Here is a 72,089-nt window from a genome sequence, read left to right as displayed (position 1 = left end):
TAGAATACATAGCCTGTTTCAGGATGCAGGGACATTTCTCATGAGGAAGTGATGTAGGAGTCATTTTATGACACACTCATGGTATAAAATATTTGTGGTAGTCTGCTATATGCAAAAGCAGTCTGTGTGCCATTGCAGTTATTATAGAAGTTACTCTTATGGGTGGCCACACAGCTGTCCATTTTAGCTACCTGATCTGTATCTGGGATTCAGCTCCTTTGCCAGATCAGGGCTCTGCATGGTGAAATAAGATGTAATCACCCCCCAAACTCCCCCAACATACACACACCCAGTCTTTGCCCACTTCCCCAAGCTCTCTGCCCTCCCCATCCCTGCCTCTATGTGTGCTTGATTCTCCAAACACGTTAAGCTCTCTAGAGAAAATAGTTCTAGATATTCCACATCTAGATAGAATATAGAGACATCTAGACATATCCCAGACTGCCATGTGAAGACACTAGGAGGCAGTCTCAACTGCAGGCTGCACCCTGAGGAGACAGGTATTCCTTTAGGATATAGATGCTGCCTTCATAGTTGAGACTTGCTGGTTCTCTCTCTCTCTCTCTCTCTCTCTCTCTCTCTCTCTCTCTCTCTCTCACCTCCCCCCATTGTAGTGGAAAGTACTCTAGCCTCCAAAAGGAAGGCAAGAAAATTTGGGAGGAAAATTTGACTAACTGCCTTCCTTGAATCTACCCTCTTCTTCTTGAACTTCTTGGATATTTGTCACCATATCCGGTTTTGTTAAGAGCCCACCACCCCTACCCTACCAGATGGTCAGTCATATTGGAGTTCCAATTTGCAGCTGTCTATTAGATAGTAGCCTCCTAGCCAGAGGTGAATCCAGCTATTGCTGCAGCAACCTTGGAGTCTCCCTACAATTAGCAATGCAGATGGAAAAATGTATGCAATTTTCCCTCCCAGCAGGCAGCAAGGACACTTTCAGAAGGGAGTGAGGATGCAGGAGCAAGGGGGCCAGGGCAACCAGGGCCGCTGCAGCTGATTCCTTCTTGAGATTCTCTCCAGCAGGAGCACAGGTCAGATGGTTACCTCCACAGGTAGGTGCAATACCAAACGCATTCTGTAAAGGACAGTCCAGGGACAGTCATTGGCTCCTTGAAGGGTCAGCGCAGTCGCAATTGGATTGAGAAGACAAGACAATAGAGCTTAGGGGGCAGGTAAAACTACCACCTGTAGTTCCAGCATCCCATATGAGTGCCGGTTCCAGTCCCAGCTGCTCCACTTTCAATCCAGCTCCCTGCTGATGGCCTGAGAAAGCAGCAGCAGATGGCCCAAGTGTTTGAGCCCCTGCATCCATGTGACTTCGGCCTCACCCAGCCCTAGCCCTTGAGGTCATCTGGGAAATGAGCCAGCGAATGGAAGACCTCTGTCTCACCCTCTCTGTAACTCTGCCTTTCAAAAAAAATACATAAATCCTAAAAAAAAAATACTGCTTGGAGTCAGTGGGTCCATTCCATGCAGAGGGGCCCTCAGTTTCCTCCTTCCCCATATGAGGCCACCAGGATTGTACAAAAGCCACCTTCACCTGTCTTTCTTGCCTTCAGGAGGGCTCCCTAGCAACTCCTCTTCCCCTCTTCTATGGAGAAAGGAGCTTGTCAATTTATCCCACCTCGTGGGAGATTTCTGCTGATCAAGAACCTAGTCCTCTTTCTTCCTCTTGCTAGAAGAAGTCCTTTGACAGGTTGTCGCCATTGTGTCAACTTTATTGCAAGCCTCCAGTGCCTTGGGTGGTCTGTGTCCCTCTCATGATTTTCTCTGCCTCCCACAAGGTTCCTGTGCCTCCCTGGGTGTGTCCTCAGTCTGCCATCCTGACACCTGGAAGGCCTCTGGGGGAGCTGTAGGAGGGCAGGTTAGAGAAGACAGGTATGAGAGGGAGCTGCTGTGCAACTAGCCATGGGTGTGGCTGAGGGTTCAGGGTATCAGGTGTGTCAGGGCTGGGTGTAGGTGGCAAGCTGCAAGGGTGTCCTAGCCTACAGCAGGGTGCTCTTTGCCTTCAGACCAACCAGGTACATCGTGGCATACTACTGGGTGGATGCTGAGTCCTGGTATGTAAAGTAAGAGTGACAACACCAGAAGAGAGGGGCTGAAAACCCAAAGAGAACAGAGATGCCTGGAACTAACATGGTGGAGGAAATGGATGAAGGAGAGGTGGCCAGGGGCCTGAGATTTGGAACCATATGGGATCTGAGGAAAGAAGAGAAGCCAGGGGAACAAAAGGCAAGACAGACTTCCCAGGGAATATTTGTGTTGCTTCCTCTCATTTATGTTTAACCACCTAACAGAGTCAGTACCTAGAAGGTTGAACATATGTGGACATTGGGCATAAGTCAGAGGAAGATCCCCCTACACACTCCTGAGGCTTTTCACGTGTTCCTGGAAGATTACCATTGGGCTATTATTCTTTTTATTTGAAAGGCAGAGTTACAGAGTGAGAGCGAGAGCAAGAGCGAGAGCGAGAGAGAGAGTGATTCCATCTGCTGGTTCACTTCCAAAATGGCTGCAATGGCCAGGGCTGATCAGGCTGAAGCCAGGAGCCTGTACCTCCATCCAGGTCTCCCACATGGGTGCAGGGGCACAAGTAATTGGGCCATCTTCCACTGATTTACCAGGTGAATTAGCAGGATCAGAAGTAGACTCGATGTCAGCATTGCAGTCTGCAACTTAATCCACTATACCACAATGTCAGCCCCTGGTCTACTAATTAATATTAACATCATCAACTGTTTGATATGATATATGTATATATTTATATATGTGTGTATGTAGGTGTATATATATGTATATATAGGTGTATATATATATTTAGGTATATAGGTGTATCTATATATAGGTATATAGTGTATATATATGTATGCATACATACATCTTTGTATTGTGTATAATCTTTTTCTTGTGCACAATACTTTATTAAAGTCAAAATGAGCTCACATCACATATAAATCATACCATTTGTTCTGAGTTAATTGTCTCATTTAAGCATCTTCATGACAATACTCTGGACCCATTCGCTTACTTTTGTGTCATATCCCATCCTATGAGTATGTCATACTTTTCTGAGAGACTGAGAGACACAGAGAGCTCCAGTTCATTTACTCAATCTCCAAATGACAACGGCCAGGGCTTGGCAGATGCCCGAGCTTGGAGCCAGAAACTCAACCCAGGTCTCCCATGTGGGAGTGAGGAACCCAAACACATGGGCCATTACCATTGCTTCCCGACAGTCTGTATTACCAGGAAGAGATAGAGCTGAGGTTTGAATCAAAGCATTCCGATATGGATGTGCTTTAATGTTTTTAACCATAATGTTTTTAACTTAGAATGTTTTTCACCAATTTTCTGTATGTGGAAATTTAAATGGTTTCCAGGTTTTTTGCCAATTTTTAAAAAACTTTCAATGAAGGATAACTATGTACACTTTTTGTTTTACAAAGGCAATATCCTTTTTGTGAAAATGTTGGATGTTAAATAAAAGCACATTTTCAAAAAGCTAAAGTCATAATTCTACACAAAAAACACACTTTGGAATATACATTTTCAGTTGAATGCATTGTCATGAACATTTTTATGCCATTAAATAGTCTCCCAGGAAAGGGTTGGCACAGAGAAGGTACCGTCACCTGGTTGCAGCTTTGTCCCCAACCCAGTGCACCTGACATGAACAAGCTGCTCAACAATTCTTATCATCAAAGAGGATTATCTGGATAATTTTTAGGGTCTCCCAGCTGTAAATGTCAACAAGGCCTCCAGGATGTCCTCAGTCAGGTGCATACAGAAGCTATGGGGAAAGAAGGGCCAGCTCGTGATGGGAGAGAGGCCAGAGTTCAGAAAAACAGAACTGACTAGGTTCATCCCGCCCAGCAAGACTGTCTTACTTCTGGTGCATCAACACATGTAAAAGGTATTAATTATACCCCTCCTCCTCTGGGCCAGGGGGTACAGCTCGGGGTAAAGCATTTGACTGCAGATCAAGAGGTCCCCAGTTCAAATCCAGGTGCCCCCCGTGTTGTTGGGCTTTTGAAGGAACAAGGACATAATCCCCTGCATTCTTAGGCTGGCTTGGGCTCATGCCTTGTATTCTTCTCCACCCAACCCTCTGAATTCTTTTCCAAGTAACCAGCCGGCTGCAGCTCAGAGCCTTAGATGTTGGATGACAGCAGAATTCTGGAAGGTTTCATGGGACTAAGGGAAGAGGCACTTGGATTGGAACCTTTTGAACTGCCCTTAAAAGCTCTTGTCACTGTTGTCTAATGAAGACTTCCTCCCTGCATTTGGCCATACACAGCCAAAGACATCATCAGGAAAGTCATGGATGTTACCATAGAAGGCCTTTGGATTAACCTAAAGCCTGAATCCCCAAATGGGCTGCCTATCATAGCATTTGATGCATGAGAGGCTGATAATAGAGAGTGGGCTTGCATGAAAATTAAGGCTCCACCTCAGACCTCTTGAGTTAGAACACCTGGAGTGGGGCCACAGGACTGTTTTTAACAAGCTTCTCAGAAGATTCTAATAAAAATCAAAACTGGGAACCACCAATTTAGCTTAGTGCTTCATGCCTTAGGCTTGAAAAAAGGTCATAATTAAGCAACATGTCCAAGCACACACAGTTGATTAATAATAGGTTTGGGATCACATTTCACATGGCTGGTCTCTGGCTCCATCTCAACCCTGGGAAAGGCACACAGCTATACCTGTTCCCTGCACCTGCTTTCCCCACTCTTCAACAGGTCCAATGAGATAGGCCTTCCCAGGAAATGGCCTGAGTCACTTCAGACCAAAGTGTAGCATGACAAGACACAGGTGCCCTGGATGTGCACCTTGGTGCACATCTTGACCTGTAGGCAGGTGCTCTTCCACTGAGGCAGATGTGTGCTTCAGATGAGCTCTCTAATTGAAACCATTTAACGAAGGGCCTCCCCCAGGAGAGCTCCCCCAGTAACCACAGTAATTTCTGTCCATTCCTAGTTTGTCCCCACGTCTGGCTGACCCATCTCATGTGAACCAGCCTTCTCTGGCCACCAGCCCCTGCCCTTTCCCATTGACCCTTCTTTTCAGTTCTCAGAAGCCTCCCCAACCCTGCCCATTGCATGAACATCCTTCTGACTCCAGCTGGGTCCTGCAGCTTTAAAATCATTTCTTGTTGGAACAATCCTCCCCCCTACTCCACCTCCTCCCCAGGCCCATTGATTCTCAGATCTCCCCCAGGCTCTCTCCAGCCTGCCCTCACCCTTTAGATACCTGGCTGGAATTTGCTTTCTCTTCCATCTCTGACCTTTTCCTCTTCTTTAACCCAAGACCAAATTCTTGCCTGAACCCTCCTGAGCTGAGCTAGGGTGGGCTGGTGTTGTTCTGGTGAGCAGGCTAGTGTTGCTGAAGACATTACCTCAGAGGTTCAGCACCCTCTAAGGATAGGGATTGGGCTCAAGCCTCCCTGCCTTGGGGTTCAAAGCCCAGGCCCAAAAGGGCTTCAGAACAAGGATGAGGAATCCCTCTGTTGGCCAAGCTGTGCTTGGGGCACATCAGACTGTGAGGAGTGAGATGGATTAATAGACAGGTTGGTCCTGGTGGAAACCAAGGATGCAAAATGTTTGCTTCTCCCAAAAGTTATCTTTAGCAAAGTCAAAAGTGCCTGCCCTACTCTTTGGGAGCTTCCAATTTTATCATGAGACTAGCCAAAGGAGCGGCAATTCCAGCCTTCTGAGTTTCCTGTGAAAACAAGTTACCTATTCCACACCTTAGCAAATAAGTTTACAGATCAGGTCTTTTGATGGGTTTCGTCCTTGCCTTGTAACTGAATGTTGAGTTTTTTCTTCTTAAAAACCCCACTACCAGCCGGCGCCGCGGCTCACTAGGCTAATCCTCCGCCTTGCGGCGCCGGCACACCGGGTTCTAGTCCCGGTTGGGGCGCCGGTTCTGTCCCGGCTGCCCCTCTTCCAGGCCAGCTCTCTGCTGTGGCCAGGGAATGCAGTGGAGGATGGCCCAGGTGCTTGGGCCCTGCACCCCATGGGAGACCAGGATAAGCACCTGGCTCCTGCCATTGGATCAGCGCGGTGCGCCGGCCGCAGCGGCCACTGGAGGGTGAACCAACGGCAAAAGGAAGACCTTTCTATCTGTGTCTCTCTCTCACTGTCCACTCTGCCTGTCAAAAAATTAAAAAAACAAAAACACTACCACCAACCTCTTCAGGTTTTGCCTCTTGGAGGTCCCCTCCAGGCCACTCTGGCTGGGAATCTCTGACTTAAATAAATCTTGCTTTTCTCTCTGTGTTATCTGCTTGGAAATTTTTCTTCCATGTGAGACAAAGAACCAAGGTAATCCTTTCTCCCCTTCCATTTCACCCATAACAAGACCTCCCCGTGAATTGTGCACCACCACTCCCACACCAATGAAAGACAACAGGAGCACCCTTGCTGTTATCCAGGACCATGTTGATTCCAACTTGTAGCACAGGGGTTCTGATGAGCCATAAAACCTCACACATCACAATGGCAGTGTGGCTTCTGGCATGGGGTGTGACTGGGGTGGGAGTGTCCAGTATGCTGAACATCCTGTAAGTTCTCCCAGGGGGACAAGGAAGGCTGCATGGGGTTTGGGGGACTTTGGAATTTGGATGTTTGTATTGATTTCTGCACATGCTCCCAGAGCCCCTGTGGCTTTGAAGTACCATTCTTTCCATACATGCTCCAGCCTTCATCCAGGAGACCAGGAATGTGAGGAATTGAACTGAAAAAAGCACCTGCAGGATCAAACTTTGTCACTGGTTTTCCACTATGTCATGTGATGAATAAGATTCTCTGGTCTGGCACCGCAGCTCAATAGGCTAATCCCCCACCTGCGGCGCTGGCACACTGGGGTCCCAGTTGGGGTGCCGGATTCTGTCCTGGTTGCCCCTTTTCCAGGCCAGCTCTCTGCTATGGCCTGGGAGTGCAGTGGAGGATGCCCAAGTGCTTGGGCCCTGCACCCCATGGGAGACCAGGAGAAGCACCTGGCTCCTGGCTTCGGATCAGCGCGATACGCCAGCCGCAGCATGCCAGCTGCAGCAGCCATTAGAGGGTGAACCAATGGCAAACAGGAAGACCTTTCTCTCTGTCTCTCTCTCTCACTGTCCACTCTGCCTGTAAAAAAAAAAAAAAAGGTTCTCTGAACACATCCATAGAAGTTCCTGTGAACACATCCATAGAAGTTCCTGTGAGCCCTTCTGTGAGTGCAGGAGGAAGTGAGCCCTTTGCTCTGGTGATTTGGTGATTCTCCATGGGGTCCGGTACTGTGGCACAGTAGGTTTGCTAAGTTTCCACCTGTGGTGCCAGCATCCCATATGGGCACTTCTTGGAGTCTTGGTTGCTTCACTTCTGATCCAGCTCCTTGTTAATGGCCTAAGAAAGCAGCCATCGCTCAAGTTCTTGGGCCCCTGCACCCATGTGGGAGACCTGGAAGAAGCTTCTGGCTCTTGGCTTTGTATCTGCCCAGTTCTGGCCATTGTGGCCATTTGGGGAGTGAACCAGCAGATGGAAGATCTTTCATTCTCTGACCCCTCTATATATATATATATATAACTCTGCCTTTTGAATAAAATAAATAAATCTTTTAAAAATAAAACTAAAAAAGAATCAACCACGCACGTATAGCTTCTCATTGTCTCCTATGGTAATGGTAACTGGTCTCTGGCCCTCAGCAACCTCTCTACACAGTTCAGCTGACCACAGACTCCAGGTTATGTAACTTTCATGACACTGTGAGCCCTAGTCTGCTAGACCCATCCAGGAAGGACCTGCTAGAATTGCCCTAACTTCAGTAAAACCAAGTCTGCCCACCAGTCCCAATTCTCTGAGGATCCCCTGCTTATAAAAAACCGCTGTCTGTACAGTCATGGACACAAGTGCAAAACCAGAACCTGACCTTGACTAAGGAAACCAATGAGACAGCCACAGATGGGAAGAGTCGGGTTCAATGAGACCTCAAAGGCAGAACCACAGCCAGGGTCACACCTGAGAATGTGCTCACTGCACACTGGGTGCAGCCACAAGCTGTGCTGCACACCTGGAGCTGAGCCAGCCCAAGTGAAACACGATCAGCCTTCTGCTCCATGTGTTGCTCACTCCTCACTCTAGCTGGAAAAGATGAGCATGGCCCACTACCAGGAGTCAGGGTAGAAATATTTGGCACACCATGGAAAAGAAAAAAAAAAGAAGAAGAAGAAGACCTAAATGAAAGATCTCTGTGAGTGAGATCCCAGTGGAAAGAATGGGGCCATCAAAGAAGGAGGTACCTTTCTCTGAAGGGAGGAGAGAACTTCCACTTTGACTATGACCCTGTTGGAATAAGATCAAAGTTGGCAATCTCAAAAGGCTTCCATAGCCCTGGCAACTCATGACTAGAGCCTAGGGAGATTACTGACGCCATGAACAGGAGTGTCAAATTGTTAAGTCAGCAACAGAAGTCACTGTGTACTTACATCCCATGTGGGATCTGTCCTTAATGTGTTGTCCAATGTGAAGTGATGCTATAACTAGTACTGAAACAGTATTTTTACACTTTGTGTTTCTGCGTGGGTACAAACTGATGAGATCTTTACTAATTATATACTGAATCGATCTTCTGTATATAAAGATAATTGGAAATGGAAAAAAAAAAAAACCCTGGTGTTAAATTGGAAATGGCATAGAAAATTAATTAATTAAAAAAATATTATGTAGGATCTCTGTCTTTAATGTGCTGTACACTCTTATTTAATGCTATAACTAGTGCTCCAACAGTATTTTTTTTCACTTTGTGTTGCTATATGGGGGCAAATTGTTGAAATCGTTACCTAATATATACTAAACTGATCTTCTGTATATAAAGAGAGTTGAAAATGAATCATGATGTGATTGGAAGGGGAGAGGGAGCAGGAAAGGGGAGGGTTGTGGGTGGGAGGGAAGTTTTGGGAGGGGGAAGCCATTGTAACCCATAAGCTGTACTTTGGAAATTTATATTCATCAAATAAAAGTTTAATAAAAAAAAAGAAATATTTGGCACATATATTTGATGTGGCAGGTTGCACAGCTATGTTTTCCACCAAGATCCACAACTGTTACAGCAATGAGCTTTTCAAAAATGTATCTTGGGGCCAGTGCCGCGGATCACTTGGTTAATCCTTTGCCTGTGGTGCCGGCATCCCATATTGAAGGACTTGTGGAAAATTGTGAAAATTTACCAGACTAACCTGCTAAAAAAACTAGAAAGTTTCAAGAAAGGTCAGTCAGAAAGTTTCAAGAAAGGTCAGTTTCTGGGAAACTGCAACTTAGCAGATAACAGGGAATACCAGTTTGGGAACCCCCCTTGTGTAATGGTTAAGATAAGTAGAACTGATGTATACTAAGATAAGTAAAATTACTGTAAACAAAAACCCCCTTCCCCTTTGTATTCACTTGCTTAAGATAATTTTGTGGTTTTTACCTTTAAATACTGCCTGTAACCCTCATCCAGTACCTCACTCTCTCAGGAGGGAGGGGTCTGTTTTGCGCAAAACGTAAATAAACCGCCTCTTGCTGTTTGCATCGCTGGTGTCCGGAGTCTGAATTTCTGGGTCCCCAGGCTGCTACCAAGGACCCCGCCAGCTTTGGGTCCTTCAATATGAGCATCGGTTCTAGTCCCGGCTACTCTTCTTCCAGTCCAGCTCTCTGCTGTGGCCAGGGAAGGCAGTGGAGGATGGCCCAAGTGCTTGGGCCACTGCACCTGTGTGGGAGACTGGGAGGAGGCACCTGGCTCCTGGCTTCGGATCGGAGCAGCTCCAGCTGTGGCAGCCATTTGGGGAGTGAACCAATGGAAGGAAGACCTTTCTCTCTCTCTCTCTCTCTCACTGTCTATAACTCTGTCAAAAAACAAATTTAACAAAATGTATCTTAATATATTAGTAAATGTCTGAAAATAATCTTGATCTTGAATCATAAAATCTGTTTTTGCAAAAAAAAAAAAAAACTGCAATGCTGCAATGTCTCCTTTTAACAGTTTGTTGAATTGGTTACTCTGTGCCAAGTTTTTAGTTAGGTCTTGTAAGCACTTTTGTGACTGTTAAATTGTTCCAAATCATATTTATATTTAAGGTTTTTATCACTGATTTATTCAACAACCAAAAAGACAGATTTTGTGTTCTGTTGAAGTAATCTATTGTGTTCTCTACTATCTCTGTTAAGTTCTGATTGTTGGAAAGCATCAAGTCTTAAAGATTAAAATAATTTGCAGGTACTTATCTAGTCACTTTATCATTATGATTAAATCTGGTCTATAATTGGTAAAATAACCCTGAGTAAATGGGTGGGTACTATTTCACAATGTTAAGAAATTCCATTTTGACCAGATACTTTACGTTCTCTTGGCACCTTTAACAGACTACCTGAAAACTAAGGTTCTGAATTCTCTGGACTTTGATATTTCCAGCAAGACACCTGGAAATGTCCAAGGCCATATCTCTCATCTTGTAGAGATAATAACAAGTTAGGCTATTCGGATTACATTAAAAATGTTGCCAAGATGTGAAATGATGCTAAACCTCAGTTGTGAAAAAGTTTTTTTTCTTTTCCAGCTGCTCCAGTCTCCAGCTTATAGACCAGAATCTTTAAAGGGAAACTGACAAAGTCTCAGTCATGCTAACCCTGAATAATCAGGCATTGCCAGTTCAAAATGTGGATCAAATGGAGGTTCCAAGCAAAAGGGAGGAAGAGTTCCAAAAGAGACTTAGAGATCATTGGAGACAGTTATGCAGCAGATACTGGATAGCTGGGTTCCAGGAGCCCAAGAAAGCTCTAGTATCCACAGGCTACACAATGAAAACCCGGAAGCCCAGAAAACTTACTAGATGAATCCAAAAGCTCAATTTTGAGTTACATAGAAGCTCTAGTATAAATTTATGAGTTACATGGTAATACCAGTTAAACCCAGCAACCCAGGCCTACCCACTGGCCACATGGTGAAATCTGGAAGCCTAAGGATGGCAGTCAGGCTACCACAGTCAGCTCCGGTTAAATCTGAAAGCCCAGAAAGTCAGGCTAAGCAATCAGGGAGGCCCAGCTTATTGCCTCATTTCTTGTCTTTTCTTTTTCAGGAGGGAAGTTGATTCTGTTCTGCAGGACTCTCCACTGCAATGTATGGTTTGATCCCAGACCCTATAAAATGGATGATTGACCTTTTCTGTAATAATGCTGAGAAGGCACCTGCACAACCACCTTTTACTATGCCTTTATTATCCATTGTACTAGTGCTATCATTATTTCAATGTAACCTAAAGTGTAACCACGTTAGCTTGTTAGGCAACCATTAGTAAAAAGAAGCAATGCTAGACTTTATAATATGTATTATGTTAGGTGATGAGTTAAGTAATCCAGTAACTATATTAAGTTGATTATTGTACGATCTGAACCGCTGCCCATTCCTGGCACTCGTTATTGTACACTCCCCTTCCCTCCATCTGGCCAGATGTGACCCTACCCTGACCCAGGCCCAGGAATGTAAAGCAATTATCTGTACCTATAGGGTTCAAAGCTTTAGATAACAACTAGCCACTACCCCTGGAGTCAGCAGCTGCAATGCCGGGACTTATCAGAAGTGTCAACTTGATCTACAGCATCCCCTTAACACTTGCTTGTAAGGGGTAATAAAAACTCTGTAACAATTAGGCTCAGGGCTTCTCGGAGGGCTTCCTCTCCTGGAGGCACTGAGAGGCCCGAGTTCGAACTCGAAATAAAAACGACCCTGCTTATTAGCTTCAACTTCGGTCTCTGGTGGTGTGACTTTCGGGGGACCATGGACTTGGGGGGCATAACAATGCCTATCCACAATATAGAGAACCAAATAGCATAGCCAGTAAATGAAAGATTAAACTATAAAATGATTTTACAGCTAGATTTATTTTTCTATGTGTGTGGTAAATGGGCTGAACTCCCCTTTTAAAACAAATTGAAGGGGAGAAAAGCTTTACTGGTGATCTCAAAATAGTCAGTCAGGTCACTACATTTGATTTTACATGAAAGGTCATAGTTCTTATGGGCACTGTTTTGACTCATGAGGAAATACAAAATGTTTGAATTTGCCCATGACCATAGCTTTCTAGTTCACCCCGATGATATTAAAAGAAATCTTCAAAAATCAGGGTTGGGTTGAATGCCCCCTTGACTGACATAGTAAAGTCTGCCTCTGTGGGCTATTTTAATGGAGGCTAGGAGAAAGAGGAGCAAGCTAGGCAGAAGGAGCAATGTGAGGATAGGAGGCAGGCCAATTAAAGGATGCTTTACATGGTGATCTTCCATCAAGGAGACCCAACAAGGTCAGTCTACCTCCAAATGGCACCTGTTTTCGATGTGAGGACTCAGGGCATTGGGCAAACAGCTCTCATGACAGAAACTGGCTTCTGGAGCCAGGCCACTGGAAACGGAACTGCCTTGGGGGTTGAAGGACTTCTAGGTCAGAACTGCAGACTCTGTTGGTCCCAAGCTAAAAAGCCCTTCACTCTGTCCAGCTTCCAAAGCAACCATCACTATTGATGGGGTGGCCTAGGGTCAGTGACACTACAGGTAAAACCATAAATTTCCATTTAGAGATACTGCCTATTCTGTACTAACCTCCTATTCATACCAGTTCTCTTCCTGGTCCAGCCACATAATAGGAGTCAACGGCATGCATTCCTTAAGGAGGTTCACACTTCTTTTGTAATGGCTCTTCCAGTTTCCCAACCCCATCCAAGTATTAAGTCTAAAAATCTCCTCCTGTCAGTTCCTATTTACCTTTAAATGGGTTTACAAAAAAAAAAACAAAAAAAAACAAAAAAAAACAAACAAAAAAAAAACAGGGCTTAGAGTAATAGCTAACTTGACAGTCCTGCACCTATTTGGACAAGCCCTCACAGAGGATTTAAAAGACCTATTTCTTGAGGGAAGTGCAAAATAATCCAGAATGTAGATGATTTATTAGCCTGTTTCCCTCCCCAACCTGAGATTCTGGTCTTATACACTTGCTAATGCCCTTAACTACCCAGCAGAATGTAGCTACCAGGCATTCAGGAAAAAGCATAGCTAGTCCACCAGGAAGTTAATTATTTAGCCCTCTCATCACCCTTAGGGAGAAAAGAGTAGACCCAAAGAGAATATAGTCTATGCAGCAAATTCTTACTTTTGCAACCTTAAAACAGTCTCAGCATTTTCCCAACAGGTTACAAATTCCTAGTTACAGGGAAATAGCAAAGTTCCTAAATCAGACTCCCAACAGCGAGCCAAAAGAGAGTCCTCTCCTTTGGAAAAAGCAAAACAAAACAAACAACAAACAAACAAAACCATGGCCTGCATCCATTAAAAGGTTGTCATGACCGGGGCCCCCACAATTGGGTTGCTAAACCCAGTCCTTCAAAACCAGCAGGCCCTACACCTGCTAATTGCTGCCCAAGAAAGTGTCTGCTACAAAAATGTTTTTTGGGTCAAAGTAGATGGGTACAAAATCATGTTTGTACTTTCTTGGATGAGGCCAGACAGCACCAGGTTATGGAAATCCTGGTCATTGTCCCTCCTTGGAGACATAGTGTCCACATTCTTTCGCTTCTCTTTGGACTACTGTGTTTTAATGCCCTTGTTTGTTTCATCCCTAACAGAATACAAGCCATCCAGTTTCAGATGCTCCCAAGACAGGGTTGCCAGCCTACCCCACCAGACAAGATGAACAGTCCTCTGGACTGAGCAGGTCCAAACTACCCTCTAACACTGTAGGACAGATAGCAAGAGAAGAATACCCATAACCAGCTCTCTGCCCTTTTGTCAACTCTGAAGAAACTACAGAAGATGGACTATCTTCCATTCTACCCCCATGAGATTATGGGTACCTTCCCTTGATGGGAGAAAGGTAGAAAGTTAGAAAGTAGCCTATGTGTATAAGAGGGGCCTGAGGAAAACAAGGCATCTGCAGAAGCTCATCTGGGAGCAGCCCAGTACTTTACACTTCAACATCCTGCCCATATCCCAATAACTTTACAGCGGTCTCAGCCATATTCCTGGCGGGAAAGCTCCCCAGAAGAATCCTCTCTCCTCAGCACCAAATGGGTTATCTGACTGGTAACACTGAGCCATAAAACCTTCACCTCTTTCCTCCAAGGCAAGCACCCTAGGGGAGGCTCTTCTGCCTGGCACCTGGTCCCCAGTACAATAGCACTGAGTAGTGAAACCTTGGGAGGAATTTTTCCTAAATGCACTCAGTAAAGCGTGCTGGAGGAGGAAGAAGAGGAGAAGAAGAAGGAAAGGAAGGAGAAATGGTAAGAGCTGAACCTCTTTCCCTAATAAGTCCCAGCTTGAATACAGACTGCACGCTCAGCACTCAGCCCTCTGCTGAACTGCCCACCTGGCCTGCCAGGTGTATTCTCTCCATTTAACCATGTAACCTTGCTTCCCCAAGTGTGAGTGACAGGGGACTCTCTCAGATTCTGTCTGGAGAAGTGCCCATCAGTTCTGACAGATGCTCTTCCCCCATTAAACCTTGCTAGCTGGCTTACCACTGCTCCCTGTCTCACATCTGAATTCTTTCTTGCTTGTAGACAAGAACCTACCACACTCATCTCTGCTAACAAAACTATTTTGGGTTCCTAAGGTAGAGGGAGAAAGCTAAGGCTCTGGGCAGTTCAACAACACAAACATCTACCTCCAGCCTCAAGGCAGGAAAGGAAGCAGCACAATGGAGGCAGATGGTGGAGCTCATCTGGGGTGGCAGGACACTGAGCTGTTGCACCTGACCTGAAGGTTCCCACCCACTTCGTCTCACTCTTCATAGGAGTTTTGTGTTACAGAGGGAACAACAGAGGATAAAAAGATCAAGAGTTAGGGGGCACCTGGATTTGAACCAGGGACCTCTTGATCTGCAGTCAAATGCTCTACCCCTGAGCTATATCCCCTCTCTGATGTGGTGTGGGTTTCATATGATTAATCTACATGGCCCTATAACATGCTTCAGTGAGCTGTAACTTCCACCTGCTCCTAGTCTGCCCTGGGCACGTGGCAGATTGACCTCATTGCAAACTACCCTTTCTGGCTACAAGCTCACCTTTACCTTTGCTTTGTATGAACCCCTGAAGTTTCCTTTTCTCTGACCTGAGGTTTCCTCCTCAACACCCATTTGGGGTCCCCATAGCTTCCCCTGCAGAACTAGTAGTTGAGTTTCTCTACAGTCTCCTCCTTCTTGCACCTCTTCCTTCACCTTGTGGCCGAGTCTGTAGCCTTATCAGAATCTCCAGAGACCTGGTTGACCTCAGCACAGTTATTTGGCCAAAAAAGCTACAGGCCCCATTCCAGGTTAGGATGTAGCATCAGCTCACCCAGGAGGTGCCAAACCAGCAAGTTGGCATGGCTGGAAAGCCACCAAGTCTGGGGGACTTATAGCCCAGGCCCTGTGGGCCCTGAACTTGCACTCTCCCTCTCCTGGGACAGCCCCTACTCTGCAGTAGGGACAGAGCTTGCTGAAGAATTTGTGCCTGGTCCCTGGCAGACACATCTGTGGGGACTGATGTCACTCGTGGAGCCATCTGAACACCTAAAACACCTGATGGATGCCAGAGTCACAGCAATTCAGAGACCCAAGGAACACAATGGCAAACACCACTCAGGAGTGGAATTCAGTTATTCTTATTACAGAGACAAGTGTAGTGTGTTGAAAGAAAAAAGGAAGGAAGGAGAGAGGGAGGAAGGGAGGGAGGGAGGAACAGAAGGAGGGAGGAATAGGTTGGTCTCTGTGCTATTCCAAGAGATTCCAAGATGTCAGAATAGGGAGGAAGTTACTGCTTTAGGCTAGGGGAAGATAGTTTTAAAAAAGTGGAGAGAGTACATTCTCAGGGGCAAGTTAGGGAGAAAACTGAAGTGGGACTTCTGTGGAAGGAAGAGGGACCCATGGATCTACATGGAGGGTAGGGATACATAGCCCAAGCATGGATACAATGCAGGACCCCAGCAGCTGAGTGCCTAAGAGAGTGCCAGCTTTGGAGAGTGAGGTGAGATTAGACTGCAGCAGCCTGTGTCACTGGTGCTGTAGATGGGGGGAAGAACCTGGCATGAGTTCAGCCTGGAGCCCTTTGGGCAATAGGGACCTGCTATTGTAGTGGGGAACAAAATGGGGGTACATTTCTCTTTCCCCTTCCCCCCAGCAAAGGGCTGAGAGAGGGAAAGCATCATTTTGTAAGTATGTAAGAGATGTTGTGGGTCCTGTGTTGTGTCCATGTTCATGCTGCCACGTAGATCCACGTGTCTGTCTTCCTTCCATAGACAGGGTGAAATTGATATTGGCTAGCTTTATTAATAATTATAATTTTTTTTTATTTTTGACAGGCAGAGTGGACAGTGAGAGAGAGACAGAGAAAGGTCTTCCTTTTGCCGTTGGTTCACCCTCCAATGGCTACCGTGGCTGGCGCGCTGCGGCCAGCGCACCGCGCTGATCCGATGGCAGGAGCCAGGTGCTTATCCTGGTCTCCCATGGGGTGCAGGGCCCAAGGGCTTGGGCCATCCTCCACTGCACTCCCTGGCCACAGCAGAGAGCTGGCCTGGAAGAGGGGCAACCGGGACAGGATCGGTGCCCCGACCGGGACTAGAACTAGGCGGAGGATTAGCCTAGTGAGCCGCGGCACCGGCCTAATAATTATAATATTTTAATGTTGAGGGTCCTTGCTGTCTATTCAGATAAGAATTCTGAATATCAGCTAGAATAAACCAGGTGACATGGGTCTATACCAGGCAGAGAGCAGGCTGGGAGCCATGTGGGGCAAAGCATGCAGTTAAGAGCATCCACAGGTAGCATAGTGCGGGCAGGAAAGCAGAGCATGAGGCCAAGGTGCTCCATGTGTTTTATCTGCTTCCAAAGGGGAGTGGTTATATAGTCTGATTGGCAGGTGGGCATACAGGTGAGGTCAGGTAGGGGTGCAGTCTCCAGCTCACAAATATAATCAATTTAATCTTATCTGCTTGCCTATATCAAAATGGTGGCAGAAAAAGGTTACCTAGATTCTTTGTCTCACATGGAAGAATTTCCAAGTGGACAAGGCAGAGAGAAAAGCAAGGTTTATTTAAGTCAGAGACACCCCCTGCCCAAGTGGCCAGGAAGGGGGCTCCAATAGAGGGAAAATCTGAAGGAGCTGGTGGTAGTGGGGTTTTTAAGTACAATTTTTGGGACGAAAAGAATTTTGGGAAATAAAATGACAATTAGCTAATAACCAGGTGGGGACAAAACCCATCAAAAGACCTGATTTGTAATCTTGCTTGCCCTGTCTGTCTCGATCCTGATAAAACAGAAGAGTCATTGGGAAGGGTGAGATAGGTAACTTGTTTTCGCAGTGAACTGGGAGCTCAGAAGACTGGAATCACTACTCCCTTGATAGTCTTGTGATAACATTGGAAGCTCAAGGAGTGAGACAGGTACTTTTGTTTTGCTAAAGGCAGCTTTTAGGAAGAATCATGCAGTGGGATTCAGCACTTTGATCTCACTAAAGATAACTTTTGGGGGAAGCAAGCATTTTACACCCTTTTAGAGGGACTCTCTTTTCCTCATTTTCCACAGAGACCAACCTGTCTACTGACCCATCTGACTCCTCACAACATGAGACTTAAGGAGGAATTCCCTTCCCTTCCTCCCTTCTTTCCTCCACTCCTTCTCTCCTTTTTTCCTCCCTCCCTCCTTTCCCCTCCCTCCCTCTGTTCCTCCCTCCTTCTGTTCCTCCCTCCCTCCCTTCCTCCCTCTCTCCTTCCTTCCTTTTTTCTTTCAACACACTACACTTGTCTCTGTAATAAGAATAACTGAATTCCACCATGAGGGGAAAGCTTCACAAGGAAACTGTGTCTCTGAGTCTTCCTTGTGAAGCATTCCCCTGATGGTTGTGAATTGTGAAATCCATTCCAGAGTTCTGAAAACTAGATTCTTGTGTGACTTTCTAGGCTTTCAAGTTGCTATTGTTGAGCAGTGGGGCCCTAGAATTCCCGGTTCTTCAATTTCCTATGATAGTACCTTGAAGGTACTTGTTGGTCATGAACACATTTAATTGTATAACCAAAGGCATTCAGATGAGAAGATTTTGAACCACGATTATTTTTACCTGTAGACTCTTCTTCTTCTTTAAATATCTCATAAAATTTCTTAAAAATTGTCTTTGTACAATCAGAAGGCCTAGACATGTAATCCAGAGGCTTTGTGGCTATGGACAAAATGTTTATATTTGTCAGCACAGCTGTCCACATCTGTAAAAGGAGCTCCTTTGGCCATTTCAGCCTGTCAAACTCATCCACAATTCTATCGTTCCATTTCCAAAGTCATTTTAGGGCATTTGGGGGTTTTTTCAGAAATGAGTTGGTCTCTCCAATCTTATGAATTCATACTGAAACCTCAAACTCCTCCTTTTCAAACATGACTACATTTGCTTAATAGGATTTAAAAAGTAATTGAATTGAAATAAGGCCATCAGGGTGGGCCCTAATCCAATTGGACTGGTTTATAAAGAAGGGGAAGTTTAGGACTTCCAAAGAGAATCATCAGGGATGTTTGTGTAGTGATGAAAATCCAGCTGACACAGTAAGAAGGCATCTGTATGGCCAGCACAGAGACCCAGAAGAAACCAAATGGGCAGGTACTTCTCTCTTTGACAGCCGCTCCTAGAACTCTGAAGAAATAACTTTGGTTTAAGCCGCCTCATCTCAGAATTTTATGATGGCTTCCCTACAAAAATTCATAAGAAATTACCTGCATCAAAATGAGTTTCCCTTTTGGTCAAGGAAACTTTTAGAATTATGGCTCTCAGCTCACTAACATGCTTTTTTATCTTGGAAGATGAGCCCTTGAGAATGTCTGGGCAGAAATAGCTCCTTCCACATTTATACTCTCACCAAATGTAAAGTTCTTATCGTGTGCTAGGTACTTCATAGATATTAACTCCTTCATGTTCACAACATCAGACAGGTAGGCAAAGGTAAAATTTCTAGTAAGGTAACTGATGCAAGCAAGAGGGAAGAATCTTGCCCACATTTCAGGGCTACTCGTTAACAGAGACCTCACCACAGAAGTGAGGTAGAAACAGCATGTACCCAATACATTTTCAGTGAGTAGCAAAAGAGTCAGTATGTGTGGACTGTCTCATACTGTGCCAGGTATGTACAGTACAGGGGATCAGCAAATGGCCAGTGCTGGCTATGTGACCATTAGTATCAGTACTTAAAGTACCTAAAAGGAAAATAGACTTTCATGTACCAGTATTAAGAATAGTAGAGAAAACGATGCATTTATAAATGAATTAATGAAAAGCAACAGATACCACATTACATGCAGTTGTGTTTGCACAAACATAAATCAATTCTTACAATATACTCATGTATTTATTTCTTTATAATCCTGGAAGTGATGTAAAGGGAAATGAAGCACACATCTAAATGCTTAAGTAAACATTTCTGGAATAGAGAGTTTCATGGGAAAAAAAATCCTATGCTTTAAAAGTTACCAACGCACAAGCTTAACCAAAATGTGATCTGGCCATCTAAAACTTGTCAAATTCAGCAAGGAGTTGTGAATTCACAGCTGTTTCTGACATGGTAATTTTAGGCTTTAACTTGGGACCATCCTTTGGGAACAAAGCTGTGGACTTGAGCCACAGTCTCCCCAGAGCCACAGCCTATGCAATTTCTTCCTACTGAAATGAGGGCCAGAGCCATATCATCAACAGGAGCAATTCTGAACTCTTCCTTCTCTGTCTCTCTCACCCAATTACCTAAATCTGAGAGACTCACTTTGGGATCCTTGCTGCCCTCAGAGTAGGAAGCAAAATAAATGGTATTTTTGGCATCTGTAGTAAGAGAAGTAAATATGCCTTTCAATATAATTCATATACTTATGAGTTCCTAAAACACATCAAGAGGATTCAGATACTGGACAAAGAAAGAAAAGCAAATGTCTACATGGAGATAGGATGGCAAGGTCATTGATGCTGCAGGGCAAAAATAGTTCTTCCTGACCTTGCACAGGTCTGAACTGCCTGTGCCCCATCCTCCTGGTATGCAGGTACATTGTCAAGGAACTCACCATGTGAAAGGGAGCTGCCCAGATTTGAACCTGGGAGGACTTGATCTACTTTCCTCAATAAGAAAAATAAAGCTGTAACATAATGAGTGTTTTTCACTGTCGGACCCTCGACACAGTCACGACACGGTCACTGTTCATCGGTTCTCAAGGAATTTTCACCCTTTCTCGGTTCTCAAGGAACTTTTACTTGTGGGGGCAGAAGGAAAGTGGGGAGAGGAGAAAAGAGGAGGGGGCCACGGTGGCGGCCGCCGGCAGTGGTGGCCGTGCCGGCCCGCCCAGATCCCAATGTTCGTTTATGCTGATATTGTCCAATCAGATGAAAGGGCACGTATAGCCTCAGGTCGAAAGTTCATCTGTTTCACCTGGTTCTTCCTAGTTGTTTATGCAGAGTCCATTTCAACTGTTTCACCTGGTTGCTTTCGTAGGCCTTGTGGTCGACCAATTGCTGCAAACCATGTAGATGAGGAGGTTCTCACAGGTGGCCACCCTGCGGTTCCCCACATTTCACCTCCAGAACTTCAACACTGTGACTTCTGCTGTTTGGTAGCACCTGCTGTTTGATGCATTGGAGAGTGGTTCCCTCCTGCCACCCTGCTCTGTTTGCCCACATCTCCCCACCTCTGCACAGCTGGCAGCCATCTGAGTCTACAGCATTGCCAAGTACAGTGCTGGCAAACTAGTTTTTGGAGGCAAAGAAAGAAATACCAAACACTTGTGTCTGGTGGATACTGCCTGCAAATCCTATGATGTAAAAGACAGATAATTGGATGTGAGCAACTGGAGAGGGGCCTCAAGATCCTCCTCCAGGGATGAATCCAAGCACCCTGCTCTCCAATGGGACCCATCTGCAGTTTAATCTGTGGTTACAGTGTTCGGATAAAATGGGAGCTCAGCCAAATAACAAAAGGTTTATAGCCACATGCCCAAAGGTATGCAACTCCCAGATGTCAATCACATATGTCAATCGTGAGCATTAGAGCCCCATAACCAGTCAATGCCCTTTATTCATCAGGGATAAAAGCCGCAAACCAGGTTCAACTGGCCTGTTCCTTTCTTGGAACATACATAAACTTTTCTTTTACTATCCCTGATTTTGTCTTTCTGAACTGTAAGTCATTACTCTGTATGGGAAAAGAATCAAGGCAGGCAGGCCATTGCTGGTGACATTCCCACTATGGCTGATCTCAAGCTACCAATGCTTTAACATTGCATGGTTCCCAGCTAAGGGCATCACCTTTGGAAATCAGTGCTATCTATTCTGTAAGTGCCTTTAGACCCATTTTGAAGAGTGGTTTGCAAAAATTTTGGCTTTCTCTCAGAATCTTGGCATGTTGCAGGGTATCACAAGGGTGTGCCTGCCTGTTGGGCATATTAGTAATGAATCAGAATCCCTAGAGAACCTCCACAGGTCTTCCTGATGAGTCTCACTGCCACCTGACCCTCTGCTAGCCCTTAGCTTGCCTTTCCTTCCCTACACACTCCTAACAATGGGCTCCCCAGAGCCTCTTCTACCCCACTAACTTGTAGCCTCAATCCCTGGCAGAGGGCACCAACTCACAAAGTCATGGCCTACAGTTGGTGCTGGCATCCCTTCTTCTGCTTCTTCCGGTGCTGCAGCTACCCTCACTCCTTTCAGGGCTCTGAGTCAGCCTCACAGGCTTAGCAGGCACTGTGGGATGGACCCATCTTAGGCTCTCTCACTTTTGTTGTCTGTACTTCTCGCTTCCTCTCTTAGCCTTGGCCTTGGCTTGGGCTTTCACAGGATTCTCCAGGGGGTGAGGTTGGCAGCAAGGAGGCATCTGACCAGCTTGTAGCTCTCTCCCACTCAGGGTTCAACAGCTGATCCTGGTTGGCCAACACAAGTACAATAGGCTCCTAATTCCAGGCCACTGACATCAATTTAAATGTTTTTCTACTTGATGACATAGGCCAGAGCATTTAATTTTCTACCAATAATGAAATGGTATTGCCTTCAAACCCAACCAGATTGCCTAAACAAATCCTTATTCCCACTTTTGAGAGCCTAGTTTCTAAAAATCATGTCAGGAAACAAATGCTGTACATTCAGACTCAATTTCAGAAACCACTGTAGGAATGTTAAGAGAAAAGTATTTAATGCAAGAACTTGGAGGACTGGGGCCAGCATTGTGGTACAGCAGGTGAAGCTGCAGCTGGTATCCCATACCTGAGTGCTGGTTTGAATCCCAGCTGCTCTTCTTCTCCTGCTAATGAACCTGGGAAAGCAATGAGGATGCTCCAGGTGTTTGGGCCCCTGCCACCCACTTGGGAAAGAAACCCAGATGGAGTTCCTAATTCTCTCTCTCTCTCTCTCTCTCTCTCTCTCTCTCTCCTTCTCTCTCCCCGTGTGTGTGTGTGTGTGTGTGACTCCCTCTGTCATTCTCCTTTTCAAATAAGTAAAACTTTTAAAAAAGAATAAAAATTAGAAGATTGACATGATCACTGGAAAGGCTAGAAGAAGGAAAGGAGTCAGAGGAAATGTGAGGTTTCACAGTCACCTGGCTACCACTGTGATTTGGAGACCAAGAAACTGCTATGGCCTTACAATATTCAGATCTTTCAATGCATGCCTATGCAGTGTCCCAGTGTGGTCGGCTGCAGCAAATATACCAGCCAAAAATCTAGCTGCCAGCACTGCAGGAAGAATGTGTCCCATCTCCCTCCCAAGATCCAAATCTTACATGAGCACTTCTTATCACCAGAACCTAAACTGTGTCCAGATCCCAAAAGGCTAGGCAGTTTAGCAAGTATAGTGTTTATATTATCAGCATCTGCAAAACTTGAGTGTAGAATGAGGTGGAGATGGACACCAAGTGCCAATAGACAGTATCGAGCACAGTGTGCCTTGCAAATCTGCTCAGGCCAGACCCATACCTGCCATCCTGCTTAATGACAGAGGGCTGCTGGGCATGCTCAGCTGTATGTGAGGTGGACTGGAAAAGACCCAACTCAGGCCAGACAGTGTAGCTGTCAGGCAAAGTAGCATTCCCAAGGCTGCTTGTCACTCACAGGATACTAGTCATTTGCCAAAGAGGAATTCTGCTACATTCTATACCCAAACTCGCCAGACATCATACAGCACCTCTGTCTATCAGAGACCCTTGAGCTCCACATGCCAGCTGTGTCAGGAGGCAAGGTTGCTAGTACTGCCTGCATGACTGCCTGCAAAGTATTCTCTGGCTCTGGACTCTATGCAAAGCTTTTGGGTAGGAGAAGCACACAAAGGTAATATATGTGGTTTCTCACACTCCTTTTATGGTGGTGATAGAGAGGGGCAAGATGCAGGATATGCTGATGTTTTCCCAAATATTGGTCCTCAAGAAGTTTCACAGAGGTGGAAGGCCACCAAGAATTAAGAATCCCCTGTCACAAAGGGGTGCAGGGCTTTGAGCTGATTCAGATCTGGGAACCAGGTGAGGACAGGAACCTCTACATGGTGCTAGCTATGGTAGCTACTACAAGTCAGATAGGATAACAGTAGGCCTCAAGTACTCAGTCCTGAGGACCTCCAGACCAACCAGCCATAGCCAAGATCCATTGGGCACAGACCACACAGGATAACACCAACCTAGCCCTTGGGGCTAAAATCTCACACCTCTTGGTCTCTGACACCCTAGGACATCCCCATCTCCACAGAAATCAGGGAATCTCTTGCCACTATAATATCTCCATTCAGCAATTCTGTGAACACAGAATCACTCACAAAATTCTTGAAGATGTGGCAGCTCCACATACTTGTGCATTTTTTCAAAGCCCTGGTGAAGGGAGCCATTGTTATTGACTGAGTGGACAAGTCACTATGGAGAGTCCACTCCAGCTGTACTATCCCTTGAATCCTATAGATTATCTCTACATTATATCAAGAAATCCCTAGTATCTCAAATTCATTTACAATTGATCTCCCATGAATCAGGCTTATCGGGTACATTTATAATAAGTAATCATGTTTATATCCAATTCTGTTCTTCCTACTTCATAAAACACTCCAAGAATCCATATCTACACATGTTATCTAGAGTTTGTTGATGTGTTAGCCAATTGGAAATGATATGGGGGTACTGTCTTTACTTCCCAGGATTTGGTACCAGAATTGGCTGAGATTTTCCTCTATCTGTAGGCCAACAGACAATGAGGAGTTGGAAAAATGATCCTCTCAGTGCCAGTTCTAGTCCCAGCTACTCCTCTTTTGATCCAGCTCTCTGCGATGGCCTGGGAAAGCAGTAGAAGATGGTCCAAGTCCTTGGGACCCTGCACCCATGTGGATGACTCAGAAGAATCTCCTGGCTCCTGATTTTGGATCAGCTCAACTCCAGCCATTGCAGCCATTTTGGGAGTGAACCAGCGGACAGGAGACCTCTCTCTTTGTCTATACCTCTCTCTCTAACTCTGTCTTTCAAATAAATAAAAATAAATCTCTTTTTTAAAAAATTAAAATTAAAAAAGAATGGTGCCCTCTTGCAATGAACCTTCCCACCTCTTCCTGGCTGATCAGCTCTCAGATAGGAAGATAAGGCACATTTGGTAGAGTTGGTGATTTTGGTATAATTTGAACTGTCCAAATATTCTCAAAGATCCACATTACAATTCCTGAGGTCCCATCCTTTCCTTTTAGAGATTTATTTTATTATTTGAAAGGTAGAATGACAGATAGAGGAGATAGAAAGAGATCTTTTCTTCCCAAAATGGCCAGGAGGAGCCTGGAATGCCATCCAGGTCTCCTATGTGGGTAATATTGGCCTCAGTACTCGGGTCATCTTCCATTGCCTTCCCAGGCACATTAGCGGGGAGCTGGAGAGGAAGCAACCAGTATTCTGAAATGAGATTCTGGCATCACAAGACTCAGCTTAACCAGCTGAGGCACAATGCTAATCCCTCACTCTTTCTTGAATCATTGAACCTATATTTGGCTAATTTTTGGAGCCTGAGAGAAACTGCAAGTTCCACTGACATTACAGTTGACATCCCTCAGTATCAGCCTCTGCTCTCATTTTTAGATAGTTCAGTTATTCCGTGGCAAGAGGAGATGTGCTACTCTTGGTACAGACAGAAGGAGTGCTGTGTTTTTGTTTGCATGTGTAACAGACAAAAACTGTGACATAAGGGCTTAGGATCAGCCACCCCACCCCAAAGCCACTTCTGGAGCTCTCCAAGAAGCACACATTTGGCCTCCAGGGGACAACAGGCACACATTTGCTCAGCTTTTTCTGCTGTGTGATGTGGGGTTCCAGAGTTCCATCCCTCTGCACTACCTGGATTTTTAATATCTTCAAGTACAATGAGGCCAGATTACCAATCCACAGTCCCCTCATTTCTCTGAGGGTCTTTATATGTTACCACATTTTTTGCACCTGCTGGGGTACTTTGATGAAAGAAAAGGCTATCTCAGGCTAAAGGAACACAGAAGGTAGGTATTGGCAGATGGCCAAAGGGGCTCAGGGCATAGCAGGGAAACCCAAAGACCCAGGCTCATAAAATGAGCAGGACTCAAGGAACCCAAGTGGTCAGGATCTCAGCCAGACCCAGAGAGGGATCCCCTGCTGCTGTCACATTGGACACTGGCTGCAGTCACTGGCCTCACTGCCATTGCCAGGGCTCTGCCATCTCCAAACTGAATTCCACTGACCCCTATATATGACTTACTCTATATTCATAATCTTATCTTGAGACATATAGTTGGCCAAGCTTCAGGCATTACCAATTTGCTGATTAATTTTATGTGTCAATCCAGATGTTGCTGGGACAGTATGTTTAATGTGATTAATGTCTACATCAGTAGACTTTGAGCAAAGCCACACTCTGTAATGTGAATAGGCCTCATGCAAACAACTGAGGGCCTTAAGAGAATGGGTATCTCTGAGGAAGAGGGAATTCTGCCTTAAGATGGTCTGTAAAATCAAACTGTGACATCAGCTCTCCCCTTGGTCTCCAGTACACTGGCCTGCCCTGCAGAAACTGGACTTGCCAGTCCCACAGTTGTGAAAAACAAATCCTTAAAAATCTTTCTCAGGGCCAGTATTGTGGTGCAACAGGTTGAACCAATGCCTGCAAGGCTGGCATCCCCTATGAGCGTCAATTGAGTCCCAGCTTCTCCACTTCTGATCCAGCTCCCTGCAAATGCACTGGGGAAAGCAGTGAAAGATGGCCCAAGTACTTGGGCTCTTGCCACCCATATAGGAGACCTGGATGGAGTTCCAGGCTCCTGGCTTTTGTGCTGGCCCAGTTCAGGCTGTTGTAGCCATTTGGGAAGTGAACCTTCAGATTGGAAGGTTTCTCTCCCTCTCTCCCTCTCCCTACCCTGCACTCTGTAACTCTCTGCCTTTCAGATAAATAAGTAAATCTTAAAAATTTTACTCAAACAGTACTCTGTACTTTGTGTGTCTGTGTGGGTGCAATCTGTTGAAATCTTTACTTAGTATATACTAAGTTGATCTTCTGTATATAAAGATAATTGAAAATGAATCTTGATGAAGAATGGGATGGGAGAGGGAGTGGGAGATGGGATGGTTGTAGGTGGGAGGGAGGTTATGGGGGTAAAGCTGCTATAATCCCAAAGTTGTACTTTAGGAATTTACATTTATTAAATAAAAGTTGAAAATAAGAATATTTTAAAAAATAAAGTATCTCTAAATTCCTCAAAGCCTCTTTATATGTATGCATACATGTGCATGCACACATACACAAACACACACTGTCAGTTCTGTTTTCTGTAGAGACCCTGCCTAGCATACCAATATGTGGGGGAAAACATATTTGGCATCCCTGTTTTCCTTAACCAGAGCTAGGACCCTGTCTCCCACCACAGTGGAGACTATTGTGAATTCCGCAAGTGAAATTAGGAAGGCTGAGATGAAAACATGCTCAACCCAGGACCTCTGAACAGGGGCTCAGCACTGAACGTACTGGATTCCTCAAGAGCTGCAGGAGTCAGGCAAGGCTTTCTGGAAAAGCCCAGATCTCCTCTTCTCTCCCATTTGCAGGCTGAATCCATGCAGTGAGGAGAGCTAGGAGTACATTGTGTCCAGTGAGAGAAAAGGAACACAAGAAGGGGGCACCCGGATTTGAACCGGGGACCTCTTGATCTGCAGTCAAATGCTCTACCCCTGAGCTATACCCCCTCCTGCCTGTATGGGTCTAATAAGCACTTTAAATCTGTATGACTACACTCTTGTCACTGTCTTGGGATGTGTATTTGGTGTTCTGCCATTATAAATTCCTTTCTTCTTATGCCCTCAGGTCCCCATCTCTACACACCTATCACCTTTACTTATAACCAGCATCCTTACTTACTTATTTCTGGCTTGGAAAATGTCATTAAAGTCATTGAAGATTGCAACTAGAATATCTTTCAGATTCGCCAAGAAGAGCAAGACGCAAGGAGCTGGCTGCTAAATGATCCTTTGGAACTTAGGGTAGAGAGGGAATGGCCAGGATACAGCAAAAGTTCTCAGACACCCACCTAAACAAGACTCTGGGAAGGGGATGTAAGGATGAAGTGTGCTTTTAACAGGCTTCCTGGACAATTCTGACTCAAAGTGTGGATCTATTCATTTCATCTGTCCACCTCCACAGCATAGAACTGGGGGTGGGGGTGGAAAGAGGGTAGTTAAAACCATGCCCAAACAATACTTGCTTTATGACTAAGTCACAACTCCAACCTGCAATTATGGTAGAGGCCTCTGCACTAAACACTGGGGCAGGGAAGGAGCTGCTACTTTCTCTCCTGCTCCTCTTCGTCTCCATTTGCTCCAGTGAGGCAATCCCTCAACATGAGATTGCCAGACAGATGTAGATGGCTGAGAAAAGTGATGAAGCAGGAAACAGAGAGATCTATGGTCACCAGACATGAAGCAGGACAGAGTGTCTGTGAGCAGTGTTGAAGACAGGGCTGACAGGTGACACACAGTCTTGAATCAGAAGACGCTTGGCAGAGAGTCGGGAGCTCTGTCTCTGAATGGTGCCCTCTTGACAGATTGTAGGACCCCAAAAATTGGTGTCCTATAGAGAGAGACCCCCAGAAGCACGAATTCCAGTCCAACCGATGCAATAAAAGCAAGAGGAAGTTTATTACATCTGCGCAGATGGGCCAACTCCAAGCACAACAACACTCTCTGGTGCAGTGTGAGAAGAGAGGCGGCAATCATCAACCGCACAGCGTATTTAAGATTAAAAACCACAACATTAGCATATCTCCACATCATTGCCAAAAATCACAAGATAAACCACAGCATGACAAATTCTCATAAGATGCATAACAAACTTCCAGGGTGAGGGGACAGAAGACCTTAAGTAGGCATAAACACGGGGTCATCATAACCAAAAACTTAACATAGCTCCTAAAATAATTATCACATGCTCCATTATCTCATAAAAGCATTAGCACATTCATCACATGTTACAAGGTCAGCTAAAGTCTAGTTATCTTAAACAAAATGCATTTTGCAAGCCAAAGCATTTTGCACAGAAGCAAAATATGCAGTTAGCTCAAGCGACTTCATTTTAACCCTTTCTATCTTAATTTTACATTCCAATTTAACCCCATCCTATCTTAATTTCACATTTCCCCCCTTTTCTTTTGGTCAAATTTTAATCTTAAAATTTAAAGAATTTCTATATATATTCCCTCTATTGTTTCGGTCTCAACACGTTGGTCCTGCCTGTGGTCCTGCCTTCGGTTCTGTCTTGCTAGGATCATGGCATAGGCGGCAGCAAAAAGCCCATGTATTACAAAAACTAAGGATAAAAGTAGTACTATTGAAAAAGTATCCGACCGTACAGTAGGGGACAAATCAGTCGAATTAAAACTTTTAGATGTATTTGCTATCTGGGAGAGTGTCAAGGTCGTGGGTTGGCCCTGGGATTTTATTGTTGTGGCCCCAGGTACAGGCCTTTGGTGGGAAGTCGAGGTTACGACTTCAGTCACAGGCCCTTGTCTAGACAATGTAGGCCATGACCTTTGACCCTCCCACCTCCCCAACATACTGGGACCTTCAATTTGGGGAAGGGCTTCTTCTTTAAGTTGAATTTTAAATAGAAGCCCGGGATTGTAATCAGAAACATAAAACCTTAAGCCCCATATTCTTCCCCTTTTCCAGTCAGTAAGGTTGGCTTTTTTTCCTTTTTCTGTGAAAGAAATATTAAGGGGCATAGAGCAGTTGGGATCTCTCCCAGGAGTAAAGTTACGGTGTACAGTAATCCAATCCCAACTAGAGGAGGGTTTCCAATATATGTGACCAGTGGTCTCACATCCCCAGGCCTTACAGTAGAAAGATTCTGCTCCCCCGCATCGTCCCTTTTCTTTCGTAGACCTGCCATCCTTAGGGCACACATAAAACTCTTGTTGTTGTAACTGGCATCTTTTTATCTCAGACTCGCACCCAAGCCGCACGGAGCCACTAACCAATGCACCAGGGGCGAACGCGACACCATAGGCTGCCAAGTTATCCATTCCCTTTACTAGCTCACATACATCAGGGTGCAAGGCAGGCCACCATGTCCCGGAGGGGGCCACGCGGGTAACGGACCATACGACCTCCGTGGTACCAGATTGCACCTCCCACGTGAGCCTCACCGGGGCATGCGAGCCGCCCATAATAGGGGTAAAAAGAATTGTAAGCAATACTAAACAGTTTTTGAAATTCTTATCTTGAGTGGGTTTTGAGTACGTTGTAGTTTCCATTTTGGTGTCGGCTCGTCGGCAGGGTCGTCGGTCTCTTGTCTCTGTTCAGCTGTCGCCCTCTTGACGTGTGACACGTGTATCCAAGCGGCAATTCCGTCTACCTTTATCGCGGTCGGTGTAGTCAATAATACCGTGTAGGGTCCCTTCCAACGTGGCTCAAGCGTCTTAATCTGGTGTCTGCGGACGTAGACAATGTCCCCAATCTGGAACGAATGCGGGAGCGTAGGGCACTTGGACTGGTATACGGCAGTCAGCTGCTCCCCTATTTGCCTGTGGATGAGCTGTAAAGCTCGGAAGCGGGTCTGTAAAGTAGAGGATGTTGCAAATGAGTCAATACTGGGTCCCAACAAATCTGCTGCGGGTGGAGGGCCTCCGTACAATATTTCATAGGGTGTTAGTCCACATACAGAAGGTGTATTACGAGCCCTAAACAAAGCCATCGGCAGCAGTTCGACCCAGTCTCTAGTGCCAGTCTCCATTGTTAATTTAGTTAAGGCCTCCTTAATTGTTCTATTCATTCGTTCTACCTGACCTGAACTCTGGGGCCTGTACGCACAATGCAATTTCCAATCAATCCCCAGCACTTTGGTCACCAACTGACTTACCCTGGAGACGAAGGCGGGTCCATTATCCGACCCCAATACCTTAGGCAAGCCAAACCGCGGGAAGATTTCTTCTAATAGCTTCTTAACCACGACTTGTGCTGTCTCCTTCTTCACTGGAAATGCTTCAGGCCAGCCGGAAAAGGTATCTACGAACACTAGAAGGTACTTAATTCCATATCTGCCTGGGCGGACCTCTGTGAAATCTATTTCCCAGTTAATTCCAGGTCTAGCCCCCCGTATCCGGACTCCTTCAGGTATTTTAGAACATCTGGGATTTACCTTGGCGCATGGGATGCAGGCCTCTACGGTTTGTTTTACTGCTGCAGGTAGTCCCAATAAAAAATAAGAAATCTCCTCTCTATCCAGTAAGGTCTTTAATTTCTTATACCCTAAATGTGTCCATCTATGTAGATCTTGCACTAATCTTCTAGTTTCTTTTGTGGGTAGCACGACTTTGCCCTGTATTTTCCAGCTTTTAGTGGTCTCGTCGTAAATTCCCCCTAACCTTTGTATGGATGCCTCATCTTGTTCGGTATAATTCCATTCCGGCCCCTGGCTGGGAGAATCTTGCACATTGATGTTTAATGCACAGCTACCCAAGGCGCTTGTTCTGGCCACCTCATCCGCCATCCGGTTACCCTGTGCCACTGGATCCTCTCCTTTTTGGTGGCCAGGGCAATGTATGATGCTCACCTTCTTTGGCAAGAAGAGGGCCTGTAGGAGATCTAGGATTTCCTGCTTATTTTTAATTTCTCTGCCTGCTGAAGTAAGCAGTCCCCTTCTTTTGTATATTTCACCATGCACATGCGCCGTAGCGAAGGCGTATCGACTATCTGTATAAATGTTTACCCTCTTTCCTTTTGCCTGTTTTAAGGCCTCAGTCAGAGCTACCAACTCAGCTTTTTGTGCTGAAGTGCCTGGTGGTAAGGCAGAGGCCCAAACAACAGTCTTTCCGTCGACCACCGCCGCCCCTGCCCTCCTCTCACCTTGATGGAGGAAGCTGCTGCCATCTGTATACCAGGTGTACTCCGCGTCTGGCAGGGGCTGGTCTGTCAAGTCCTCACGGGCCCCGTAGACTTCAGCCAGTACCTGTTGGCAATTGTGACTGACCTGCGTATGGTCTCCTGGTTCCGGCAGTAGTGTGGCGGGGTTGAGAGAGGCTGTCGTTCCAAACCGGATGCGTTCGGGGTTGAGTAACATTGCTTGGTAATGGGTAATTCTGGCATTTGATAGCCATCGATCAGGTGGCTGACGTATGACCGTCTCAATAGCATGAGACGTCACTACGGTCAGTGGCTGTCCCAGAGTCAGTTTGTCGGAATCTTTCACAATCGTGGCCACCGCCGCTATCATGCGAAGACACGGGGGCCACCCAGAGGCGACACTGTCCAATTTCTTTGAAAAATAGGCCACCGGTCTCTTCCAAGGCCCTAATTTTTGGGTCAAGACTCCCTTTGCAATCCCCCTTCTTTCGTCTATATATAGGATAAAAGGCTTGTTGGGGTCAGGCAGGCTTAATGCGGGGGCTTCCAAGAGGGCCTTTTTTAGTTGATCGAAGGCCAGCTGCTGTTCTTCTCCCCAGATGTAAGGGGAATTGTTTTTTGTGAGGGGATATAGGGAAGCCGCAATCTCCGCAAACCCAGGAATCCACAGGCGGCAGAAACCGGCGCTTCCCAGAAATTCCCTCAATTGGCGTGGGTTTTTAGGTGGGGGTATAAGCGCCACCGCCTGTTTACGTCCCTCTGTTAGCCACCTCCTGCCCCCTCTCAATTTATAACCCAGGTAAACTACCTGTCGGGCACATATTTGGGCCTTTTTGGCAGAGGCGCGATATCCCAGTTCGCCTAGCTTCTGGAGCAGGGATTCCGTTCCCTGTTTACAGTCCTCTTCGGTTTCTGCTGCCAGGAGTAAATCATCCACATACTGTAAAAGAGTCCATTGAGGGTTACTCACCCTAAAACTTGCCAAGTCATGATGTAAGGCCTCATCGAATAGTGTGGGCGAATTTTTAAATCCTTGTGGGAGTCTGGTCCAAGTCAATTGCCCTGAGAATCCGGTCTCCGGGTCCTTCCATTCGAATGCAAACAAAGGTTGGCTCTGGGGGCTCAATCTCAGACAAAAGAAAGCATCTTTTAAATCTAGCACTGTATACCAAGTGCGCGATGGAGGCAAAGTGCTTAGCAAGTTGTACGGATTTGGCACGGTCGGGTGAATGTCTTCGACCCGACGATTTACCTCGCGTAAGTCCTGCACAGGTCGGAAGTCACTGGTGCCTGGTTTCCGTACCGGCAGTAAGGGTGTATTCCAAGGGGATTGGCAGGGTTTTAATATTCCCAAGTCCAGCAATCTCTTAATATGAGGCCGGATTCCATCCTTTGCTTCCTTGGTCATAGGATACTGCCGTACAGATATTGGTTCAGCTGTAGGCTTCACATTTACTATTATAGGTGGCTGCTGAATTGCTAATCCTATCCCTCCGGTCTCTGCCCAAGAACTCGGAAACTTTTCAATCCACTCAGGGGCTAGTGAGGTTTTTATTTTTTCTTTGTCATTGTCATAGAGACGATGTTCATCTCTTAATTGTAAAGTCAATACCTGCAGAAGGCGCCCTCCAGAGTCCGTCACTGAGGCCCCTTCCTTCTGGAAATGAATCTGGGCTCCCACCTTAGATAGCAAATCTCTTCCTAATAATGGATACGGGCAGTCTGGTACTAAAAGAAATGAGTGGGTGACCTGGCCAGTGGCTAGATCTACCTGTCGTTCTGTGGTCCAACGGCACATTTTTCTTCCAGTTGCTCCCTGGACGCAAGAAATTTTTGAGCTAAGGGGGCCAATATTTTTGTTTAAAACAGAGTGCTGAGCTCCGGTATCCACCATAAACGTGACCGGCCTGCCTCCCACTCTCAGGGTTACCCGGGGCTCAGGGGGAGGCTCCTGGCCCTGACCCCCCTAGTAATCGTCCTCTTCCCCCAGGGGAAGAACTGGAATGTCAGTCTCCTTTCTTCTTCTGGTGGTATTCTTGTTTGGACAGTCTCTGGCCCAGTGTCCTCTTTCCTTACAGTACGCACACTGATCTCGTTCTACCCACGGTTTATTTCTGTCTCCCGGGTATTTCTTTGTTTGACCTCTTCCATAACCTGACCTATCCTGCCTATTAGATTCGTTTACTGCGGTGACCAAAATTTTAGCTAGTTCCCTATTTTTCTTTTTGTCTCTCTGATCTTGTTCTTTTTGCATTCTTTCCTCTTTTTCTTCTTTAGTTTCCCTCTTATTAAAGATTCTCTCTGCCTCTTTTAGGAGGTCCTGCAATGTATAACCCTGTAAGCCCTCCAGTCTCTGCAACCGTGCTCGGATATCTGGGGCCGATTGGCCAATGAAAGACATTATTACATCTGACTGCCGGTCAGGAGCCTGGGGGTCAAACGGGGTGTACATCCGGTATCCCTCCATCAATCTTTCTAGAAACCCCGCCGGGGTCTCCTCATTACCCTGAGTTATGGCACGTACCTTAGCCAAATTGGTGGGGCGTCTCCCTGCCCCTCTGAGACCTGTCAGGAGAATCTGGCGATAGAGACGAAGTCGTTCCCTACCGGCTGCCGTACTAAAATCCCAATCTGGTCTGGTCAACGGGAATGCTGCGTCAATCTCGTTTGGCAGTTGAGTAGGTTGACCGTTGTCCCCTGGAACATTTTTTCGAGCTTCCGTGAGAACTCGCTGTCTCTCCTCCGTGGTCAGGAGAGCCTGCAGAAGCTGCTGGCAGTCATCCCAAGTCGGTTGATGGGTCAAAAGAATAGATTCAATTAATCCTGTCAAAGCTTGTGGATCTTGAGAAAAAGGCGGGTTATGGGTTTTCCAATTGTACAAATCTGAAGCTGAAAACGGCCAATATTGCATCTGATTCCCCACCGAGCGAAGTGGGAAAGCCTGTGCCTCCCACTGGCCACCCTCACTCCCCCCTCCCCGACGCAAGCGCAGCCTGGCACCCATGGGGGTTGTACGAGCCGGGGGTTCCTCCCCCCTTTCTCCCTGCGTAGAATCCCCCTGCGTAGAATCTGGGGAAGGTGCCATAGGCTCTCTCGGGAGGGGTGCGTAAGGCGGTGGGGTGTCAAAAAGCAAAAGATCCTCCTGCCCGCCCGGGAGGACCAAGGGTTTCTTCGCCTTGTGGGAATCTAACTCCTTTAATGGGCAAAGGGCCGAGGCAGGGGCAACCAGCGAATTTTGCGCTGGGTCTTCCCACACAAAGGTGTCAACTGACGGGAGCCCGCTCTGATCCGCGGGTTGCGGTTTTAAAGGTGTTACGGACGGGGGCGGGGCGGGTAAGGCACCCGCCATGACCCGGTCAGCCGGGAGAAAGGGTTTTACCCATTTTGGGGGATATTGTGCCAGGTCTTCCCACACAAAGATATAGGGCACTTGATCCGGGTGCCCTTCCTTGCCTTCTCTGCAGACCTGGCTCTTCACCTGTAAGATAATTCGAGAGTCAAAAGTCCCATCCCGCGGCCACCCGATGTTGAAGGCTGGCCACTCGGACGTACAAAAACTTGTCCAGTTTTTCTTCTGCACTCTCACAGACAAGTTTTGGGCCCGCTCCCGGACCTCTTTCCAATGATCTAAAGTAAGACTCAAAGGTGTAGTTAATTCCTGTCCCATGTTGGAGGGGAAAGGCAAGTGAGGTTAGTATATTAAAACACAGAAAACAACCACAAGACTCACAAATCACAAGACTTCACAAAGACACTGCGCACAACACTGGAACGAGACCTGCGCGCCCTAATGAGACGAGACCTGCGCGCAACAAAACTGAAACCAAAACGGGAGTGGCTGCTGCCACCAGCTCTTCTCCCGGGAAAGAAACCCTACTGAATCCTAACCAGAGCTTCCGATGAGAGCGAAGCGGCTGCCACCCGCCACGCTCCCCAGGTAAGCTTAGTGATGGGAGCGAAGCGGCTGCCACCCGCCAGGCCCCCCCAGAATACCGCCAATGGAGCGTCCTCCAAGGGCCTGAGCCAGGGGTCTTGACACGTCTGTCCTTCCTACTACTGGCTCTTTTCAGATACAGGTCCTGCAGGCACAATCTCAGTAAAACATGAACCTCCGGTACGTCAAGCGCCCCGGGAAAAAATAAAAAATCAACAGAATCAACAGAACACAAAAAAACACTTAAAACAGCAAAAACTTACCTCCGATTGGAAAATGGAGCGTGGGTCTGGGGTCTCCAAATCCCGGACGAGCCCCCAATGTAGGACCCCAAAAATTGGTGTCCTATAGAGAGAGACCCCCAGAAGCACGAATTCCAGTCCAACCGATGCAATAAAAGCAAGAGGAAGTTTATTACATCTGCGCAGATGGGCCAACTCCAAGCACAACAACACTCTCTGGTGCAGTGTGAGAAGAGAGGCGGCAATCATCAACCGCACAGCGTATTTAAGATTAAAAACCACAACATTAGCATATCTCCACATCATTGCCAAAAATCACAAGATAAACCACAGCATGACAAATTCTCATAAGATGCATAACAAACTTCCAGGGTGAGGGGACAGAAGACCTTAAGTAGGCATAAACACGGGGTCATCATAACCAAAAACTTAACATAGCTCCTAAAATAATTATCACATGCTCCATTATCTCATAAAAGCATTAGCACATTCATCACATGTTACAAGGTCAGCTAAAGTCTAGTTATCTTAAACAAAATGCATTTTGCAAGCCAAAGCATTTTGCACAGAAGCAAAATATGCAGTTAGCTCAAGCGACTTCATTTTAACCCTTTCTATCTTAATTTTACATTCCAATTTAACCCCATCCTATCTTAATTTCACAAGATGAGCACCATTTCACCATAGTTGCCACACCAACAATCCAATGTGCATTGTAATTTTTCATCATTTTTAATGAACTAATGGGTCCTGAAAGATATCCATCTGGGTTTGACCACACCCTGTCCTTCCCCCATGGATCTGTCACAGGACTTCTAGAAACCATCCCTGGCCAGGCCTTGCAGCCACCTCCTCCTTAGTACCAGTGTGGGGCAACAATGTGCAGCATCATTGTTGGAAACATCCTTTTTCCTTCTCTCCTACTTAAGTTTTATCTTCCCTAATCTACTCCCTATATTCTTTCTCTGCATCACTCTCACATTCTGCAACATGGTATACTTTGGTCTTTGTCTTGTATCTTTCACTCTCTGCTCTTCTCATTTGCCATCCCTTGGCCTTACCAGCTTCATGCTGGCCCAAAACCTCAGCCAAGCACAACTGGAAGAACTAGGATGAACATCAGAGACTGGCTGCTTGAGTATCCACAGTCAGGGACTCCAATAACCCCTTAATGGGAACCAGCAACTCTTCCTCTGTGAACTTTCTCACTAGAGTTACCACTAAGAAACCAAAAAGACCACATGGTTCTCCAGCTGCCTGTCTATGTGTGTGTCTCTCCCTCTCTCTCTTTCTGTAACTCTGCCATTCAAATAAATAAACAGAAATAAATGTATTTTGATTAACTAGAAAGTATACTTCCAACATAAATAATGGAGCTTTTCTACTGATCTCAAATATGCCTAATAGTAAGAATACCATATATAAATTGTGAAAGGATTAACAGGTTAGGAAACACAAACAAGCATCAAGAAGAAAATTTTAATTATCTATAAGGCCATCAGCTAACCAAATATTGATATGTTGAAGCTTATTCATTCAAACACATAGGTTAGAATCAAATTTCTGCTTAGGAGAACAGTAATCTAATCATTAGTCGCATGGGCTTTCTCCCATTTTGTCCTCCTCTACTACAATTAGAAGTACTCCTATTTCAGGAGCCATTGTTACAGCATAGTGGGTTAAGCTGTTGCCTGCAACACTGTCATCCCATATAAGCACTGGTTTGTGTCCAGGCTGCTCCAGCTTCAATCCAGCTCCCTACTAATGGCCTGGGAAAGCAGCAGGCTTTGGTCTCTGCCACCCACGTGGGAGACCTGGATGAAGCACCTGGTTCCTGGATCCTGCCTTCAGCCTGGTACAGCCTGGACATTGCGGCCATCTGGGGAATGAACAGTAGACAGATCTCTCTCTCTCTCTCTCTCTCTCTCTCTCTCTCTCTCTCTCTCTCCTCTCTCTCCCTACAAATAAATAAAAATTAATAAACTTTTTAAAAACTAGATTGATTGGACCTACATCCCATGTTGTAGTGCTTGAAATTGAATCCTGGCTTCACTTCTTTTTTTTTAAAAGATTTATTTTATTTATTTTGAAAGTTAGAGTTACATAAAGATAGAAACTAGCAGAGAGATAGAGAGGTCTTCACTGGTTCACTCCCCAGATGGTTATGATGCCCAGCTCTGGGCCAAGCTGAAGTCAGGAGCTTCATCTGGGTCTCCCATGTGGGTGGCAGGGGCCCAAACTCTTGGGAAATCTTCCACTGCTTTTTCCAGGCCATTAGTAGGGAGCTGGATCAGAAGTGGAGCAGCCAGAGCACAAACTGGTGTCCATATGGGATACTGGCGTTGCAAGTGGCAGTTTTACCCATTACACCACAGCGTCAGCCCCAGTAGCTTCCCTTCTGATTCTGTTGTGCTGAGCAAGTACAAACAAAGGAGTACCACACATTGATAAAATTTGACAGTCCTTTATTGCTTGTGGTAGAGAGCAGTATCATGCCCTAAAGAACTCTCAACCCCAGAAGCCCAAAGCAACAGGGTTTATAAAGGCAAAAACCACAAGGACAGGAAGGGGAATACATGGTTACTAGGGTCAAGCTGACCTAAGGCCGATGTGAAACCAATATCAGTTACAATCTTGCCAATATCAATTATAAGCTTAACTTAAAGCATTTGCGAAGCTAATATTAATTATAATATTGACATCATAATCTTAACAATTTTAATTACAATCTTGACATTAATCCAGGTATTGGCCTAAATCATATGTGGGACATGGACAAATTACAATCTTATCAATAATTCAGGTGCAGCCAAACTGTTTTTCAGCTCAAGCGATCATGCTAGGGAGTTTCTATGCTTTGCCAAGTGGGATGCAGTGTTATGTTATTGTCTGAATTTTAGATCATAGTTTTAGACTACAGTCTCACGGTGGGGGGGGGGGTGTATTTTCTCAAGATGGAGTCTCAGGTGCTCCAAAATGGAGTCCCTGCTGTCAGAGTGTTACTTCAATTCCAGTTTCCTACTAATGCATACTGGGAAGCAACAAGTGATGACTTAAGTACTTGGGCCCCTGCCACTCATGCGGGAGACCCAGATTGAGTTAAAGTTTCCTGCCTTCAGCCTGGCCCAGCCTTCAGCTATTGCAGGCACTTGGGAAGTAAATCAGTAGATGAAAGATCTCTCTGTCTCCATCCCTTTCTCCCTGTCCCTATGCCTTTCAAATAAATAAAAAAATTTTTAAAAATATTTTAAAACAATGGGAGCTAGGTGGCAATGGAATAACATCTTCACAATGCTAAAATACAATAATGGTTAAACTATAATTTTGTGCAACAATAATTACTTTAAACATAAGTGTATTAAAAGCTCCATTTAAAATATAAGATTCTCAAACTGAATGAGAAACATTATAGGCTGTTCACATGAAGCTCACCTTAAATATAGGAGCACCAAAAGTGAAAAGTAAAAGTAAAGATTTACCACACAAACACTAACCAAAAAGTAAAATGTGGCAATATTAATATTATGTAAAGGAGACTTTAAGTCAGTAAGCATTTCTACAGATAAAAGAGGTTTTTTAATGAGAAGGAATTAGTCCATCAGGAAGATATTATAATTCTAAATCTAATTGTACCCAATAACATGGTATAAACATATATATGACAAAAATGAACAGAGTAAAAAGGCAAAATAGATAAATTGTCAATCATAGTAAGAGATTTTAACGTGCTTTTATTGATAGCTGATAAAACAGGCAAATTAAATATTAGTAACGATGTGGAAAATCTGAATAACACAACCAAAATACATGACCTAAGAGGTATATAATTTATATATAATGAACAGTACATCAAATAATGACACAGTTCATATTTTGAGCATTTTCCCAAGTTGATGAAAAAGCATCAACCTACTGATTTAAGAAACTGCTAGCCAGAAAGAAGATAAAAATAAAGAAAAAAATCCACATCTAGATACATCATCATAAATCTTATTTTAAAAAAGAGAAATCTGAAAAGTACACTGTGGGGAAAAATTCAGATTTTATGACTGACAGATGACTTATAAAAAATGATGGAAGAGGGACTGGTGCTGTGACATAGTAAGTTAACCCTTTGCCTGCAGTGTCGATATTCCATAAGGGCTCCAGTTCAAGTCCCAGCTGCTCCATTTCCAAACCAGCTTCCTGCTAATGGCCTGGGAAAGAGGAGAAGATGACCCAAGTGTTTGGGACCCTGAACCCACGTGGGAAACCCAGTGGAAGTTCCTGGCTCCTGGCTTCAGATCACCCCCCAGCTCCAGCCATTGCATCCATTTGGAGAGTGAACCAACGGAAAGAAGATCTCTCTCTCTCTGCAACTCTGCTTCTCAAATAAATAAATAAATCTTTAAAAAAATGGAAGAGGTGGGCAATTAGTGTAGCAGCTAAAATGCCAATTCAGGGGTTGGGTATTTTGGTGCAACCAGGTAAGCTGCCAATTGGGATGCCTGCACACAAAATATTAATTAAAATATTTGGTGATGTGAGTTAAGTCTCCACAGATCTAGAAGGATTGAAATAATTGAGAATATTTTCTGACTGTGCTCTAACTGAATTAGTCTAAATTAAAAATAAAAGATAATTAAGAAATACACAGTTTCTTGTAAGTTAAACAAACTTCCAAATAATCTATATCAAAAGAAGAAATCAAAATTTATATTGAAAATATCTTAATACAGATGTAACAAATCAAAATTCATGTGGTTCTGGGACAGAAGACCCCTCTCAAAACAAAAAGAAAATGAGAAGTTAAGATGCAAAGGGGAACTGGTAAGGGGCTGCTATGATAGGGGGCTTTCCAGCAGGGGCTTCCTGGGAACAAGGGGGAGATAAGCCACCTTGCAACCTAAGCAGTTTTTTTAAACCCACATGCAGTCTTGTATTAGTTATGTAAGCTGTGTCATAGCTCTGAAATATCCAATCAAAATATGCATAACCAGGTATGTAAAGGGAAACTTACAGTTGTTTGTGCCAAGGTATAGAAGACAACCACCTGTTTTGCTCAGGGTCCAGACTTTGGATAAAAATCCTCTGGGCTTGCCACATAAAAATAAAGCTGCTTCCTGCTGACAGCCTTGGTATCCTGCCTCTTTGTCAGAGAATCTTGCTACGGTTCAGGTAAAGCAATGATTGGTGAAATTTATACTCTTAGTTGCAGTTACGAAAGAAAGAAAGAAAGAAAAGAAAGAAAGGAAGGAAGGAAGAAAGAAAGAAAATGAAAGAAAGGCTAAAAATCGGTTATCTAAGCTGGCACCTAAAATTATAGGAAAAAAAGAACAGCAATTTGAACTTGAACTAAAAAGAAGGAAATAATAAATTTCAGTGAAGAAATCAATGAAACAAAATCCAACAGTACAATAGGAAAAAATCAGCAAAGCCAAAAGGTGATTTACTGAAAAGATTAACAAAACTGATAAACTGTAGCAACCCTTATCAAGAGAAAAAAAAGAAAAACCCTGAAAAATTATCAATATCAGGAATGGAAAAAGGGACATTACCACAGAGCCAACAGACATCAAAAACATAGTAAGAGATCATCATAATCAACTTGATCTTTTAAATTCACATTTTCTTAAACAGGAGAAGAAATAGAAAATGTGATTATTCTACCACATTAAATCCATGATTAAAAACTTTCCACAACAAAAAAATCAGACTCAAAAGACATCATTGGTAAATTCTTCCAAAGACTGTTTAAAAAAAAAGTTCATGCAAACTTTTTAGAGAATAGGAAAAAAATGGAACATCTTCCAAATCATTTTATGAGACAGCATAACCTTGATACCAAATCCTGATATATACCAAACATTTGTGTATGTTTGCACACCCACAAGGGTTTGCATCCATGTGCACAGGGCCATGAGTTAATCATTTTTAGAAAAATTCAGGGAACCAATAGAAATGCAAAAATATATGTACATAGGGAGAATCTGGCAGCTAGCATTCCCCCTGCTGACTCTTCTACATGGTTAATCAGGAAGATTCTGAGTAACAGAGATGTATAGCAATCAAGCTGATGTGGGGTATAGCTACTTGTGTTTCAGGTCTGTGGAGGTATCTGGACATACTCTAGACCTTCACCAGGGCTATCCCTGAAGTGTGAATTCATTCAGGAGACAGGGAAACTGTGAACACAACCAGGATCATAGTTCAACAGCTTTCCACTGTTTTTCAGTAATCTCAGTCATTCTGCAGAAAGAGCTGAGTCTTTTAGTGTAGTCAGTGGAAGTTTTCACATTTCATCCATGTCTGGGGTGCACCTCCTGACACTAAAAGTTTCCAGACTCCTCCTCAGTCCCAAGGAACCTGAATGTGTAGAGTTAACCTGTACTTTTTAGAAGGCTCACCAATAACTCTGGGGCAAAGTCAGATTGGGTAACCTCTGATTTAGTGTGTCCTTAACAAATTCTGCAACACAGAGCCCATGGTGGGGAGGACTGACTTGGGGTATATAACCAGAATTCCTGCACCCAAGTCCCAGGTGGTGTTCAGGACAGGACCCTTCTAGATTTGGCCTAGTAAAATAAAACAGGGGGCACCTGGATTTGAACCAGGGACCTCTTGATCTGCAGTCAAATGCTCTACCCCTGAGCTATACCCCCTCAGGTAATGTAATGCTCTCCCTTAGCAAATTTTACCTGTGTCATTTGCCCAATAATTACATAGTGTGCTGGCATTTATTCATTCCTAGTCAGCCTGAGGACATTGGCGACCCCACCATAAAATGACTAGCGACCATTCTTCAGACCTTCCATTCTGCAAAGGATCCTCACTGGTCTGGTAGGCATTTTTTCTATTCTGAAGCCATAACCTAACTCCTTCAATAAACTGGTCTCCTCCTCACCCCTCACTCAGTACCTGATGGGCACATGATGGGACAGGGGACATGTGTAAGAATCATGGCTGTATCTGCTACTTCCACAATACTGCTTCCTAACAAGTCATCCTCGCGTTCTTAGCTCCAAGAATCAATAATGGGTGACATCAGTCCAAGGCTGAATCAGCAGTTGCTATCCTTTCACAATCCTTTGCAATTTCTGAAGAGGTCATTGGAAAATACGTCCTTTTTGGTAGCTGGGTAGTCCCCTCAGCTTGCTTCTCACCTGTGGAATGTTAGTGGCTCTGAAATCTTCCCAATTTTCAGTTGATTTGTTTCAGTCGAGGTTGCTAATGCTTTTGTCAGTAGGGTATTCTCAAGAAACTTGTGGGGGCCAGCATTGTAGTGTAGTGGGTTAAGCTGCCACCCATGCCAATGACCCCTCATGTGAGCACTAGTTTGAGTCTGGCTGCTCCATTTCCAATCCAGTTCCCTGCTAATGGCCTGGGAAAGCCACCCAAAGATAACCAGCACCTGCCATTCACATGGGAGACCCAGAGGGATCTCCTAGCCCCTGACGTCAGCCTGGCCCAGCCATGGCCGTTGTCACTATTTGTGGAGTGAACCTTGGATGAAAGCACTCATTTTCTTTTTCCCTCTCTGTAGCTGTCTTTGAAATTAACTAATCTTTAAAAAGAAAAAGAAAGAAAGAAACTTGTGGATTGAAGATGAATCAGCTGATCTAAGCTGGGCTTGGCCGCATGGGTCAGCTTTGCTAATCTCAAGTAATGATAGAGAGAGTGGCTCTCCAAATAAATGACTTTATTTGGTAGTATCACAGGGATTATCATGTGGGATACACGTCAGAGAAATCATAGGGTACATCCAGTGAAACAAAGGAAGACCATGCCCACGTAAGTTGCCATGAAAACATTATCCTTGGCTATGAAAATCAGTACTGGGGTAATATCTGTTAGAGGTTGAACAGGCATTTGCTGCACAGGCATGCCGGCGGCAGTGCACTTTGTGTAAGGTCATGTTGGCTTTTGTGTGGGGCTGTGGTCTGCAAAGACCCTGCAAGCTTTTATCGTAGCTATGTGTTTGACTCAGCCCTTTCTTGAGGGCCTCCTAACCATTCTATCAGGGTTTGACTCCACCTTGATTTGACGACTTTCACAATTTTAGGCAGTGGGACTGGTTGGCCTTGGCTCTGGCAGTGAGTTGGCCTCATCATGGGTCCATGTCTGTTTACTCTAGGACACAGGTGGAAAGAGCAGCAGCCTCTAGGACTAGGCTATTTCCTGGTAAGTCAGAGAGCAAGCCTCACAGGCAGATCTCAGGCTCCTGCTTACGCCACATCTGCTAACAGCCTGCTGGCCAAAGCAAGTTGCACAAGATGCCAGTTACCACCTATCAGCTCAGTTCCAAATTCACCCTTCCTCTCCCGCTCAGTGGTAACACACTGACTGAATCCCCGCCTTGCTTTCTGTTAGATAGGCACAATGACAACTGTTGCCAGTAGAGGGCGCCGGAGGGATGATTCGAGAGAAAGGGGCTTCTCTTCCCAGCCCGCCCCGGGTGTTTTTGCTTTGGCTGGTGTGGTGCCTAGAGTCTGGTGGATCTCCGTGGCAGGTACATACCTAGAGAAGGAAGTCCCTTGGCGAGCTTGCAGCCCTGGCAGGTGACCATTCTGCCCTCCAGCCTCAGCCTGCCTCCAGCTTGGTTCCCACGCACTCCAGGTGCAGACAGGATTCACCTGTGGCCTGAAGGGTGATTAGCTGTTTGCTTGGCGCCTGTGACCGTGCATGCCATACGTCCCCCAGCAAAGCCCCCTTCCAAATTTGTCCTTACTTGGCTCCCTCGCACCTGGCGGATCCTTCCGAGTTTTTTTTGTACGCTTCTAGTTACTGTCAGTTCAGAGCATGGCCTTGCTTTCTATAAAGCTTCCTCTATTTAAAGGACTATGTGGTTTCTGTGTCTTGATTGGCCCAACTCAAAGTAAAGGTGGTGAAGCCCGTGCCTCCCAGGGAGAAACAGAAACGTCACAAAGCAAAACACAGGGGAAGGAGGGGAGAGCAAGAACTGGGGCCGGGAAGTCAGCTGTGACCACGCCTCTGAAAAGACAATACCGGCTGGGGAAACGCACTAGGGCGAGGCCTGCACTGTGGCCTGGGAGTAAGACCGCCGGCCTGCAGCACTGCCATCATCCCATGTGGCCTCCAGTTCTCGTTCTGGCTCCACTTCCCATCCTGCCCTCCGCTAAGGTACTTGGGAGAGGAGGGGAGGCTGGCCCAGGGAACTTGGCCCAGGCTTGGACCCCTGCACCTTCGTGGGAGACCCGGAAGGGCCCCTCCATTTAGGTAGTGAACCTGCAGATGGAAGATTTCTCCTTGAATCTCTTTCAAGTAAATAAATTAGTCTTTTTTAAAAAGAGAATTTTTTTAACTAGGAAAAAGAACGGTAATAAGGAAAACAGCATACATTTCTAAAATGTGGATGGTACTTTAGTAAACGTTTTGGCAATGAAGCAAAAACACCAGGAGGGGGCACCCGGATTTGAACCGGGGACCTCTTGGTCTGCAGTCAAATGCTCTACCCCTGAGCTATACCCCCAGATGTCCTTTAAAAGGCCTCCTGAGCTTATTTCAGTTGTGTTGCCACACCAGAGACTAGTGTGGAGTATTTGAGTTCTGCCCCTACAATATACAGAGACTGAGATCTGTTCCTGGGCCACAGTTCTACTCTGAGACACAGCCCTTCCTTCACCCCCGGGTGGCAGGGACAGAGCCACAGGTTTGAAAACTAAGGTTTCTGGCAAGAAACTCCGCCGCCACTTGCTTCTTTCCCGCCTCCTTCAGCCTGGCCTGCTGGGCTCTGACCCCCTCCTCGCCCGCCTCCTCTGGTCCGCGGCTTGGGCTGGGGTCGCAGGGACTTAGCGGACCCCAGCAGGCAGGAGGAGGCCTGAAGCCTGCCTTCTTGGGGGCCTGGCGTTTTAGCGGGAGCTGTCTCTCCACAGAGACCCGGGCCTGATGCGCCCATTTCCCGCGGCACGCGCCCGTCCACGCGGTGAGGACACACACGCCCGCCTTTCCTCCAGGCCTGGTGACGAATTCAGCAACCAGGTGGGGCTCTCTTCAGAGTGTGGAGATGGCGGAATGCGCTGTGCTGCCCAATGGGAGAGAAAGGCAGAAGGGTGCGTACTCTTTCCTCACTCCTCTGCTGTGTACTTAATCGTTACTAAGATATCACTTAGATCATCTAAATTTGGAGTGCTTGTTCCAGTGAGAAACTCATGACGTTCCGTATCGTCTATCTGCTACCATGTTGCTGGCCGCCTGCCCCAGACCATAAAACACTCTATTAGGCAATGGGATCGGCAAGTTGGGCATCCTTCCCAGGCAGCAGCTGGTTTCTCCTTGGTGGAGTGGAGTCCCCTTGGTGGAAGCCCAGTCTGAGCCTCCATGCCTGAGGTTATAGCCCCTTATTCCTGAGTGGGTTGAGTAAGTAGTGGGTGGGTGTGCACAGGGCTCCTTAGCTCTCCCTCCCCAGGTGATCTTAATATCTGCTCATTAAGCCCTACCTATGGGTGGCAACCTTACGCTGAGGGTGTACTTAAGGATACTTTTTAAAAAAAATCATAGTCCAAACTGTGAGATCGCATAACGTGCTCAATCCATCTCATAACCAAGGTCTCCTACTTTCCAAGTCCCTACAGCCTTGGTTACACCTAACGCCTATGAATTAGCACACATTTTATTCTTGGACCGTCTTTGCTTCTAAGCAGAGCTGTCAAAAGATACTTTAAGTTCTGCCCACCAGCAAGTCAGGCAGGGCCATATATCAGCTAGGCTCAACTTATCTCTGTCAACTGCCCATGGAGACCTTGCTTTAAGATTGAGGCATGAGTTGAACTATGAATGACAGTTTATGTAGAGCTATTCTCCTTCGAGAATTAGGAAGCTACACATGTGATCCTCTTGTGCCTTGTTACATGCTTGGGTGGGAACAGTATGCACCACATCCTCCTGATGGATTGCTGCTGTGCATACCTGAATATATGACTCAATGGTTTAGAGCAGTGGCTTTACAATCACTGGGAGCAATAGCATCACCCGGGAACTTATTAGAAATGCAATTTTGTGGCTTTAGGCTAGCCCTTCTGAATCAAAAACTCCGGAGTGAGGTCCAGCTGTCTGTTTTATGGCCTTCCAGTGGTTTCGATGCACACTAATGTCTAAGAAGCCCTGGTATAGATCAAGGTTAGCAAACTGTACCTTGAGAGCCAAATCCCTCCTGCTACCGGTTTTTGGAAATAAAGTTTCTTCTAAAGGTTTTATTGAGACATAAGGCACATATCATACAATACATCCATTTGAAGTGTACAACTCAATAGTTTTTTGTATTCATGTGTATATGCAACCATAGCCACAATTTTAGAACATTTTCATCACATTAAAAAAAAAACTCCATCATCTTTAGCTAGAATCCTATCTTCCCATACCCACTCCTGTGCCTAAGCCATTACTATTCTGCTTTGTATCTGAGTTCCCTCTTCTGGACATCTCATATGAATATGTTACTGGAAGCAGGTGATCAGAGATTTTTGTCTTCACAAGAAAAGAAATTTCAGCTGCAAGACAGAGAGCAGTTGGATAGCAGGCTGGCACCTCAGTAAAGAACTGGGCACCCAGTCTGCTTTAGACTGCAGTTTTTAGAGATATGGGTAAGGGCCCACCTTTTGCTCTCCCCACTCCCTTCGGGGATATTACTGGGTGGAGGGCTTTCTGAACGTGGAATCCCTGAAATTCCTCCCAGAACTTCATCATCACAGTGTTATTGAACCTAATAGCCTCCTTGGTACAGGGTGGGGAAGACTCCCCTAAGCTGCCCCCAATAGAGGGCTGGAGAGGGTTGCAGCTTATGTTTTCATGGCTAAACAATAGTCCACTGGGTGGATATGTGCTTATGCATTCATTTACTGAGAGACAATTGGGTTGTTTTGCCCGTTGGCTAGTATGAAGAATGCTGCTTTAAATTTTCATGTACAGGTCTTTATGTGGATACAGTTTTCATTTCTAAAGTTTTACAAGATTCTTTTGGTTAGTCCATATCCTTTGTGATTCCATGAAAATTTTAGAATGAACTGTCAATTTCTATAAAGAAGCAGACTGGGATTCTGAAAGGAATTGCATTGAATCTGTAGATAAACATGAAAGGTATTATCATTGTCTTAATCTGGTCTGCTATAACAAACAAAGTAGGCTGAATAACTTATAAATAACAGGAAGTTATTTCTCTGGAAAAGTTCTGGACCCCAGGAAGCCTAAATCCAGACATTAGAAGATGTCATCAGGGTGGTGCCCTCTGGTTTAGTAATAGCGCCCTTCTAAAAGAGACCCCAGAGAGATCCCTCCACCCTGTCTGCTGTTTAAGAACACAGTGAGAAGACAGCCATCAGGTAACCAGGAAGTGGGCCCTCAAGGAGACATCAAATCTTCTGATGTTTTTGGTCTTCAGACTATAAATTTTCCACTTGTTTTGTTAAACTCATTCTGAAAGATTTTACTTTTTGATGCTATTGTAAATGGGTTGACATCTTAATTTCATTTTAGGATTGTTCATTGCAAGTATATAAACACAGAATTGATTTTTGTGGGTTGGCTGTGTGTCCTACAATGTTGCTGAATGTGTTCATTAGCTTGAACAGTTTTATGGTAGATTCCTAAGGATTTGCTGTATATAATATCATATCATCTGAGAGAGGAACAATTTTTTTCTTCCAACTGAATGTCATCTTTTTCTTGTATATTGCCCTGGTTAGAATTTACAATATAATAAAGATGGTAAGGGCACACATTTTTGCCTTGTTCCCAGTCTTAGGAGGAAAGCATGTAGTCTTTTACCATTAACTACGATGTTAGCTGTGGATCTTTCAAAGATGATTTTTAACAGTTTACAGAAGTTTTCTACTATTCCTAATTTTCTCAGGTTTTTTTTAATCATGAAAGAATGTTGAATTTTGGTTAAATGCTTTTTCTGTTTCTATTAAAATGATCGTGTGATTTTTGTTTCATATTCTGTTGATATAATGTATTAATTTAATTGTCAGTTGTTAAGCTAAACTTAAATTCCTGAGACAAATCCCACTTGTCATAATTCTTTTTATATGCTTTATTAAAATATAGTCTTTTAAATATTTAAGTTAAATGATAAATGTATGTGTGCTGGATTGAAGTTGATAGTATTTTGTTGAAGATTTTTGTATTTATGTCTATAAGTTATTGGTTTTCTTCTGATGTTTTTGTCTGTTTAGGTGTCAGATTCATTTGGCCTCATAAACTGAGTTGAAAAGTTTTCCTTCACCCATATATATATAAATCAATTAATGTTAGAAATTGACAATACATTGCTGATAACTTCACTACTTGTAGTCTTTTCTTCAGTCCAATAAAACTTGGCATTTAACAAATATATCTCATCTATATATTATAGGTCCAGGGACACAGTATATGAGTGAATATTCTTTTACATAATTGCTTTTTAAATCAACTAAGAAAGGAGAAAAATATGCATTGATACTACCATTTACAATACATAACTACCTTTCCCAATATTCTTTTATTTTCTTCTTGTTGATTTGAATTGCCCTTTAGGGTCACTGGCTTTCAGCCTGAAAAAATTCCTTTAATATTTCATATAAATGGGTTTGATAGAAACAAACTTACGCAGTTTTTGTTTGCCTGGGATGTCTTTCTTTCACCTTCATATTTTTTCAAAGAACAGAGAGGCAAAGACGGGGGGTGGGGGGAGAAAGAGAGAGAGAGAGGGAGAGAATCTCCCATCTGCTGGTTCACTCCCCAAATGATTGCAATGGCCAGAGCTGAGCTGATTCAAAGCCAGGAGCTGAGAGCTTCTTCTGGATCTCCCAGGTGGGTGCAGGACCCAAGCATTTGGGCCATCCTCTACTGCTTTCCCAGGCCATAGCAAAGAACTGGATAGGAAGTAAAGCATCTGGGTCTCAAACAGGGGCCCCTATGGGATGCCAGCACTGCAGGTGGTGGCTTTACCTGCTATGCCACAGTGGTGGCCCCTCAGCTTCATATTTGAAAGATAGTTTCACTGGGTGTAAACTCTTGGCTGACAGATTTTTTTTCCTTCGAGCACTATTAATGTTATTCCACTGCCTTCTGTCCTCCATTGTTCCAGTTGGGAAATCAACTGCTAATCTTATTAGGATTCTCTTGTAAGGAACGAGTCTATCTCTTGCTGCTTTGAGTATTCTCTCCTTGTCCTTACATATATCTGTGCATCTCTGTTTACTGTACATGGTATTCATAGAGCTTTCTGGGTGTGTAGATTAGTGCTTTTCAATAAATTTAGGACACTTTCAGTCTTTATTTAAAACTTTCTTTTTCTTCTTTGTATCTTTCCTCTCCTTTCAGTACACCCATTATGTTTGTGCTGGTGAGCATAAAGTGTGCAAATTTCCCTGAGTCTCTGTTTTTATTCATTTTTTTCTCTATTCTTCATATGGTATCATTTCTCTCTGCCATGGACTCAATGTTTGTGTCTCCTTCCTCCACTCACATGCTGAAATTAGTTTTCCAGTGTGATGGTATTGGGAAGTGGGACCTTTGGGGGCCATTGGGTCATTAAGGCAGAGCCCTCATGAATGGGGTTAGCATCCTCAAAGAAGAGGCCCCACTAGCTCCCCACCTGCTTCCTCCTTGTGAGGACACAAAGATAGAACAACTGTCTATGAACTAGGAAGTCAGCACTCAGAAGACACTGAATTGTCTGAGACCTTGAACTTGGGATCCTCAGCCTCTAGAACTGTTGGAGATAAATCACTACTGTTTATAAGGCACTGCCTATAGCTTCATCTGCTAATCCTTTATTCTGCCATTTTAAAAATCTACTATTTAGTCCATCCAGTGAACTTTTCATTTCAATTATTACATTTTTAACTCCAGAATTTCCATTTGTTTCTTCCTTATACTTTGTAACTGTTAAATCAATAGCTTCTGTCTGATGTAATTTTGTCATCATACTTTTTTTTATTTATTTGAGAAGTACAGGCAGAGGGAGAGACAGAGAGAAAGGTCTTCCTTCCATTGGTTCAATACCCAAATGGCCGCAACAGCCAGAGCTGCACTGATCCAAAATCAGGAGCCAAGAGCTTTTTCCAGGTCTCCCATGTGGGTGCATGGACTCAAGCACTTGGGCCATCTCCTACTGCTTTCCCAGGCCACAGCAGAGAGCTGGATTGGAAAAGGAGCATCCGGGACTAGAACTGGCATCCCATGGATGCCAGCACCGCAGGCAGAGGATTAACCTACTGTGCCGCAGTGCTGACCCCCATACCTTGTTTTTTTAAGAACTGTTTAATCTTCATCTACTAAAAAGGTAAAGGGAGAAGAGAGAGAATGAAAATCATCCTTCTGCTGGTTCACTCCTCAAATACATGCAATAGACAGGGCTAAGCCAAATGGAAGCCAGGAGCCTGGAATTGCATCCAGACCTCCCACATAGGTAGCAGGGACCTAAACACTTGAACCATCATCTGCTTCTTCCCAGATGCATTAGTAGGAGTTTGATTGGAAGTAGAGTAGCATTCCAGTATTGGATGTGGGTGTCCCAAGTGGCAGCTTACCTTATTACATCACAACACCTACTCCCATAGCTTCCTTAATAATGATTTCTCTCCATGTTTTGAACATGTATATGGTGGCTACTTTGAATATATTTTCTGGTGACTTTGGCATCTGGCCACTCTCATTGGTAGTCTGTTTTTTTTTTTTAAGATTTATTGTTTACTTGAGATGCAGAGTTACAGGCAAAGAGAGGGAGAGAGAGGTCTTTCATCCACTGGTTCACTCCCCAAATGACCGCAATGGCCAGAGCTGAGCTGGCCAGGAGCCAGGAGCTTCTTCCAGGTGTCCCACAAAGACTTGGGCCATCTTCTACTGCTTTCCCAGGCCATAGCAGAGAGCTGTATTGGAAATGGAACAGCCAGGACTCAAACCAGCACCAATGTGGGATGCCAGCACTGCAGGCTGGGGTTTTAACCCACTGCGCCACAGCGCCAGCCCTACCCAATATAATTTTATAGGATATTCCTATGAAAATATCTTTTTTTAAAGATTTATATTACTTATTTGAAAGAGTTACAGACAGAGTGGGAAAGAGATCTCACTACCCAAATGGCCACAACACAAGGGCTGGACTAGACCAATGCCAGGAGCCTGTAGCTTCTTCTGGGTCTCTCAGGTAGATGCAGAGGCCCAAGCACTTGAGCTATCTTCCAGTGCTTTCCCAGGTGCATCAGCAGGGAGCTGGATTGGAAGTGGAGCAGCCTGCACTCAAACCAGCACCCATATAGGTTATCAGCATCACTTGTAACATCTTTACCTGCTGTACCACAGCACCAGCCCCTCTCTTCTCTTCTTATAAGGACAGCATCCATATGGGATCAGCAGCCCACCTTCATCCAATCTAACTCATCTTAACTTGATTACACTTGCAAAGACTCTAATTCTAAGTAGATAAAATATAAATGTACTGTGGGGGGGGTCAGCATATCTTTTTGGGGGACATCATTCAACTCATAATTCAACCCATATTGAAAGTCTGCCCACTCCTTGGATTGCAGAAGCAACAATAAGTCGCTGGAGTATTGGACATGGTGTCAAGAGAAAAGGGGGCCAGTTGAGGGATGAGACCACACAGGGAGTTACGGCTCAGGGTAGCATTCAGTGGTTGGTCAAAAAGTTCCTGGTTCAAATTCATATCCACCTTGTTTACTTTCCACTTTTCTTCACAAAAAGTGGCCAGGAAAGTAAAACCAAGGTCAGAAAGGAAAAATAAAAATATGATAATAGCAGGCAGGAATGAAGCTAGGTGTGAAGGTAACAGTAAGGACTATTTCTCCCTAAGACGCCTTGCAGCTCCAAAATGCCCTAACAATTACCATCTTCCAGAGACTATTATATTCTTATTTTTCTGGGAAACTCTGTCCTCTAAAATTACAGACTAGGCCGGTGCTGTAGCGTAGCAGGTTAAGCCTCCACTTGTGAGACCAGCATCCCATATAGGTGCCTGTTCAAGTCCCAGCTGCTACACTTCTGATCCAGCTTCCTGCTAATGGTCTGAGAAAGCATCGGAAGTTGTCCCAAGTGCCTGGGCCCCTGCACCCATGTGGAAGACCTGGAAGAAGCTCCTGGCTCCTTGCTCCTAGTTTCAGCCTGGCCCAGTCCCAGCCATTGTGGCCATCTGGGGAGTAAACCAATGGATGGAAGATAGTCTCTCCTCTCTCTTTCTCTTTCTTTCTCTCTCTCTCTTTCGCTCTCTCTCTCTCCATTACTCCTTCCCCCTCTGTCTCTCCTCCTCTCTCTGTAACTCTGCCTTTCAAATACATAGAAATACGGCCGGCGCCGTGGCTTAACAGGCTAATCCTCCGCCATGTGGTGCCGACACCGGGTTCTAGTCCCAGTTGGGGCGCCGGATTCTATCCCGGTTGTCCCTCTTCCAGGCCAGCTCTCTGCTATGGCCCGGGAAGGCAGTGGAGGATGGCCCAAGTCCTTGGGCCCTGCCCCACATAGGAGACCAGGAGAAGCACCTGGCTCCTGGCTTCAGATCAGCGAGATGTGCCGGCCGCAGCGGCCATTAGAGGGTGAACCAACGGCAAAAAGGAAGACCTTTCTCTCTGTCTCTCTCTCTCACTATCCACTCTGCCTGTCAAAAAAAAAATTAAATACATAGAAATAAAAAATAAGTAAAATTATGCAGCATTTGAAACTGTATCAGTAGGAAGCAAATGACCACTTCTCTTCTTTTTCTCCTCTCCTTCTATTCTTTGTTCCTCTTGGCACCCCCTCTCCTCTTCTTCCCCATTGAGTCTGCAATCTCCAAGTCAGACACCAGGGAGTGAGCCCAGCTACCCTCAGTTCTCAGTCCCCAAGTCCGACTCCACTGTGTGCCTGGATGCAGATGAGGTGGTCTTGCCATAGTCATCCCTTCTGAAAGCTATCCTCTCCCACCAGGCCCACTCCTGAACCTGACTGCCCCATAGCCCGATGTACCCTAAAATTAGGAAACATTAGTATACAGAACAGAATTCCAAGGATAAAAATTTGATCATGTTCCTGGAGCACCCCCACCAGCTCTGGTTGACCCCAGGTGTGCTAGAATTCCTAATGCTGTCCCTTCTTGCAGGAAAAAAAGGCATATTTAGATCTGTAGCTGATGTTTGTTTCTCCAAGAAGGCCTCCATAGGAGTTGGTTCCTAAACTCAGATAGTATCTGCATATTTAACAAGCTCCCAGGGTTATTCCCAAGGACATGAAATCTGAGGTCTGGCCCCAAGGGTGCAGTCAATGAATCAATTCAAATCTTGGAGGTTTCCATTAGTTTTTCCTATGATGGTTGAGCTGTGTGGCACACTCACGCTTTTGTATGTTCACATTTTATTCTCTTTGCTGTGCATAAATTTATAAGTTATAAAGTCTTTACAGCACTTGAACTGATGAAGACAGGGACAGAGAAAGATAAGAAAGTCATTGGTTTAGTTTTAAAAGTTGGGAAGAATGGATTCCAATCCTAAATCCATTAATATGGAGTCATTTGTGCTTGGGAAGAACATCAGTCTTGAATCCCTCTTGTCAGATGCCACAGTTAGGGCACAAACCAGGAACTGTGAAGGCCCTTCCAGCAATAATGGCAGTGACATTCCCTTCCCAGAAAGGACAAGGAGGCTGCTACAGGGAGGGAACCTGTTGCTTATTTTGCATGTGAGAAATGAAATTGTAGTGAGGCAGGCTTGGCAGCTTCCAAGGTCCTCAGCCTAAATGAACACCTCTGGCAACATTTTATAGGAACGTTGGGCATGGCTACACAGGTAAGAGGTAGTATTAAGGCTTTCCCTAAGGATAGGGGGTATAGCTCAGGGGTACAGCATTTGACTGCAGGTCAAGAGGTCTGTGGTTCAAATCCAGGTATCCCCTGCCTTTTTTTTTTTATAAGGTTGTTGTATGCTCACTGAAGCTGCTGTTAAAGAGTCAGCTCCCACCTCTAATCTGAAGTCTCAGGAGACTGAGCCTACTGAATCTGGGGAAAGTCAGGGTAATTCAAAAGCCTGCCCCACAGTACTGAGTTCTTTCCACTCCAACTTTCCACAGGGTTATTTCATGGAAAAGTGGAATGAAAAGGATGAGTTTATTTTGGTGCAAAACATTGTTAAGTATATGTGGGAAATGCATATCATGAAATAATTATTCATAGATTGAAGTTTTTCTCCACCAAAATAAACTCACATTCAGAAATATGAATTAAACTTCCATTTTCACACAAACTCTTGAAAATACCCTCACATGGCCGGCGCCGCGGCTCACTAGGCTAATCCTCCGCCTGCGGCGCTGGCACACCGGGTTCTAGTCCCGGTCGGGGCGCCAGATTCTGTCCCGGTTGCTCCTCTTCCAGTCCAGCTCTCTGTTGTGGCCCGGGAGTGCAGTGGAGGATGGCCCAAGTCCTTGGGCCCTGCAGCCCCATGGAGACCAGGAGAAGCACCTGGCTCCTGGCTTTGGACCAATGCAGTGTGCCGGCTGCAGCGGCCATTGGAGGGTGAACCAACGGTAAAGGAAGACCTTTCTCTCTGTCTCTCTCTCTCTCTCACTGTTCATCTGCCTGTCAAAAAAAAAAAAAAAAGAGAGAAGAAAATACCCTCACATTTCACTAAGGGTTTTGTTCTACAGAGGCTGATTTGGTTTCACTTTATCTACATGTATTCATGACCCAAAATCAGTGATATGTTGGTAAATGATTAACCATTGGCTCTCTGAGGGTGTGAATGTTTTCTAATTTCATAGTGTCAATAACCCCACCATGGCCAATCTCAAGGTACAAATAGGAAATCAATGAACATGGAGTTTGGAAGATGCATTAGCTCACGATGTAGTGTCACAGGCCTGCTCAGACACACCACTGTCCCTCATCCATCAGCTCTGGGACCCCGTTCTATCTTCCCAATGCTTACTGACATCCCAGCAGGGGCTCTTACCCATCCATTTACCAAGCAATTTTTTGTTCATTCATGACATACTTGACTCCTACCTAATACCAGATACAGGAGAGGCAGAGCTGAGCAACAACTGCCTCTGGTGAGCAAAGCTATCAACTGAAAAAATGATCAACTGATGATAAGAGTACTTGCTACCAACAATAAGCAAGACTAGATCGTCTAAAACTCCTCTATCTGAAAGCCTCCAGAAACATGTGAAAAATGTGACCAATATTATAACAGCACTCATGACAGTAAAGGCTATCTCTGGGGTGGGGGATTAACTGAAACTCAGAGGTCAATTGCCTGTGGTGGTTGTGGTGAGATAACCTAAGGGCCTGAGTTTTTCTTAGCCATGCCAGGACAAGAGATTAGCTCTTTGACCAGGGTCCCCCATCTCTCTTATGAAGTCAGACCCTTGGAGAGCTATTTTATTCATAAATGGGTTGGCAAGAAAATTCTATCGACCAGCACAAGAAGACAAGAGGTCTCCTTCTCCCAGAGGATAGAGGGCATCTGAGAATTGATTATCACAGATCCACCTCCACATCAGTTAGGGCGTTAGATACATACCACTACATGGGTATGGAAACTCCCCAGTCTGAAAACTCAGGCTAACAATGATTCTGGAATACCCAAAAGAAGCAAACACAAACTGTGAAGGGCCTGGCCTGAAGCCATGCTTCACAGGATTCCACTGATAACATCTGGCTCACAAATAGGCTCACAAATCAAAGTGCAGAATGTCCATATCAGCAGGTTCTGCAACTGATGATTCAATCAACCACAGTACAAAAGTTTTTTTTAAACAATATACTAACTTCTCCTCTTAAGATTTTATTTATTTGACAGGTGGAATTACAGACAGTAAGAGAGACAGAGAGAAAGGTCTTGCTTCCGTTGGTTCACTCCCCAAATGGCCACAATAGCTAGAGCTTCGCTGATCTGAAGCCAAGAGCCAGGTGCTTCTTCCTGGTCTCCCATCTTCTACTGCTTTGCTAGGCCATAGCAGAGAGCCGGATTAGAAGAGGAGCAATCGTGACTAGAACCGGCGCTCATATGCGATGCCAGCACCGCAGGCAGAGGATTAACCTAGTTCGCCACAGCACTGGCCCCGGGTACAAAAGTTTTTGAAAAAACAATTTTGTCTGTACTGAACATGTACAGATTTGTTTTTCTTGTTCATCTACCCTAAATAATACAATCCAATATCTATTCACACTGAATTTACATTTTATTAGGCATTATAAGAAATCTAGAGATGAATGTTTTCAAATTCTATGTCATTTTCTGTAAGCAACTTTAGCATGCTCAGATTTTTATATAATATCCATAGAGAGCCCTGCAGATACTGAGGGATGACAATAATAAAATGTACAAGGAATCAGCCTACCAGGAGTGAAAACTATCAAATAAAATTATCAGATAGATACTATAAAGGAAGGATGGTTAAAATTATTAAAGACATAAGTAATTGAAAGCTTGAGAATATGTGACCTTTCAAAAAAGGTAAAGCAGACTCATCTGAATGAAAAATACCATCACTAAAATTGATCATTTAATTAACAGAGTAAGCAAAGTTATATTTAGGAGTGAAATAGATTATAAATCTTGAAATATGACCATGAATGAAAGGATCACTAGAAGAGACAGAGAAGCATAAAGGAGTTCAACATATGTCAGATACAAATTCCATAAGGAGAAAATACAATGGGGGAGAGGCAATACTAAATGGTACAATGGAGGTGGGCATTGTACCACAGCGATTAAGCCACTCCTTAGGATACCCGCTCACCAGATCAGAGTGCTGGTTCTCCTGGCTGCTCTGCTTCTGGCACAGCTTCCTGGTAATGCATCTGGGGAGGCAGCAAGTGATGGCTCACATGCTTGGAGACCACTCCCACTCTCATGGGAGACCCAGATAGAGTTCTTCCTAGCTCCTGGCTTCAGCCTAGCAGTTGTTGCAGGCATTTCAGGAGTGAACCTGTGGATGGAAAACCCTCTATTTCTCTGTTGTTCTTTCAAGTAGGTGAAAATAAATACATAAGCATTTTTTAAAATAATTTTTATTTATTTGAAAGAGTGACAGAGATAGAAGGAGAGACAGAGAAGCAGATGTCCCATCTACTGGTTCATTCCCCCAAATAGCTGAGCCTGGGTCAAATAGAATCCAGGAGCATGGACCTCCATCTGGGTCTCCTACATATGTGGCAGGGACCCAAGCACTTAAGCCATCTTCTGCTACCTTCCCAGGAGCAGTAGCAGGGATCTGGATGGGGAATGGAGCAACCAAGACTCAAGTTGCTGCTTTAATATGGGATGCCAGCTTCAAAAGTAGTGGCTTAAACCCCTGTGCCACACACTGATTCCTAAACATTTTTTAAAAAGATTCAACAGCTGGGAAATTTCTGGAGTTGTACAAAGACATAATATTCCAGATTTAGGACTCATAAATTCCAAGAGAGATAAACAAAATATCCATAGTTGGGCATACTCTAGCCAAACATCATTATGGGCCAAGGGATGATCTTAAAAGAATCCAGGAAGAAAAGACAAACCATGCAGAAAGGAAGATAGACTGACAGCAGACTTTCAACAGTGACAATGAAAGACATTGGAATGAAATATTAGCAGTATGAAAATAAACTATCACTCAGGAGTGAGAGAATAGTAAGACATTTTCATATAACTGAAAGCATTTAGTTCTAAGACATCCTTGCTGAAAAAACTATCAAAAGTCCTACTTCAGTATGAATACTGAATCCGGAAGGAAGGAGAGATATTGGGGTGCCAGCACTGCAGGCAAGGGATTAGCCTAGAAAGCTGCAGCGCTGGCCCATCCTGTTTACTCTTTCTTAATGTTCAGCCAGCTCTTCCTTGGTCACAGAATTTGCTGAAAAGTCAGCTGAATTTGCTGCATCTGTGGAACTCACTGATGGCTTCTTCACAGCCAGGATACTGTCCCAGTTAACTTAGGCCTCTGCAGTCACCATTTTCCTCTGAAGTCCACAGTAAAAATTAATAAAAATACATTAGGGGCCAGCGCTGTGGCATAGTGGGTAAAGCTGCTGCCTGCAGTGCCAGCATCCCATATGGGCACCAGTTCGAGACCCAGCTGCTCCAGTTCTGATCGAGCTCTCTGCTATGGTCTGGGAAAGCAGTAGAAGATGGCTCTAGTCTTTGGGCCCCTGCACCCACATGGGAGACCCAGAGGGAGCTCCTGGCTCCTGGCTTAGGATCGGCGTAGCTCCAGCCATTGCGGCCAATTGGGGAGTGAACCAGTGGATAGAAGACCTCTCTCTCTCTCTCTCTTTCTGCCTCCTTTTCTCTCTCTGTGTAACCCTGACTTTCAACTAAATAAATAACTCTTTAAAAATTACAATAATTATCACAATAAATGAAATAGACTGTTTGCCAATAAGAGCAGGCACTTAGTCTAGAGATTAAGAAACCCGCATCTCATATCGGAAGACCTGTATTCAAGCTCTGTCTCTGGCTCCCAATTACAGCTGCCTGCCAATGCATACCCTGGAAGGAAGCAGTAATGACACACAATATTGGATTCCTGCCACCCATGTTGGAGATGTGGATTGAGTTTCTGGCTCCCAGCTTTGGCCCTGGCCCAGCCCCAGTTGTTGTAGGCATTTGAGAAGTACACCAAGGGATGGGAACTCTCTCTCTTTCCTTCTCAAATACATAAATTAAAATTTTTAAAAATAGAGATTGTCATATTGGATTCAGCAACAAAATCTAGTGGCATACTCTTATACACACACACCTGAAATATGAATATACAGAGTAAAAGTAAAGTTTTAAAAGGATGGGATAAGATATATTAAATAAATACTAACCAACATAAAGTTAATGCAACTACATCAACATCAGACAACATGGATTACAGACAAAAAGCATCATTAGAGATAAAGAATGACACTTCATAATAATAAAATGAACAACTCTCCAGGAAAGCACTACAATCCTAAATTTACATGCACATAGCTTCCAAATATGTAGAGGAGAAATTGCCACGAATATAGGGAGAAACTGACAAATGCATAATCTTTTAAATATCTTTTCATTTATTTTCATTCTATTTGAAAGGGAGAGAGAATCTTTCATCCATTGGTTCACTTTCTCACTTGCCAAATGCCTGCGACCGCTGGGGTAGGCCAAAGCCTGGAGCCAGGAACTCACTCTGGGTCTCATGGGTGACAGGGACCTAAATACTTGAGCCATCATCTGATGTCTCCCAGGGTGTGCATTAGCAGGAAATTGGATTGGAATTGGAGGAGCCAGGACTTGAACTAGGCAGTCCCATATGAGATGTGGGTGTCCTGAGAAGTGTCTTAACTGATTTGCTAAATACTCCCACTATAATGTATAATCTTTTCTTTTCAAAGATTTATTTATTTTTAAAGATGTTTTGTTTATTTATTTGAGAGGTAGAGTTACAGACCATGAGAGGAAGAGAGAAAGAGAAAGGTCTTCCTTCCATTGGTTCACTCTCCAAATGGCCGCAACTCTCCAAATGGCTGCGCCAATCCGAAGCCAGGAGCCAGGAGCTTCTTCCAGATTTCCCACACAGGTGCAGGGGCCCAAGCACTTAAGCCATCTTCTACTGCTTTCCCAGGCCATAGCAGAGAGCTGGATTGGAAGAGGAGCAGCCAGGACTAGAACCGGCACCCACATGGGATGCCAGCGCCGCAGGCAGAGGATTAACCTACTGCACCGGCCCACAAAGATTTATTTATTTTATTTAAAAGTCAGAAATACAGAGAGAGAGTGAAAAAGAGAGAGAGAGAGAGATTTTCCATCTGTTGGTTCACTTCCCAAATGGCTGCAACAGCCAGAATGGGGCCAGATGAAGCCAGAAGCCAAGAGCTTCATCTGGGTTTCCTAAGTAGGTGCTATTTTCTCTTCCCTAGTTCTGACTCTGTTAAGACTGTTCCAAATTATGGAATTTGATTCAGAGCAGCAGATCTTGAATTGAAGGTTTTATTTCTGATTTTTGAAACAACCAAAGAAACACAGATTTTGTGTTATGTTAAAGTAAAGTTAGGTTTTAATTGTTTAAAACAACTGAGTTCTAAAGGAGTTATGATATGTTTAAATACATGCTTATTCTAAAACGTGTGTAACAATGATCAAATCTGGTCTATATTATGTCATGTCATTAAAGGATCTTATTTCAACCAGATATTTTAAGACTTCTTGGCATCCTTGACAGGCATTAAAAAATTAAAGTTCCAAACAATTTGAACTTTGATATTTCCAGTTGGCCCATGGAAACATCAAAGGATATATGTCTCTCATCTTACAGAAGTACCAAATAATCAGGCTATATGGATTATATTAGAAGTACTGTAAAGATGTTAAGTGGTGCTAAATTTTAAGTTTTGTTGATATAAAATGATACAGATACAAATGTCTGAAAGTTAAAAAGTCTAATGATCTTGTGTACTAGACATGGTGGTTATCTTAATGAGAAAAGCACAGAAGCCTAAAAGGGTTAGATGATTTTTGAAATCCTACATACAATCCCCGGTAAGTATATAAGTGAATGATTTGTGAAATCCTACAGGTAAGTAAGCAAGTGCTCTTGGTGGCTAATGAATTTATATTTTTTCAACTTTTATTCAATAAATATAAATTTCCAAAGTACAGCTTTTGGATTATAGTGGCTTTTCCCCCCATAACCTCCCTTCCACCTGCAACCATCCCATCTCCCATTCCCTCTCCCATCCCATTCCCGATCAAGATTCATTTTCAATTATCTTTCTATACAGAAGACCAACATAGTATATACTAAGTAAAGATTTCAACAGACTGCACCCACACAGACACACAAAGTATAGAGTACTGTTTGAGTGGTAATTTTATCGTTAATTTGTATAGTACAACACATTAAGGACAGAGATCCTACATGGGGAGTAGATGCACAGTGACTCCTGTTGTTGATTTAACAATTGACACTCTGGGGCTGGTGCTGTAGCTCACTTGGTTAATCCTCCACCTGTGGTGCTGGCATCCAATATGGGCACCGGGTTCTAGTCCCGGTTGCTCCTCTTCAAGTCCAGCTCTCTGCTGTGGCCCGGGAGGGCAGTGGAGGATGGCCCAAGTGCTTGGGCTCCTGCACCTGCATGGGAGACCAGGAGGAAGCATCTGGCTCCTGGCTTTGGATCAGTGCAGTGCCGGCCTTAGCAGCCATTTGAGGGGTGAACCTACAGAAGGAAGACCTTTCTCTCTGTCTCTCTCTCTCACTGTCTATAACTCTATCTGTCAAATAAATTAAAAAAAACACAATTGACACTCTTATTTATGATGTCAGTAATCATCTGAAGCTCTTGTCATGAGCTGCCAAGACTATAGAAGCCTCGTAAGTTCACCAACTCTGATTTTATTTAGACAAGGCCATAGTGAAAGTGGAAATTCTCTCCTCCCTTCAGAGAAAGGTACCTCCTTCTTTGATGGCCCATTGTTTTCACTGGGATCTCACTCATAGAGATCTTTCATTTATGTCCTTTTTTTTTTTTTGCCACAGTGTCTTGGCTTTCTATGCCTGTGAAACTCTCCTGGGCTTTTCAGCCAGATCTGAATGTCTTAAGGGCTGATTCTGAGGCCAGAGTGCTGTTTAGGACATCTGCCATTCTATGAGTCTGCTGTGTATCCCACTTCCCACGTTGGATCCTTCTCTCCTTTTTAATTCTATCAGTTATTATTAGCAGACACTAGTCTTTTTTATGTGATCCCTTTGACACTTAATCCTATCTTTATGATCAATTATGAACTGAAACTGATCATTTTGACTAGTAGGATGGCGTTAGTACATGCCACCTTGATGAGATTGGATTGGAATCCCTTGGCACGTTTCTAGCTCTACAATTAGTGGTAAGTCCAAGTGAGCATGTGCTGAACTGTACATCTCCTCCCTCTCTTATTCCCACTCTTATATTTAACTGGGATCACTTTTCAGTTAAATTTAAACACTTAAGAATAGTTGTGTGTTAATTAAAGAGTTCAACCAATGCTATTAAAATACTAAAAGGAATAAAGACAGTCAGGACAAGGGCTGATCAAGTCATTGTTTCTCATAGTGTCCATTTCACTTCAAGTGATTTCCTTTTAGGTGCTCAATTAGTTGTCACCAATCAGGGAGAACATATGATATTTGTCCCTTTGGGACTGGCTTATTTCACTCAGCTTGATGTTTTCCAGATTCCTCCATTTTGTTGCAAATGACCAGATTTCACTTTTTTTTTTTTACTGCTGTATTGTATTCTATAGAGTACATATCCCATAATTTCTTTATCTGGTCTTCTGTTGATGGGCATGTAGGTTGATTCCATGTCTTAGCTATTGTTGATTGAGCTGCAATGACATTGAGGTGCAGACAGCTTTTTTATTTGCCTATTTAATTTCCTTTGGGTAAATTCCAATGAGTGGGATGGCTGGGTCATGTGGTAGGGTTTCTGAGGTTTCTGAGGAATCTGCAAACTGTCCTCTATAGTGGCTTTACCAGTTTGCATTCCCACCAACAGTGGATTAGAGGACAGTTTGATGGACATGGTTTAAAGCTCATCCCAACCAAGACCAGAAGAAAGGCTACTCAACTTCTGCAGGTACAACATTAAGTGTGTGTGTGTGGGGAGAACCATCAATACACACAAGTTGGGAGTAGAGCCACTGATGCTAGAGCAGAGGCTATGATTATAAAGGAATGAGGCCCAAGTGGGCTACATAGAAAGGACAGAGTCATTATTAGAGGATCTAATAAAGGTGCTGTCTAAGCCATGAGTAAGTTCTCCGATTGAGAGGCAAATAGAAACTGACTGAAGGGGCCTGATAATAATCTGGTGGGCTTAAAGGCCTTGTCAGTTATGAGGCCCAGACCTATTTCTTCACTTGGAGTACATCCTAAGGGAGGTGTGAACTCTTTGGGAAGGCACCCTGTTGACTTCCATTACCTAGCTGGCATGGGAAGAGAGCTGGCCAGGTAAAGGCAGGTGGCATCTCTAACAAGAAATTTACAGTTCTGCCTGTAATGTTGCTGACCCTACTTGGCTGTCTCCTCCGCAGCAGTGGTTACTTGGAAGCTGGGCTGAGTGAAGTTTTTCAGCTTGGAGCCAGCAAGATCTGTGGCTCTGACCTGGGCATCCTTAGACTCCAGGGCAGTTTCATTTCTAGTGATCCAACTCGGCTGGAAGAGCTGCCAGGGCTCTTCATAAGCTGATTTCTGCCGAAGCCCAGGCTTACCCCATTGAAAGCCACTGCAGTAGACTGGCCTGTTGGGTCTACTTGAGGGCAGATCACTGTACAGAGCTGCCTTTAATAGGCCTGCCACCTATCTTTACATTTCTTCTGATACCTAGCTTTCTTTTCCTCCTGATTTTTGTTAAAGTAGACCAGAGGATTCAAGTCAAGGGGATGCTCAAGTCCAATTTCTAATCTTCGGTGGCCTAAACTAGAAGTCTGTAGTCACAGGCATGTTCTGGTAGTGGTTTTTCTGTGGTAGACAATGCCTATGAGTAAAATTATGTTCTCACTTTAAAACTTTCTCTCCCTTTGGTCTGAAAGAGAGGTTTTTCCTGTTTACTGTGCCAGTGGCAAAGTAAATCTAGCTGCAAAATTATAATTTAAGCTTTCCTTTTGGCTATGCTATTACAGAAAATGTTAGCCATCCTTTTTATAAGGTATAAAGATCAAATTTTATATCTTGGAGAGTCCTTCAGTATAGAATTAGTGTCCTACCTCAAAGAGAATAGAGAAATGAAAGAACAAATCAGGCTTAGAATAGAGAAATGAGGGAGCAAGTCCCAGATTGCTTACTGACAATAGCAATATCAAATGAAAACTTGGCAAGCAATTTCAGCCATTAGATAACAACTTAGGAAAACATTTACCAGAAGGTCCAATGCCTTCTATAAATTTTAAGAATACATGTATTTGGAAACATCTCTTAAATGTCTAAAATGATGTAGCTTGTTTAACCAACAAACTCAAGCACAAACATGTAAAACATTTTTAATTTCTTTCTACCAACTAATTTAAAGCATCTGACACAGAGATTCAGGTCACATGAATCAAAATGTATCTTTGATTAATTTTAGCCATTTAAATTTATGGGCAATCTTTTATCTATAAGCCATCTAAAATAAAGCTCAATAAATTTTTCTATGTAGACATACAATATGTATACCCATATAACAACATACAAGATAGAACAATAAAGCAGTTTCAGTAATAGCTTTTAAAAAAATCTTTAAGTCCTTCTTGTAAATTACCAATTGATTTGAATTACTTTCTGCTTTTAGTAACCTTCAGTTAACCATACTTTCTTTCAGTTGATACCTTTAATACATTATTGGCTTCATCTGTTTACAGAGCATCCCGAAGTACTGAATACAACAGATGTGGCTGGAAAAAGTCCTTTGGAACCTATACAAAACTGTGGATGATGAAAGATTTTAAATAGCCATGTTTAAAATTATAAATACAGTAACCAACAAGAGGCACTTGCTTACTTTATCCAGTATTTTTGAAAGCACCTGTAGGATTATACAAAGCATTTAACCCTTTTAGGCCTCTGGGGCTTTCTCATTAAGATGACCATCATGTCTAGTAACACAAGATAATTAGACTTTTCAGTTCTCAGACATTTGTATCAATAGAATTTTATATTATAGAAACTTAAAATTTAGCACCACTTCACATCTTGACAGTACTTCTAATATAGTCCAAATAGCCTTGGTATCTCTACAAGATGAGAGACATATATATGTCCTTTAATTTTTTCCAGTTGGGCCCAAACTAGAAAAACCAAAGTCCAAATTTACTGGAAATTTCAGAGTCCAAATTCTTTGGAACTTTGATTTTTGATTTTTTGAATGCCTGTCAAGGATGCCAAGAAGGCTTAAAGTATCTGGTTGAAATAAGATCCCTTAACATCATGACATAATATGGACCAGATTTGATCATTGTTACAAGGTGATTATTCAAATGTTTTAGAATAAGCATGTATTTTAAACAATTAGAATTTAACAGAGACATCAAGAAAACATAATAGATTACTTTAACTCATTGCTTTAACAGAGGATCAGGTTCTAATTCCACATCAGATAAATAGGTTAATAGCTTTTGTATCCAAGGTTTCTTTCTTTCATAACCTTCTGTAACTTCTACACACCCTCTTCAACTTGAAACCTTCCATCATTTCTATTCCAATCTAGAATAAACTAACAGGATGAAGTCATTCTTACAAACTATGTCCTTTATTTAAGAGCTCTTTCCTTCTTAACCTTCCTTACCAAAACCCTGTTTTCTTAATCTTTCTTACCAATTGCACATTTCTATACTTGTGATGTTTTCCACCTGTCAATGTCCTTGATTACATTTTGAAATAACCTGTTAAAAATCTCTAAATTAAGACATTTTAAAATAAGGTAACACATCAAATTTCAGCCTGAGTTACTTTAAGCAGTGTTGAACTATTTTTCATGGACAGTTTTTAACTAACCCAAACAGGTTTTTTTTTTTATAGAATATAAGATGCTAGAACAAGCCAAGATGGCAGGTTAGGGAGGGAGCTTACTGATAGTCCGGGAGAAGACAGATTAATAAAAGTGAAGATAGTGTAGTCTCAGGGAAGAATTAAGAAAAAAATGGCAATGGAAATTCTTCTGTAATTAGAGGGACTTGGTGGACCTACATAAAGGGCATGGGCGCCCACGGCTTGGGACCCCAGCTGCCGAGAGGCTTTGTACCAGCGCTGGAGGGAGAGGTGAGATGAAAAACCACAGTAGCCTGAGACACTGGTGGAAAGGCGTCAGGAAGAGCCTAGAGGGAATGAGGCTTGAGTCCCCGTGGGGGAAAGTACATCAGCCTAACTAGAGGAGAGAAAAAAAGTGAAGGGGATGGTACAGACACAATTTTCCCTCTCCATAGACCTTAAAAAGATGAGCGAGACAATAGAGCAGGCACCATTTTGGACATATGTAACAGCTGTGCTAGCTCGGGGCTATGCCCGCCCTCAACCAAGCAGAAAAACCTGATTCTTGTGGGGAGTAATAATAGGAGACTAAGACCTAGTGAATGTGTGGAGCTTATGAACCGGGACTGTGAAAAAAACAAAAAAAAAAAAAACAAAAAAACTGAGGGTGTGTGGGAGAACTCACAGTGTAGCTGAGACGTGAGTAGTCTTGGTGGGAGATGCCACAAACTCAGGCGGCTTTGGCTACTTGGTAAGAGACATTGTAGGGGAATCTGAGCTTACACTTAAAGTTAGAGTAAGGGCTAGGTCTAAGTTAAGGTTTAGGCTGGGGCTAGGGCTAGTGCTAGAACTAGGGTTAGGGTAGAGCTAGGGTTTCAACTAAGATAAATGTTAGACCTAAGGCCATGCTCAGGTTTAGGGTAAGGGTTAGTATTAGGGTTAATGTTAACTTTAGGATTAGGGCAAGGGTTAAGACTAGGGCTAGGGTTAGGGATAAGTTTAGGGTTTGTGCTAGGGTTAGGGTAAGTATTGGGATTAGAGGTCAGGGTTAGGAGTTATGGTTATCATTAAGATTAGGGTTAGGACTAAGGTAAGGTTAGGTTTTGGGTTAGGGGTAAGATTTAGTTTAGGAATAGGGCTAGGGCTAGGATCAGGGCAAGAGTTAGTGTTAGGGTTAGGTTTAGTATTGGGGCTAGGGCTAGGGTTAGGTTTAGGAAGTTAGGACTAAGATTAGCTTTAGAGTTAGGCTTAGGGTTATGGTAAGGTTTAGGTATAGGGTTACAGCTAAGGTTAGGGTGTGTTTAGTGTTAGTATTGGAGTTATGGTTAGAGTTTGGGTTAGGGTTAGTACTAGGGTTAGCATTAGGGCTAGATTTAAGGCTATGTCTAAGCTTAGGGTAAGCATTAGAGTTCAGTTTAGTGCTATGCATAGGGTCAAGGCTAGGATGAGTTAGGGATAGTATTAAGGTTAGCTTTAGGGGTTGGGGTTATGTTAGGGTTTGGGTTAGGTTTATGGCTCTGGTTGGGATTAGAGCTATGGTTAGGATTAGAATATGGTTAGGATATGACTAGGACTAGAGATAGGTTTAGGTTTAGACTTTTAGCTAGGTTTAGGTTTAAGTTAGGGCTAGGGTTAGGTTTAGGGGTAAGGTTATTGTTAGGGCTAGGGTCAGTCTTAGTGTTAGGGCTAGGGTAAGAAATAGGGTTAGTGCTAGGGCTAAGATTAGGGTTAGGATTAGGTTTAAGAAGTTAGGACTAGAGCTAGGCTTAGGGTGAGGGTTAGAGTTAGGGTTAGGGCTATGGCTAATGTTTAATGTTAGAGCTAGGGTTATGGTAGAGCTAGGTCTACAGTTAGGGTTAGGTTTAGGACTAGGGTTAGTGTTAGATTTGGGGTTAAGTCTAGGGCTAGGGTTTGGGTTAGTTGTAGGGCTTGGGCTAGTGTTAGGTTAGACTTAGGGTTAGGGCTATTGCTAGTGTTAGGGCTAGGGTTAGTATTAGGGTTAGGAATTAGTGTTTGGTTAGGGTTAAGGCAAATGCAAGGGTTAAGTCTAGGGTTAGGTTTAGGTTTTGATTAGGGTTAGAGTTAAGACTAGGTTATGCCTAAAACTAAGCTTAGGGTTAGGTTTGATTTAGGATAGGGCTATGACTAGGATTAGGGCTAGGTTTAATGTTAGATTTAGAGTTAGGGTTAGTTTTATGGTTAGGCTTAGGGTTATGGTAAAGTTTGGATAGGGTTAGGTTTTTTGGATAGGGCTAGTGTGAAGATCGTAGTTAAGGTTAGGGTTAGTTTTAGGGATTGAGCTAGGGCTAATGTTAGGGTTACAGCTAGGTCTGGGACTAGTGTTATGGTTAGGGCTGAAGCTATGGTTAAATGTAGGGTTATGTTTTGAGTTTTAATTAGTTTAGGGTTAGGGCTAGGACTAGGGTTAGTGTTAGCATTAAGGATAGGGTTAGGATTTGGATGGGGTAGGGCTGGGATAAGTATTAGGGTTAGTGTTAGGTTTAGGGGGTAAGGGTTATGTTTAGGATTATGCTAGGTTTGGGTTAAGTTTAGGGTTAGGGCTAGGACTAAGGTCAGGGTTAGGGCTAGGGATAGGGTTAGCATTATGCTATGGCTAAGGTTAGGATTACATATAAGGCGAGGGCTCAGGATAGGGTTAGGGTTAGACCTAGGGATAGGTTAAGGGTTTTGGTTCGAGTTAAGTTTAGTGCTAGTACTAGGGTAAGTCCTAATGTTAGGGTTAGGGTTAGATTCAGGGTTAAGGCTAAGGTTAGGTTTAGGGTTAGGGTTAGGGTTAGTATTAGGGTTAGGGATAGGGTTGGGTTTAGGTTTAGTGCTAGGTGTAGGGCTTGGGTTATGGCTAGGATTACAATTATGTTTAGATGTTAGATTTAGGCCTAGGGTTAGTCTAATATTGGGGCTATGGCTAAGGCTTAGTTAAGAGCTTGGGTTAGATTTAGAGCTAGGGCTAGTGTTTAGGTTAGGTTTAGGAGTGGGGCTAGGATTTTAGTGCTAGGGCAAGGGCTAGGTCTAGGGTTAGTACTAGGGGTAGGGTTAAGGTTAGTGTTAGATTTATGGTTGGGGTTAGGTTTAAGGTTATAGTTAGGCTTAGAGTTAGGGCTAGAGATAAGGTAAGGTTTAGGGTTAGGTCTAGGGCTAGAGCCAGACTAGGGTTAAGGCTAGGGTTAGGGCTATTGCTAGAGCTTGAGTTAGTCTTGGGTTAGGGTTATGGCAGAGTCTAGGTTTAGGTTTAGTGATAGGTCTAGGGCTAAGACTAGGGCTAGGGTTAAGTTTATGGTTAGGGTTAAGGCTAGGGCAAGGGCTAGGACCAGGGTTAGGATTGGGATTAGTATTAGGGACAGTGCTAGTGTTAGGTTTAGGGTTAGTGTTAGTTTGCCATTAGGGTTAGGGTTCAGGTTACTCTGAGGGTTAGGTTTAGGTTTAGGTTTAGGAATAGGGCTAGTGTTAAGTCTAGGGTTAGGTTTAGTGTTAGAGTTAAGGGTAGGACTAAGGTAAGGGTTAAGGCTAGGACTAGTTCTAGAACTAGGTTTATAGTAAGTCTAGGGCTAGAGTGAGGGTTATGATTAAGCCTAGTCCTAGGCTTAATGTTAGGTATGGAGTTAGGTCTAGGTCTAGGGCTATGTTTAGGTTTAGGGTTAGGGATATGGTTAGTGCTACAGCTAGGGTTAGGGTTAGGGTTAGGGTTAGTTATAGGGCTGGTCTTATGCTTATGGCTAGGGCTAGGGATATGGCTATATTTGGGGTAGGTTTAGGGTTAGGGCTACTACTAGATTTAGTGTTATGGTAAGGACTATGACTTTGATTAGGTTAGTGCTAGGTCTAGCATTACAGTCAGGACTAGGTTTAAGGCTAGGCCTGAGGTGACTGTTAGGGTTATGTTATGGCTAAATATAGAATTAGAGTTAGGGTTAGGGTTGGGTGAGGGTTAGGACAGGGCTTTGCTTCAGGTTAGGGCTAGGTTTAGGGCTAGGGCTAAGGCTAGGCTTGGGTTATTTCTAGGGTTAAGGTTTTGGCTAGTGTTAAGGTTAGGGCTAGGCTTGGTTAGTTTTGTGGTTATGGTTAGGGCTAAGGTTGGGCTTAGCGCTTTGGAAAGTGGTAGAGTTGTGGCTAAGGCTAGGGTTAGGGCTTGGGTTATGTTTAATGTTAGGGTTAGTGTTTGGGTTAGGGGTAGGGCTAGGTTTAGGGTTAGGCTTAGGGTTACCATTAAGGTTAAGATTAGAGTTTAGAGTTAGAGCTAGAGATACGTCTAGTGCTAGGGTATATTTAGGGGGTAGGGCTAGGGCTAAGTTTAGGGCTACAGTTATTGCTAGGGCTAGTGTTATGTTTAGGTTTAGGGTTAGGGTTAATGTAAGGCTAATGTAAGGTTTATGTTTGGAGTTAGGCTTAGGGCTAAGGCTACTTAACCCTAGTGACCTTGTGTTAGTGTTCTGGTTATGGTTAGGGCCAGGGCTAGGGTTATAGCTAAGATAGCCTTAGATTAGATTTAGGTTGACAGGGCCAGGGCTGGGGTAAAACTAAGTTTAGGGGTAACATTAGAGTTAGAGTTATGGATGAGGTTATGGTTAATGTTAACTGTTAGGGTAAGGGTTAGGGTTAGGGCTAGATTTAGGGTTAGAGCTAGGGCTAGAATTAGTGTTAGGGTTAGGGTTAGGGCTAGGGTTAGGGTTAGGGTTAGGTTTAGTGGTTTGGATCAGTTCCAGTGTTAGGGGTAAGGTTAAGGCTACTATTAGGCCTTGGATTAGGTCTTGTTTTAGGGTTAGTTTTAGTGTTAGGGTTTAAGTTTAAAAATAGGGCTGTGGTTAGGGTTAGTCTTTGGGTTAGAATTAAGGGTTAACTATGGTTAGGTTTAAAGTTAGGGCTATGGCTAGGGTTAGGGTTAGTGCTAGTTCTAGGGTCAAACCAAGGTTAGCTTTAGGGTTAGGGTTAGGGTTAGCATTTGAGTTAGTGCTAGGGTTAGGTTTAGGCATAGGGCTAGGGTTCTGACTACTGTTAGGAATAGGCCAAGTGATAGGCTTAAGTTTCAGGTTAGGATTACGCTTAGGGTTTAGGGCTATGATAAGGCATAGTTTTATGGTTAGGGTTAGATTTATGGTTAGGGTTAAAGTTAGGGTTAGGTGTAGGTTTAGAGCCAAGGTTTGGGTTAAGGAAAAGGTTGGGTCTTGAAATAGAGTCAGGATCAGGATTAGGGTTAGTGTTAGGTTTAGGGTTAGGGTTAGGGCTATGGTTACGATTGGGTTTGTGGGTTAGGTTTAGGGCTAGGATTAGGGCTATGGCTAGGACCTGGATAAGGTTTTGTGTTATGTAGAGCTAGGACTGGGGATAAGATTAAGATTAGATTTAGTGTTTGGGCTGGGGCTAGGACAAGGGCCAGGTCTAGGGTTTGGGCTGGATCTAGGGTTAGGGTTAGGGTTAGTGCTAGAGTTAGAGCTAGGGCTAGAAATAGTGTTTGGGTTATGGATATCTTTAGTGCTACAGTTAAGGTTCGGTCTAGGTCTCAACTTAGGTTTTGGGTTAGAGTTAGGGTTAGAACTATGGCTAGGGTTAGGTATGGTTATTGTAACAATAGTCTTAGTTTGGTTTAGGCCATTGTTAGTGTTAGGCTTATGGGTAGGATTAGGGTTAAGTCTAAGTTAAGTTTTAGGGTTAGGTTTAGGGTTAGGGCTAAGGCTAGGCTTAGCATTAGGATTAGCATTATAAGATTAGGGTTAGGGATTAGGGTTAGGGTCAGGGTTATGGCTATGGCTAGGGCTAGTGTTAAGTCTGGGTTTAGTATTAGGTATATGTTAGGTATATGACTATAGTTAGGGCTGGGGCTAGGGGTAACGTGTAAGCTAGCCCTAACCCTAAACCTAATCCTAGCCGTAACCCTTACCCTAGCCCTATCCCTAATCCTAACCCTAGCCCTTGCTCTAAGCCTAACCCTAACCCAAACCATAGCCCCAGACCTAACCCTGGCCATAACACTAACCCTAAACCTAGCCCTACTTCTAACCCTAGCCCTAAGCCTAACCCTAACCATAACCCTAGCCTTAACTCTAATCCAACCATAACCATAGGCCTAGTGCTAACCCTAACCCTAAACTTAAACCTAACCCTAGCCGTAACCCTAACCCTTACCTAGTCCTAACCCTAAACCCAACCTAGGCCTAC

General features: G+C 44.1%; 4 non-coding genes across 4 annotated transcripts; all 4 read right to left on the bottom strand.

Annotated features, from left to right (window-relative positions):
* Nucleotides 1–14,845: 14,845 nt before the first annotated feature.
* TRNAC-GCA (transfer RNA cysteine (anticodon GCA)) lies at nt 14,846–14,917 on the bottom strand. The gene has a single exon. It is a non-coding gene; the product is annotated as a tRNA-Cys (tRNA).
* Nucleotides 14,918–27,125: 12,208 nt separating this feature from the next.
* On the bottom strand, nt 27,126–27,197 carry TRNAC-GCA (transfer RNA cysteine (anticodon GCA)). The gene has a single exon. It is a non-coding gene; the product is annotated as a tRNA-Cys (tRNA).
* Nucleotides 27,198–42,091: 14,894 nt separating this feature from the next.
* On the bottom strand, nt 42,092–42,163 carry TRNAC-GCA (transfer RNA cysteine (anticodon GCA)). The gene has a single exon. It is a non-coding gene; the product is annotated as a tRNA-Cys (tRNA).
* A 2,756-nt stretch (nt 42,164–44,919) lies between these two features.
* Nucleotides 44,920–44,991, bottom strand: TRNAC-GCA (transfer RNA cysteine (anticodon GCA)). The gene has a single exon. It is a non-coding gene; the product is annotated as a tRNA-Cys (tRNA).
* Between the last annotated feature and the right edge of the window lie 27,098 nt (nt 44,992–72,089).

The sequence above is a fragment of the Lepus europaeus genome, chromosome 5, assembly GCF_033115175.1.
Source record: "Lepus europaeus isolate LE1 chromosome 5, mLepTim1.pri, whole genome shotgun sequence".
NCBI lineage: Eukaryota > Metazoa > Chordata > Mammalia > Lagomorpha > Leporidae > Lepus > Lepus europaeus.
This window is presented reverse-complemented; position numbering and strand designations above follow the sequence as displayed.